This window comes from Fringilla coelebs, assembly GCF_963513975.1.
Source record: "Fringilla coelebs genome assembly, chromosome: Z".
Lineage (NCBI taxonomy): Eukaryota > Metazoa > Chordata > Aves > Passeriformes > Fringillidae > Fringilla > Fringilla coelebs.
In genome coordinates this window covers 79,880,852-79,952,940 of record NC_140031.1, presented here as the reverse complement: position 1 = coordinate 79,952,940, position 72,089 = coordinate 79,880,852, and positions in this window count along the sequence as shown.

Genomic DNA, 72,089 nt, shown 5'->3' with positions numbered 1-72,089 from the left:
AACTATTGAGACTCTGAAGTGTAGGAATAGGAAAGTATCTCACTTGGCAGGGGAAGAAGACTTCATGGATTGCATGAATACAGATGAACAACACTCAGATCAACACTCAATACTCGATAAGAAACTCAATAAAATTATTTTCTTTTTTTTTTTTTTTTTTTTTTGGTAGAGTGTAGCAAATTAACAATACAGAGATTCAGGGTTGTGTGTTTCTTCACATGGCAAATCATTTCTTTTTAAAGGTCCACGTTTTTTAAGCTGGTTTTGAAGGGCAGCAGAGAAACTTAGAGAAAAACATCACTGCTTTCATTCTGGGGAGGAAGGGAAAAACAATTCTGCTTGCCCATGCTCCTGAAGATCCCATCAGAAAACAGACATGTCCTAATCCACAAGCAGAAATGTCAGTTTTTTCTTTTTTTTTTCAACTGCACTGCCCTATCTAAAGTGGAGAAAAAAGGGTCTTTTCTGAGTTGGCTGTCACTGTTTTTGCTGCATGACTGAATGTGAGTGTAGCCATTTCTTAATAAATGGAATAAAGCTGACTTGCAAATAGGGGGGAAAAAAGAAATGAAGTGAAATAATTTAGGCTGCAAGCCCAATTTCTGCAGCTCTGTTTGAGTCACGCTGTAGCACATACAAGTAGCAGATGTGAAATGATTTCCAGACACAGAACTGTGGTTGATCACTTGGTGAGGAGTCCAATTCCTGTCAAGTGCATCTGAATTCCAGGAGCTTGAGCTAATCTGGAACATCTGTTGCCTATGTACAGAAGATATGAAAGGAATCCTTACCAAAAGTTGAAAATACATTATATTTTCACACATGACATACACAGAAATAGATATTTGTATGTATGTAAACATAAAAATATGCATGGGCACGTCACCTCACCAAGTCCCACAGAAAGCTTGTCATTCAAGAAATAATTTATTTTCTGGTTTGGAAATTAATAATATTCCAGAGCAGAGAATACTCCAGAGTAGATCTGATTGGAGTTTAACTGTTCTTTAAGACATTTTGGTTAAAGACAGCATTAAAACCTCCAAAACTAAGAAAAAAATCGATCAACAGTCTCTTCTGACACTGCACACTCTGTTTACATTTGTATCCATGTCTATAGAAATGTAGGAAAAAAGTCACTGATTAGTTGGCTAAATAATGACACTTCTATTCCTCATTTAAAGAACTTTTTAAAAGGTTGCTTTGGTTATTCATTGAGTTTTAAGTCTGGTTTTGATATTTTGATTGGGAAAGATCAAATGAAACTTAATAAATTTGTAAAATTACATGTTATTTTTCCTATGAGGCAAAGTGTGGTGTTCAGTATCCCAGGTGCTATCATGGAATTAGGACATTTTGCTTTAAAATTCTAGTAAGAAGACTTATAATTGGAGAAGGCAGTGCAGATACTCATTTTTGATACTGAAGCCCCTGTCTAGCTTATGAAAATCTCTGTTTCACAGTTTCAAGCATTAACTTCAAAGTAACCTAACACATTACCACGGAGCATTCATGCCATGGGGAGGTCAAAAACCCGAACTGAGCCTTTGAATTTTATTAATTTTAATAATCTTTGCCTATATTGTCAGAAATTCCATGACAACACAACTCAGAAGCACCACTTGTGAGCGACCCTTTTGCAAGTTCCAGATGCCCAGGCAGGTTTAGGTGCAGCAGCTTGCACCCAAGTGAAGGTCTAAAATTTCAGTGAGCCCAAACAGCCCTCAGAAGGAAGCAGAGGTTGAGTAAATGCACCTAATTCAGTGGAAGAAAGGCTTATTTTTATCAGCATTACAGCCTTATTGACTAATTTTTATCAGCCAGTACAGCACAACTGAGGCTGTTCCTGGAACAAATTAATCTGTGCAGTCATTGCATAGAAGGAGTTATCCACAAAAGCAGATTCTAATGAATACTTTTGATGGAAACCTAAATTCTGATGAAGACCTAAAATTTGAGGTACACCTAAATTAAGACCTTGTGTGGGACACCTTAGGCACATGCTGGGAATAATTTTGTGCAAAGATTGGAGAAGGTGAGCTTTGCCTTCAAAAATTTCTATCAAATGTCAAAAATCTGCTGTACAGCCAGTTTGGTAATGTGACAAAAGTGAAATGTAAGGTATTTCTCATAGTGGGTGAATATTTTAGAGTGAGCAGCAAGCCTGGAAGACACAGTAAAAGGAGACAAAGAGCACACCTTTGCTAAGAGAACTGCTGCTCAAATCCCATTCAGTAAGAAAATGTGTTGCTAAAATACTTGTTAGACTGGCCTTTGTAATGAGAAGCAAAGGACCAAACCTTCTGGTCAGCAGAAGAGGGAGACAATGTCTCAGCTGAGGAAAAAACATTAATATCTATCTTTGACAAAATTATGACAAGGGCAAGACATTGCTAGCCATCTTCCAGAAAAATAAACGTGTATAAATAATGATCTATATTTACAATATTAAAAAAAAAATAAAATTAAAAGCCTAACTGACTCCAAAATGCACATATCTTGGATCAATCCTGCTGTAGTTAAGGAAGGCATGGCTTTTTTTTTTTACTGGAGAAAACACATCTTGCAAAAGTGATGCAAAAATTATTGCCTATTTGTATCCATATTTTGGTGCAAATAATATTCCTCCAAGGATGTCACTGCTTCCCCTCTGCCCGAGTGTGTGACATTCCAGTCCCAGAGAAGAAAACAAAATGTGAGTCTGCTGGAAACTTTAAGGGGAAAATACATCCAGGCAAATCCCAGGGGGATGTTAGAGAAGCTCTGCCCCAAGGACGCCCTCGTAATCCTTCCCAGAGAGGAGCCTGGGGGTGCCTGGATCCAATCTCAGCCCCAGACTTTGCCAGCAGGTTCAGGAATTTTGTCCTGCGGGATTTAAAGGTGGCAAATCAGATGTTTTTACGTAAAACAAATTATTCGTCATGACAAAATTATTGGACTAAAAACTGTAATCAGAATTGTTAATTACGCCATATAAAAGCTGCAGTTAGTAGCAGTGTGTGGTGTAGTACAGTGCACCAGGTCAAAGCAATGATATTGAAGCCATCATATTAAAGGTGCTATTTAAAATTGTTGAGTAGGGATTGATGAAACTTAGCAGATCAACACTTATGGGGAAGCCTCTCTCTCTTGGCCTCGAGGAGGATCCTTGGAGTGGTGTCCCCTTCCCAAGGGAAAAAACTCCACACACACACACCAAGGAGGAAAATGTCCGAAGAATCTGAAAAATCAAAGTGAATTTGGGCTTTGGACAGTGTGAAGTGATATAACTGCAAGCCACATGCCTCCCAGCTTGGCACCTTATCTACCAAATCTTTGCCTCGCTATCCGGGTGTTTATTCAGGCTTGGTGAGCTGGAGTGGTTTTAATATATTATATTATATTATATTATATTATATTATATTATATTATATTATATTATATTATATTATATTATATTATATTATATTATATTATATTATATTATATTATATTATATTATATTATATTATATTATATTATATTATATTATATTATATTATATTATATTATATTATATTATATTATATTATATTATATTATATTATATTATATTATATTATATTATATTATATTATATTATATTATATTATATTATATTATATTATATTATATTATATTATATTATATTATATTATATTATATTATATTATATTATATTATATTATATTATATTATATTATATTATATTATATTATATTATATTATATTATATTATATTATATTATATTATATTATATTATATTATATTATATTATATTATATTATATTATATTATATTATATTATATTATATTATATTATATTATATTATATTATATTATATTATATTATATTATATTATATTATATTATATTATCAGCCTTCTGAGAACTTGGAGTCAAATCCTCACCTCTCACCATGTCCTGGGACCCACAACACTGGGAGCAAAGTGTAAGGTTAGGAGTTTTGTAAGAATGTATAAAAAGCCTGCATGCTAGAATAAAAACAGGTTGAAGCCTTCTGGAAATGGAGTGTTGCTTTGTCTTGTGACCATCTCAGCTACAACAGGTGGGTGGCCTGGGAGCAGCTGGGACATTTGGGGACCCCCTCCTGCCCTTGTCACTCTGTGCCCCCCCTTGGCTTGTGTCACATAACACAGCAGAGGGTTTTGCAGACAGTGGGAGGCCACCCTTGGGTGGCAAAATCTCGCTGGTGTCACCATTTCAAAGAGGCCCTGACGTGCCTTTCCACCTCCCACCTCCTTCCTGTTTGCACCCTTGTCCAAAATCCAGCAAATTTTAAAAGAGCAGGAGAGGTCAGCGTGGAAAGAACAGCAGAATAAGGGTTTTTCACATTTATGGAGAGCATCCAGCTCCTAGAGAAAGAAACCAGCCTGACCACAGCACCTGCTGATGGCACAACCCTTTCAACACAGACTTAGATTGTCTTGGAAGCAACCAGCAGTCTTTACATTGTGAGAAGACACAATTTATAAATAAGTTCTCACCAAAAAATGAGAGAAATCTCCATTAACAGTGAAATCTTGACACTCAGCCAGTGATAATTCAAATTTTGCAGGACTCCACCCTTACCCAAGGCTGCTGAAGCTGCATGGCGACCATCATGTGACATTGGGCCTCAAAAAAGACTTCTATGTGCAAATTCAGTATATTTATGGTCCCTCTCACAAATGTCAGTCTATATTTCAATACATGCCTGTCTTTCACCCTGTGAATCACTCCTATGCAGTGAGTTGTTTTCAAATGTGACAAAAAATAATCAAACAGAAAAAAACAATGCTCCTCCTCAGTTCAGGATTTCAAGAGAGACACATTTACAAAAGCAAGTAAAATAAATAGTTCTCTGAACTCCAGCTTCAAACACTCCATTTTCTTTTGATAATGATGATTTCATAAGATTATTCCAGACTCAGTCATAAAAAACCATATTGCTTTGGTTTTTTTCCTCCCTCCTGGAGTTGTAACACATCTGAACTTCTGTTTCAAAAACTCAGTGTTAGCACGAGACTGCTTCACAGGCTTCTTAGCAGCAAAGATGAGGAAATATTTATTTTGCTCTTCTGATCATCCTGGTTTTCATAGGCACTCTATCAGGTCTGAACAGCAGGAATGAGTGATAATAAAGGTCAAAATATCTTCCTTAGAGAAAACCTTTTCAATCTTTACAACCTGTGTGGGAAAAGAAAGAAAACAGCAATTTACCAGGGTGGAAAACGCTGGATTTGCCACCTCAGGACAGACAGGCTTCAACAGGGTGGAAACCAGGACAATAATTCCTGACTGCTTCGTTGCACAACTGAGGACATCATCCTTAGGCTGTTCAGCTATTTAACTTCTAATTAACCTCAGAGAGATGGATATCTGTCTAACAATCTGCTGGGGTATGGGCAGGACAGGGGGAATGCCAAAATTGCTTTAATATCCTCTTGGCAGAGTCTTGAACTTGCTTCCTTATTAAAAAAAAGTACATTTAAAAAAGAAAATGTCATTTTTTTTTAGGACTGCAGAACGTATCCTCAATGTGAAACAAAGTGGAGGATGGGCCACCTGCAGTTAGGGAGAGCCTGTAGAGACAAAAGTCTAGGCTCCTGTGCTTGGGATGCCTTGCAGGGTTTTCATGGACAGAGCAGTCATGGCACACCCTGCACCTCCTGCAGTACTGAAAACCTGGGTACAGGTGGTAAATTATCCTGAAAGGATGAAGAAGTGACCTACACAGTTTGTCTTAAAAAAAACCCTCATCCCCTTTCATGTGCTCACACACAAACCTCCTTCCTGCTGTTTTCTCAAAAATCTTGTTCCTTTTAGGTATTCTGATCTGGGAAACACCATTCTTAGTAACTTCTTCATAATGAGCAGAGAGGCAGTTAATATATATATTTTAATGCTGAATGGTATCTTCATTTACCCAGGAAAGGACACAGCCCCATACAACAAGGAGCGCTGTTGGTTCCTGCTGCTGTTTAATTCACAGGAGGTGCTCAGCATCTGCTGGGACTGGGTCTGAAGGAGTCAGGGCTCATTGCTGCAGTTTGTCCTAATTATGGATATTTTCAGTGGAGGAAGTTAGCACTGGCAGGCAGATGTTTGACAAGGATGAAAATCTAAGCAGACATTTCTTCTCCCAAAGGTACGAGCAAACACCACAAAGCAAAAATTTAGGTCTTATTAGAGCTGAGAGGGATCCTCTCTCCTCAAATTGCCTCCCTTGTACCATCCAGGCAATCCCCTGCCTCAAATTTGGGCTAATTGAGTAAGAATGACTTGAAGAGAAGCTATCCCCACCTCTCCTTGCCAGTCTGTCGTTTTTCAAGCCTGGAATTTGTCACGCTAAATTTGCTGTCCTGTCTGACACGCAGGGTTTTAAGAGGTTTTAAAAAACAAAATGAAACAACCAAGCCAGAGAGGATGGGCAGAACATGAAGCCTCTGCAGAATATGACTTTTGTTATATGTGTTTTTTAAATTCTGATGGTCTGAAAGACATTCCTGCCTGGCTTAACCTCTCTGGCATGGTGACAAGGACAGGCTGTGATCACACCATGCCATGAGGAGCACATGATGTTCCTGGGGCTGATGCCTGTTCCAGGCAGCCCAGGACAGGCATCAGACCCTAACAACTGAAAAAAAATGGATTTTTCCCCTCATCCATGCCTTGCTTTTAGTGCAGGCCCCTACAAAAAGCTACTCTAAAGAATGATTTTAATGGTTTTGGTCTCAGCCTTTGGATGTAACGAGTGAAGAAGTGACTTTTCTGCACCATGTCCAGCTGTTCATTTTCTTGCAATATATTATCCTGTCGGGGGGGTGAAAAGGGGGAAACAACCCAAAATATCACGACAGAGGATGCCAGTAGATTGCAGGGATGGTTGTTTCATTGGGAAATAGCCTGGAGGTGGCTCTGTGGCGGTGTGCTCAGCCTGGGGTCACAGGTACAGCCACCCCAGAGGGACATCAGGAGTGGGAGCACCAGGGAGCACCCCTGGGACCTGCCAGGGGGATGAGGAGAGCAAGCACAGACAGGAGGATGTCTTGGTTTGGAAAGCCAGGTGCCTGCTAAAGGAGACAGGAGCCTCCCCTGAAATGGAGAATGCAAACCCTCCCCACCCCTCCGAATTGCTGTGAATTTTAAATAAGGGGCGCTCAGGCAAAAATATGGGAGCAGGAAAGAACAGTTCTTTAATAGGGAAGGGAAAAAACTTAAAAGTATAAAATATAGCAATGCAATGCACCAGAACAACACTGACAGAGTCAGAACTCAACCTGACACCCTGTGGGTCAGGGTGTTGGTAGCAGTCCAGTTGGAAAAGGGCTGCAGTCCTCCTGGAGTGTCAGGCGTGGTTCTGTTGGAGCAGGGGGTCCTGTAGGAAAGGGGTGAATTCTTCCTCCGCAGATCCGTGGAAGGAGAAGCAGCTGCTGTTCCTCTGGGGAGTCCAGTGGAGAAGAGCCGTGCTGGTGTGTCAGAATCTCCAGATTCTATCCAGTTAGGAATGCTTGGCTCCTCCCTCTGGGCGGAGCATCTCACAATGGGATGTTACAGTTCTTATCAGTCATGTGGTGACATTCGACAGCCTCTTATCAGCAGATGTTCCCTGCTGAGGGAGAAGTGATTGTGATCACTCAGGGAGAGATAAGGAGCATTGCCCACTTGACACCAGACAACTGCCAAACAGATGGTGACAGGATACATCTTGCCTTGCAATCTGGAACAGAGGGGAAGCCTCTCCCAGCCCCTCCTGGCAGGTGGGAATTAAACCCAGGAGGAAACACACCAAAACACCGAACCCACCAAATCCTGGCTTTGGGATCAGACCTTGGGAGTGGGACGGGTGTGCACACAAGGGTGGAAAACGGAGGAATTTGAAGGCATCCTCTGTGTCTAGGGGATGTCAGGGTTATAAGGAGAGAGGGGAGTACCCCTTCTTGCAGCTAGGCTGGTACAGAGAGAAATGAGTGCTGTGGAGGGCCAAGCCTCCAGCCCTCCCTGCCTCACCTTGCACCAGAGGGTGTGTGCAGGAAAAGGCACTTGCAGCGGTGCTGAGAGCTCGGTGCCATCCTTTCTGAGTTCATGGATGCAAACAACAGGAGAAGAGGCCTCCACAACCACTTAGAAATATGGTATTTCCCCCAAAACAGTGTTCTGGGACAATTAGATTTCTTTCAGGGTGAGAAACCTAATAAAAATTACAATTTTTAAAAAAATTTTTTTTTTTTTTTAATCATAGGTAACAGAAGGATAGAAATGCTTGGTGCTAAAGAAACAGGTAAAAGCAAATTCTGGTCCCACTGATTTCACCAGGGCTGGGATTTCCCATCATTGCTGTCCCTTGCTTCCTAAGTGTGCCTGGATGCTGTTTCCTCTTCCTGATAGGGAAAAGGAGCCAGACGCTGGAAGGATGTTCCAACAAAATTGCTAATTATAAATTTTTAGCCCTCAATCAAGTTTTGACCTTTACTAGAATCTTACATATAATTAATTGGAAAGTATCAAAGCAGTGCTCCATAAAAAAAAGGTGAAGGGTGACATTTCTTAATGAATGGGGAGGAGGAGAGAAAACAAAATGCATTCTTCAGTTTCAGCTGGTTCACAGGCTACACACAGGGTGAAAATTAAAACTGAGGTGTTGAAAAAAGGAAGGGAAGGGGGGACTGGAAAGAAGGAAAACAGATTTGCACCAAAAATATGTTTCCTCTCTACCTGTAATGCCCATTTTTTCTTTCTCCTAGCGTAGCATTCTTTAGTAACACTTTTCCCTGTGAATCATGATAGTAAGTTTTGCTTTTTCAGGCATTTTTCTTATTCAGGATTACACTCCCACATTTCTTTTGCCCTGTTGCTGCTACAAAAGAGAGCATATACTGAAAAAGTAACAGGAGAGGCAAGCATATTTTCTGTCTTATGTGATTAAAATCAGCCTACATACGTGTAGGTGTGCACACAGGGGCAGGCATGCCTGTCCCACCAGATTTCCCTGGACTGCATGGTCCTGGTCCAGCGTCTGAGACGTCCTTTTCCATTATGTTGTGCATCAGAAATGATCCCCTGTCCCCTGCCAGACTCTTCCAGCTGAAAAATCGCTTTTACATATGTTAAACGTGCAGGCAATTCCTTCTGCTGTGGTGCCATAAATCCAAACTCTGGGTTATTTTTCTCCTGGTTCATTTTTGTTTTTTTTTTTTCCCCCTCCAGTGCAAGCCTTCAGAGAGTAGAACACACATTTCAAGCCCTCTGTGTGGGTGTACTTCACTTATGGCAATATAAAATTAAAAAAAGTCCACTCCATTCCCTTTGAAACATGGATTTTTTAATGGGGTTTTGCAAAGGGGTGACAGTAGGAGCCTCTGCCTGCTTGGAATCAGTCAATGGACTGTGTCTGTCTTCCTCTCTTGAAGGTGATGCCTAAAGATTTTTGGGTTTTTTAATGTTTTCTTTGGTATATTTGTAACTTCTAGAACTTCAATGCGTGGTTATGTAGCTCCTGGTATTTTTTTCTACCCTTTCTCTTAGATTTTGGAGTGATAAGGTAACTTTCTAACACCTTCCTGAAATACTGTTTAGCCTTATTTTTGAGTAGAGCACCTACTCAAGGAGACATCATAAGAAGTGGGGCAAAGAAGCTTTGGACCAACTCCAAGGGGGCAGGTTTTTTTGGGAAAAATTACCTAAACAACTCCTAATTGGAAAATATGTGTTAGATATGATAATTTGTTACAAAAACTGTAGAAATCTTGCCATTTTAATGAAATGGTAGAATGCAGAAATGTAGAAACCTTTGCATTTTAGTACTGCTGTAAATGTTTTTGTTTTATTTTTCTTTTGATACCAGGCAACAAAAGGACACCTTCAGATGAGCTTGGCACCTCCAGCTGCCTTGGAGCACACCCAGGAATATCCACTTATGCTATTATATGACATTTCTGTTATTATAGGATATTTCTGTGATATTATATGATATTTCTATTTGTGTCACAAATAGATCCCTGTTGCTCTATTTTCTGTCATGGTGCATATCAGCACTCTGCAGGAAGTGCATTTGGATCTGGATCATGCAAACACTGACTGAACTCAGCCAGATCCGAAGGATTGAAATGGTAGAGCACTATAAATTCACTGTATTTGTGAATTTCTTCTCTCAGTGGGTATGACCAGACTCTCTGTGTCAAGCTGTTTAAAATCAGAAATTAAGCCCAGCCATTCCCAGCCCCTCTGATCTCTGAGGACCAGCTGGAAAGCAAGGGGGGGGATTATTTTCTGCCAAATTTCTGTGCCCTTGACACAACAGCTGGTTAGAATACCTGAAGGTGTAAGGTTTTTTTTTTTATCAGTTGTGGCTTTTTATCTGGTAGGAAGGCTTTGAAAAAAAACTCACAGCAAAGTCAGGATATCCAAAGGCTTTCTCCATCTTTTCTGTGCCCACAGAAGTTAAAATACCTAATAACACCTAATAATAAATCCTGTACCTTCTGCCAAAGGGGTTATTTGCTATATATGATCTAAAGAAGGAAAAAACCCCTCTTCCCCTCAAAATACACGAGTTGTTTCTTCCCCAAAGGAGAATCTTCTGTCTCTGTGACTATGCACAAATGTCCTTTTGAATTTTTTGGTGTCAGTACTTCTTATAACCCATCACAGACTCCAGTTCACAGTCTGAGTTGTCATATACAGCAGACAGAGCAAAATTTTGTCCTGTTTAAACACTTTTTTTTTTGTTTCTTTTCCTCCTTTCAGTTTTGATACCTCTGGAGTGGCTGGAAAGGAGTGCTCTCCTCTCTCAGGCTCTTAACACTGCTCCTACACCTAGAGGAAAGAGGAAACTTTAGGGTGGAGAAGCAGCTGAAGGTGAAGAGATGTTTTATTTCTAAATCAGCACCCCACCTAGGAGGACAGGGAAATATGTGTAAAGGTGTTGAGTTGAACATCATGTCACATGTTTCATTATTTATCATGTAAAGGCTCCTGGGAACCAAGGTGAATAGTAGTGAGTTTCTTCCAAACACAACTACAAAAGACATGAATATCCACTGGCAAATAAGAATTAAAAAGAAAATTGTAGCCTACCTGGTTTCCTGTAAAAAAGGTTTTCCTAAGGAGAATCAGTAGATCTCCAAGTGACAAAATATTTTTGCTTTAAATGAGACAACTTTCTCAGCTTTATAGAAGTTCTTTAGGAAACTAAAAAAGTATTATATAAATTTTCTCCCATTTTTTTCCAGTTTTTCAGTCCTTGGAAAATGTCAGTCTGCCCTCAAAGAAAATTCCTAGAGATTCTTCTGCAGGCCACAGTGATGTTAAAGAAGATAATAATTTAATTTAAAGCCAGCACTTTCCTTCAAAATTCTTTCAAGTCAATTGGACAATTTCCCCTGACACAGGATAAAGTGTTCGACTGGATCTTGATTTTCACCAAGTTGCTGTAGAATTTGATTTCATAAGGAGGTATATTTGGAAACAGATAAACTTTTCTCTTTTTATTAAATTACTTTATGTGCATATGCTGTTTTAACATGACTGAAGAAATTTCAATGGGAATGAAAAGAAGGAGAAAAAATTTAATAAAATTCAAACTTTTCTGAAACTAACTTAAGGCAGTAGCAGATTAATTATTTAGATTGAAGGTTTATGGTAAGTACAATGGTTATTTACCATATGGTTATGGTAAATTGAAGGTTGTGGTAAATACAATACAAATAAAGGGATGATTATTTAAGAAACAGATGGCCACAGGTTTTGTTTGTTACCTTAAGCATCTGATTTCAGTACTTTGTAGAAAACAAGTGTCTTCATAGCTTTGAAAATTTGTCCACAAAGAGTCTAAGCTTGATCTCAAAAAATTACAATTTAATCCAATTACAGAGAAAATCAACCAAACCCCCCATGTTTGGATGGGGTTACTAAAAATAATACATTTTTTCCTTTTGGGAACGCAAATGTTGTGCTGTTTCAGCACACCGGTGCCATAAATAACTTTTAGGAATAAATCTCTCCCAATTTTTTTAAATATGGTTTTGTAATCCACACATTCAGGGATTTAAAGCCAGAGAGAGCATTAACTCATCCAGGATAAAGCCCAGGGAATTCTGTGCAGCTCCTATTACACAGAGTCCTGCAGCTTCCTCTGGGGCAGCATCCTGACTTTCCTGGATGACTCCAGGAGATGGAGAACATGCCCCTTTCATCATCAGCTCATCCTCTGATTAATCCTCTGCTGTGCTTAGTACACGTAGCTTATTTTTAGTTTTAATGTGCGTTTTAAATCAAATTTTATTTTAATTTTTTAAATTTTAATGCGTGCCTTAAATTGGCAGCTCTCAATTTTCATCCTCTGGAAGGAAATACATCCCCCAAAATGCGTGTGGTTTTGGAAAGGGATGACCATACTCTCTGCAGAACCACCAATAAATCACAGTTCCAAAAACCAGGAGGGTTTTTGATGAGTGGCAAGGGGTTTGTTCATTTGTCTCTGCGTTACTTTATGTGGATGATGCTTCGTCTAAAATCATGCTCAGGTCCAACCATTGTCTTTTTTAACTCTAGGATGCAGAGTGCTGGAAAAGAGCTTTCCCCCCCCTATTATTGGTATTATAAAAGAGCTTTTATTCCCCCTATTATTGCTATTTTACTGTAAGGTTGTGTGCTGGAGCAAGGGGGTCTCTGCTTCACAAGGTGTTTGTTTCACGTGGACAAAAATTTTGTGATTAAAAATGAGTGGTGCTGATAGACTGCAAGAACACGTGAATTTGAAAAAAATATGAAAAATAAAAAAAACCAAAAACCAAAAAACCCAAACAACCCAACAAAACAACCCAAAACCCAAATGAACTAACAACAACAGCAACAACAAAAACTACCAAAAACAAACAAAAACAAAAAAGCAAAAAAAAAAACCCCACAAAAAACCAAAAACAAAACCAAAAAACCCAACCCAAACCAAAACAAAAACCACAAAAAACCCAAAACCAAACCCCTCAAAACCCCCCTACGATTTTCTCCAAGACTTTCACAGAAAAACTCTCAAAACTAATTTCCTTGAATCGCTAATTCTCCTGGCAAATAATTAATTGTCAGGAAAGGACCCCTGTGAGGACAGGGTGGAGGAAAGTAATGGGGCAAAGGAGCAGGGTTTTTTTGGGTGCAGGGATTTGTGATCCCACTAGGGAGAGCTCATGCACTGTGGTTTTTTCTCGCAGCACACAACTGCTGCAGCACGGTCTTGTCTTCTCCCCTTCCTCCCACCACCCCTCGGAATTGTAAGACCTGAAACGTGTGCATATAATGTTGTTTTTAAAAAATGCAGAATGCAGCAGGAAATAGTTGGTGGGGTTTTGCCCACACCTTTCTGTTTATAATCGGGATTTCTGAGGAGTAAGACTGGATTAAAAAAATAAAGAACTGAAAGAGAAGACGGAGTCTGGTGAATTTATATTTATATTTATATTTATATTTATATTTATATTTATATTTATATTTATATGTATATTTATATTTAGATTTATATTATTTATATTTACATTTACATTTACATTTACATTTACATTTACATTTATAGTTATAGTTAGTTACAGTTATAGTTAGTTATAGTATTTATATATGCATTTATTATATTTATATTTATATTTATATTTATATTTATATTTAGATTTAGATTTAGATTTAGATTTAGATTTAGATTTAGATTTAGATTTAGATTATTTATATTATTTATATTTGTGTATATATATATTAAAAAAAATCATTTTTTTCCCCATAGGTCATTACTCACCCCTGATCCTTGCTAATATTGGGAAAAATTCTTTCTGCATCTCGGTTTCCTATCTATAAAATTGGGATAATGACACTTTTTTTAACACATGCCTTCACTATTTGGTTGGCAAAACCTTCCAAGCAGGGGCCAGGTGTGCCCTCACTTTCAACTGCAGCCCCTCGTTTTTACTGTGTCCTGAACAAGGCATTACCTGAAGCATGTCCCCAGCACAAAAAGGAAATAAAAACTATAGTTTGGGGAGGATATTTGTACTTTATAGTAAAGGTAGACATGAGGGGAGAGAAAGGGGTCATTTTCTAGGCTGGGAAAGCTGTTTTGCTTTGAAGCACACTTTCCATCTGGGAGTTGATGCTGATAGTTCTAACCCCAGTGCTTCCACAGCAAACTGCTGCAGGGATCCTAAAAACCACCAGAGGCTGCTGTGACCAAATCACAAACTAAAATCCATCGCACAGATCCACGGCAGGACAAGCAGGTCTTCCCCCTTCCCACAGGGATTCCCATCTCTCCTTCCTTGTGCTCAGCTTCAGGGGGGCAGAGTCAGAAATCTCCTGGCTGAAAGAAGCTAAAGAAACCTGAGAAATCCCTGCAGTTATGAATCAAATACCAAATTAAATGGTGCTTTCAGTGAAGGGAAAAGGGAAAGAACCAGTGTGGTGCATCTAGAGGAGTTGTTCTTCTGTCCAAGTGGAATGTTATGTGTTTGGAATGTGATGTACTCCTCCTGGTTTCTTGATGTGGAAAAGAGGGAGCCTCCCAGTGCCTTTTTGAACACCTCATTGTGTCTTCCTAAAATCAAACCTGGAGGCATTATCACAATTCTGCTGGATAGTAAAGCCTCAGTTAAACCATCAGTTATTGCCAGCACCCAATAAATGGCTGTAGGTCCTTCACCTTGTTCACCAAATGTCTTTTATAATATATTTTTCCTTCCAAGGACGAGCATTTCTGCATCAGAGAAGGGTGACAGCCCACCTTAGCCCAATTAGCCAGAAGAATTCTTGCTCAGACTCACAGATGCTGCTCTACACTTGTGCCTCCTCTGCTCCCTTTCTTTAGCACACTGTTTTTCTGGTCTTGAGATCCCGAGCTTCAAGTGCAGAAGGGGAGGAAAGAGGATGGGAAACTTCTTTTTCAAGGTCTCATCTAGGTGCTTCATAAGAAATATGAATTTTCTTTTCACATAAAAATATGGTGTCCAGCATCTAAAATGCAGAACGTCTCCTCAAAAGGAAAAGCAAACAGAGAAAACAAATTCCCAAAAGTTCACGGACAGAAGCAAAGCATTCTGTAGGTACCCAGCAAAAAAAGGGAAATAAGTAGGAAGGGGCAACAGGCAGGACTGGAGAGTTTGCATATGTTGTTTTATTGTGTTTGGGAGGTAATTTCTGTCAAAAATAAAGGAAGGGGCATTCCTCAAAGCTGAAAAGGGGTAATGGCTTGCAGCAGAAATGGAACACAGAAGTCTGGCTCATACATCCAGGACTTTAAGTGAGACTGTTCCCATCACATCTCAGGGAACAGTTTTCACCTTGTGTTCAAAAAAGTGCAGCCAAGAGGGAGAAAGCCTTTCCTTGCAGGTCTCCTATGAGTGGACGGAAAAGACTCTTTTAAAATTCAGCTTTACCAATGGATGAAGACATGGAAGTCTGCTTTAGAGTAACTCCCACATGTCTGACAATATTATATGTTTTAAAATTGCTCATGAGGTCTGAGAGGAGAGTTCCCATAACACCCAGCCCTGTGAAAGCTGTTCTGGGTAGCAGAGTGGCTGAGGAGGAGGAAGAGGAGAAGTCTGGGGAGGGCACAGAGGGGATGTAGCTCAGACCATGGGAGCAACACTGCCTTGATCTTTATTACCCTGCAGGACTGCTGACACTGCCCCAGAGCCAGACTATACTCCTCTGTTAGCAAGTCCTGTTCTGGGAGGGAAGAAAAATCCATCTGGCCATGCAGATATCTCAGGACCAGGGAAAAAAAAGACTGTAAATTTGTTATTGGTGTTTCAGATATTGAGTACCAACTTGTTGGGCTTGCTTTGCCTTTAGGAAAGCATTTTAACAATATTATGACAATTTCCCTTGGGTCCCTTTCCCTTTCCCTTGGGTCCCTTTCCCTTTCCCTTGGGTCCCTTTCCCTTGGGTCCCTTTCCCTTTCCCTTTCCCTTTCCCTTTCCCTTTCCCTTTCCCTTTCCCTTTCCCTTTCCCTTTCCCTTTCCCTTTCCCTTTTCTCCTTTTCCCCTTTTTCTACTTTTCCCCTTTTCATTCTTTTCCTCTTTTTCTCCTTTTTCTCCTTTTCCTCCTTTTCCTCCTCTTCTTCATCTTCCCTTTCCTATTTTCACCTTTTCCCCTTCTTTCCTCTTCTCTTTTCCTCTTTTTGTCTTTCTCATTCTGTCTTTCCCCTTTGTCTTTTTTCCTTTTCTTTCCCCGAGTGGAGAAAATGCCTCCCTGAACATCAGGGTGGCTGAGGCTTTCCCAAGAAAGGGGAAGTGCATTCTCCAGGCACTCACTTTGGCAATGACCCACTTAGGATTTGAACTGCAACCCTGTGCTTCCTGATTAACCCCTGGAAAAGGGATTGCACACACAGAAGGAGAGGGAGTAAGAAAATAAGAAAAGAAGATTGCTGAGATCTGCCTCTGGGGGAAAAAAAAAAAAAAAGGCTTTTTATTGGTTTAGAAGTGAAGACATCTCTTCCATCACCCACCTCACCTTTATCTGAGTTAGTTTTGTGCAGAGATAAGACTATCAGCCCTGACACACCAAACAATGCCTGCTTTAATGTCCTGGCTGTGGATTGCACTGCAGGATCAGAACAGACGTCACAGGAATTATCTCAGGAGGAAGTTTTCAAAGGCAGCTATCAGGTGTGCCCTATTGATCAACAGACCTACAGATCCCAGCTTCTTAGGAAATCCTTGTATCTCAAAACTCCTTCCCCAAGTGCTTGGGAAATCCTTCTCCCAGTGTGTGGGTCAGCCCTGTGGTGGGGAGAGCTTGCAGAGGCTTTTTCTACCCACGGGGGAAAACAGGAGTTGCTTGAGTCTCTCACTTGATGGAGGTGATAAGTGCTGTGGGTTTGGAGAAGAATAAAAACAGGTTTTGTGGCTGTTAATCTTTATTATGGTTTTATTTTTTTTTTCCTTCTTATTAGGATCATGGCAGCCTTAGTTAAACGAAACTGAATTTATCCATTTCAGAACAAAGTAACATTGGTCAGTGTAAATTTCCTCACATTTGTTCAGTCTAGATGAGCCTCTTTTGTGGCACAAAACTAACTCTGTTCTCCTTCTGTCTTGAGTACGATCTGGCTGTCAAAATGTATTTTAAAAGATACTTCCAGCAGCAGATGAACTCTGATGGTGAGCTGTTTTCACATAACCATGTAAATCACATAAACTTGCGGTAGACACTAGGAAATGAGCACCACAGCCAAAGAAAGGAGCATATCTAATGTTCCCTGATTTGAAGAGGAACTTCTTGGGTGCAAATCCATCTTTTAACGTGCTTGGACTTGAGTGGAAATTTATATTTGCAAGCAGACCTGATATCTGAGAGGCAAAGTGAACGTCTGGCGTGTGGGGTGAATGGGCCCTGAACTGAATCTCTGGCAGAGACCATGTCCCCTGTGAGAAAAGGGGACATCTCCACAGACCTCATGGAGCTGGGGAAAATCATGGAGCCTTCCCCTTTCTCTGCTGTCACCTTGGAGGAAATGCTCCTGAGGAAGTGTGGTGAGGCACTCAGAAAACACGCACTGCCATAGACAGCCCTGTAAGATTGTGATCTTAAAGTCACCACAGATGTACTCAAAAAGCTCAGATACAGGTTTCAGTCTCTTTGCATATTCCTTGAAATCCTTGCAGGATTGCACAAGATGTTGTGCTAATAACTTTTACGGGGTTGATTTGCAGACTGCTGCTTTAATGAGCAGTCAGATCCAAAGAATGTTATGATTGTCCATGTAATTCCACTGTAGACAAAATACAGATAATACATCACTCTTTTTTGCTCAGTTGTAAACTACTAAATGTGAGTGCTTTAGAGAAAAAGAAAAAGGTGAAATACCTTTTCTGCAAATACACACCAGCAATAAAATGAACGAGCTTTAAGATTTTTTTTTCTCCAGGCTGTATGTACTGATCCACAACGCATGGGAATTGAAAAGGAAAAAAAAAAACCAGAAGAGTATCAGGAGCTGCAGGCAAAGATTTGAGAACAGAGCTTGGGAGAAAGAGAAGATATTTGATCAGAGCAGTAACCTCTGAAGGTAGAGCCAAACAAAAGCTGAGGAACAAAAAGCTGGGCAAAACTGGAGAGCTGGCAGAGTTTAACCTGGCTGTTTGATGGTGATGACGGGCAGCACTGGGGCTAATCATCAATAATTCCACTGCTGCTGCCTCTGCTTCCCACAGAAGCCCAGGATCCTCATCCCTGCTTGCCACAGGCCAGTTTTTCTCCCCAAACCATTAACTCCATACATCTGTGGAGGGGAGGCTGCCTGCAATTCGTGGGGGCTGTGGGAACGCTTTTCCCAGCAGAGCATGCTGAGCTCTGGGGTGTGAGCAGCAGGATCCTCACTTGGCCCCCATTTCCAGAGGGTTTCCATGGCCTGCTCTGGATAATCCCCATAAAATAATGCAGGCCGAGGCAGAGCAATTAATTTTAATTGGTAACTCGGCCTGTTGGCTTCAAAGGGAGTCCAGAGATTGAGTTAAAATTTGAAAAATACAAGTGTAAATATCGCTGCTTCTTAAAGGAAGGAGAAGTGCAAAAGGCTAAGTAGAAATATTTCTGCTGGGTGAACTCTGAAAGAGCCATTGTGGTTTAATTTCCCTGATCAATAACAGGGGAATAATGCTACCAAATCCCTTGGCAGCGCTGGAATATTTGCAAATAAAGGTTTGTCAGTGTAAAACAAATCAAGCTGTTTTCACATAACTTTTTTTTTTAAATTTTTTAAAATTTGTTCACAATGTCAGGCAGGAGAGTATTCTGCTTTATGATGAGGGACTAGCTCTAAGGATCTTCAGTACCATCCTTTGAAAACTCGCAGAGAGACTTAAAATTTTGGCTTCCTCCAGAACCTTCATCTAAATCAGATTATGGTAGATTCCCAGCAGGCATATAGTACTACATGGCTTTACATTTCTATCCTTTCCCAAGCAGAATGCATGTATTTGACAACAGGAATCTGTGCAAAAGGGGAAAGGCTCTAAGCAGAGAAAAATGTGATTGAGTTGGGAAATTTTAGTGTTGAGGACTTTTTGTGAAGACTCTTCTCAAGCTTTTGTTAATCACAGTCAGAGAAAAGTTTAGATTTCCTTAGATTTCCAAGTACTCACCTTGGTTCATTTTCTGCCTGTTAGGGGTTTTCTGGGCATCAACCAGGGATGTGTTCCAATCTTTTCCTGGCTGTCATTTCCCAGATCATTATGCCGTGCTTGCAAGGCAGTTTGGCATTTTTTTTTGTCTTCAGCCTGGACTCTTTAGAAAAGCAGAATCAGCTGATGTATTACTTAGAGCGAATGTTTTTAATGCTTTTCATTATCAGCTGTGTAAAAGATGCTCACACAACTTCCCACCCTGAGCCCCTGTCCCTGGTGGGTAGAGCTGAAGAAAGACACCTATAAAAACAAACAAACAGAGTCCCAAAACTGAAACAAGAAGCCCCTAAGAGAACCCCACCACTGCTTTAAATGATCTTGGAATCTGGCCCAAGTTTTCTCACAGTTTGAGCGAATTCAGTTGGCAAACAACTGATATTTTTAATGTGATATGGATTTTTTGGTACTGCTGTGGGTGGGGAAGGAGATAGTGTTTCTGAATGGATCTTTCTGCCAAATTACCTGAAAAAACTTCTTTAGGAGAAAATTCATAGGCGAAAAAATGTTTTAGGTTCACATTATGTTAAATTTTAAGGACTTTGTAAATTTCATGTCCAGATTCCTGGAAACAAACTTCCACTGCAGGGTGTGGGTGTTAATTAACTGCATACATGCATTTTAGAAGTACAAATCTTGGAGTCTAAATCCTGCCCAGTACCAGGTCTCTTGGCCTGTTCTGGCAATAAACACTCACACATATGATTCACTGCTTCACTTCAAAGCTGAACACATTGAACAGGCTACACAGGCATGAATGAGGGAAAAAAAAAAAGAGAAATTCAGTAGGAAAATGCCAGGTCTCTGGTTGTAAGGTGTGTCCATGAGAGGAATAAAATGAGAAGCCAAAGCACCTTTGCTCAGATCAGTGATCACCAGTCCTATGAGCCACCTTGGTTATTAATCCTTGTCTTGGCTGCTGAGATCTGGTCTCAAGATGAAGGCATGAGGGATCAAAACTTCTGACATTTGGTTATAATCTAAAGTTAGAAACTATCGTTCCCCCAGGGCCTGACTGAAAAATGAACAAGCAACCTTGAGATGTAATGATCAGCCAACAAACACCATTAAATAAATCATATTGAATAAGGCATCGTGATGCCTTATTGTGATATAATTAGGGATTTTCCCCCATGTAAACTTGACGGTAGGTTTCATTGCAAAAGATCGATTCCCATGGAAAAGAAATATTAGATTGCTTCTTTTATTGAGGAGAGGGGTGGTTTTCCATTTAAATAGTTAACTGGTGTCCATAACCTCTCTTTTCCTCTTTGTTCCCATATCTGTGGATTGGTGGATTTGCAACCAATTTCCTTTTAATAATTTCCCTCTATTCAAGCACAGAGCCTCACAGAACAGAAATATTTTTGCTGGGCTATTGCTCTGTTTGGTCTATTTGATACCATTTGAGTTTTCAAGTTCTTTACGTTATGACCTATTCAGTGTTAAGAAATTATCTTAAAATAAAACTTATCAGATGTGAATTTTGGAGGTGCTAAATTCAAGCTCGGTTGTTTTTGGTAGTTCCAATAATTACTAATTTCTGTAGGCTAAAAGTACTTTTTTCTTTGCTCAGTATTTATTATTGACATTAGGAGTTCCCTTGTGTGTGTGTGAAAATAAATCTGCTGACAAAAGAATACATTCATAAGGTTAGAGGATTTTTCTTCTGATCAATGGTTTGCATCACCAAGGTTTCAAATGTGGGATCTTGGAATCTGGCCCAAGTTTTCTCACAGTTTGAGTGAATTTAGTTGGCAGACATTGTGAGTGAAGATAACTGATATTTTTAATGTGATATGGATCTTTGGTATTGCTGTGGGTGGGGAAGCAGATAGTGTTTCTGAATGGAACTTTATGCCAAACGACCTGAAAAACTTCTTTAGGAGAAAATTCATAGGTGAAAATATGTTTTAGGGTTACATTATGTTAAAATTTAGGACTTTTAAAATTTCTTTCCAAAATTACTGTACAATTAGTTAACAATGGATGTAGAGAAGAAACACAAAACCAGTCTAGTGTAGTCCCAAACAAAAATTTTTTATTGTTAATTTAAAATTAATTAATTACCAACTCCTGATCCAGTCACCTCTGTGTCTCTCCCCCAGCCCAGTAAAATGAAACATATGCAATGTGACACCATACAAAATAAAATAAAAATATTATCATGGTTCCCTGACTGCTAATTTTTTCTCTCAACATCAGCTGTGAAGCCTGGATGATATGGTAGATTATTTTGTTGATTGGGATGTACCTGGAGAGAGGAACAGCATGCAATTTTGCTGCTCTGAAAAGAGAAATTATCTCTGTGGTCATTTCTTTCTCTGCAGCTGTTTACCTGAGTTTTGCCAGGCAAAGGAAAGATGAGGAATAAATCTCCCTTGCCCATCTGCTTTGTTTAATTTCCTCCCCTGCCATGGAGAGGAAGAAATCTTTGCCACTCACAACACAGAGAGCTCATACTTATTTGGTGCTTCCTAACTAACTCCAAAGAAATTGCTTCACTAGTCATTATTGCAAGAATTTTTCAGATGTTGGCACTTTGGAGCTTCCTCTTACCCACTGTTCTTTAAATTTCAGCCTCTGGAGACAGGTGAATAAGTGAGAGCCATTTTTGTTTTTGTTTTTGGTTTTTTTTTTTAAATTTTTATTTTTTGTTTTAAGCAATATATATATTTTATCTTAAGTAACAAAAATAAGATTCTTACTTACATCTTTATGGAAAAGGAAAAAAAAAAGCAAGAACACTTAACACAACTGCATTGCCTTCAGAAGTTAAGGAAACACAAAGACTTCAAGCCGCACTTCAAAATCATACTTTTTTCAAGGTATTTCAGGAAAAAAGCCAACCTAATACACAATATCTGAACACTTGGTGGGTTGAAATGAATGGTGGGTTGAAATTGTTTCCAATTGACCCCAGATTTTAGGACAGAAGAAACGCGAGGTGTTTATGAGCTTGAGACAAAATGTTTCTTAGATGAAGAGCAAAAAAAGGGAAGGCAGAATGGAAACCACAAAGATTTCTTATTTTTTTTCATTTTACACACATTAACCAAACATTACTTACCACTGTCTATCTGGACCACACTAGAGAGTGATAAAAGTCTTTGAACTTCCATGTAGCTCCTGGCGTTCACAAGGGAACTCACAATAGGTCTCTATCAAATTTGAAAAGGTTACTTTTCTCTCCAGGAATGTGATTGTAAACAGTTGCTAGGCAAGAGGGAGGGATAGTTGTCAACATTAAAAAAAAAAAAGAAAAAGAAAAAGAAAAAGAGATTTTTCTTCTTTTTTGTGCTGACATATGAAGTGGCAAGCACATCCCAGGAGGCTGAAGGGGAACCTCTGCTGTGTGTCACCTGCAGTCCTGAAATGAACCTGTCTGTGCCTGAGCTGTGGGATGAGCTCAGTGCACCAGAAAAGCAGTCAAATTGCCACAACTCGTTGCCTTCGTTCTTTCCTTCCTATGACTTCTTATTTTTTTCTTTTTTGGTCAGAAACTGGTTTTTTTTTTTTCTTCTTAATGTGGTGACTCAGAGCCTTAGCCAATATAGCTAAAACTGTGGCATGTCAATGTATGTATTCTGGATTTCCCTTTAGCCAAGACACAATTTATTCTGCTTAAAGCACATTCCTAACATAACTACACTGTGATCCTACATCTTCTCAGTGTCCTGAAATCTTTGCTTCTTGCCCCAGATCTCAAGGTGAATAAACACTCTCAATAAACTCACTATCACTCATAAACAACTTCCTGCTCCAAAGCCATAACTTGCCCAACAGTTTTGATTTGGATCACAAACACACAAATAGTTCAGCAGCAGTCCATTAAATACCATGGTAATCTGCTGCTTTTAATTATCCTCCTCTGTGCCATAACAGCTGCAAAGCACAGGGTGACGAGCCAAATGCAATTTAAATACTGTGGTGTGCTACAGATGTGGCAGTCATTTGCCAGGTGTTTATTTTTGAGGTATAACTTGAATTATCACCCTGTTAACTCACCTTTTGCCTTAGAAAAAGTCACTGAAAGCACAAATACCTTTGTAGGGTCGTGATTGTTATTCTTTTAATTTTGGTAACGGGGGACAGCTTTTTTGCTTCCCCTCCAGGGCTAAATATGAATTAAGGGCATTATTGCTGATTTTGAACCAAGGCCACACCACACATGACATGATCCAAACACACCTGAAATGCAGGGAAACGTTTATGGTGCTGCTGGTTTTGATTGTCTGTGGGGTGCAGATTTAGCCCTTAGGGCGCCTGCACAGCACATGCCTATATTGCACGTTTGCACACAACTTTCCCCATAATTCAGTGACAAAAACAATATTCAGCTTTGGAATTTTTTTTTGTTGTTGACTTTTTTTTTTTAAATTTAAAAAATTTATTGTTTGTTTTTGTTATTGTTGGTTTTTAAAAATTCATCTGGGATTTCAAATGCCTCTTTTTGAAGCAAATCAAAGCAATTTGTCAGGTTTGTTGTGCAATAATATGCTTTCTTTCACCTGAACTTGGAACTCCTTAAACACCTGGTGGTACAGTATTTAAAAAAAAAAACAAAAAAAACCTCACCTGTCTCCCAACATCTGTCCTTTAAAATTTACTGTGAAAAGAGGAAATCTGTTGGCTTAGACGTCACAACAATGAAGAATAAAAGGCAAATAGGCTGTTGCATTTTGCTGATCTTTTCCTTTCGTGCTTATAATAACAGATTTCTCACAATGTTGGCAGAAAATGGCCTTCTTATGAGCACATTGTTGAAATGGGGAGAGTGATCATCTGTGGCAGGTATTGATAGGGCCAAACAGATTATATGAAAATTACTAACTAGCCAGATCCCAGCATTCCTAAAATAACCTGTACTGTAGTGAATGCATCTGCAAAATAAAGTGGTGGCTGTCTTTTTTTCTTAGAAAGCCCCATTTTGCATACAAATGTAAAATTTCCCTGCCATGAAATGCATTTCATTTCATTTGATCTCAAAGAAATGAAAGGTTGACTTTATGGGCCTTGTGAACGCCAAAGAGAAGCTGCAGCCGTGCGCGGGCACCCAAAACTGGTGGAGGGAAATCAAAATGGGGCTCAGAGGACTCACAGCCGCATTTTCTACAGAGTAGGATGCCTGCTGAACATCTCTGAAAAGATACTTCCTGTGAATGGAGCTATTTCCAAACGAAAGGAACTCCGTGGCCTAACCCAGGTGACTCAGGCCTAGCGAATCCTTACTGCAGTCAAACGGGAACAAAACATTAGCTCCTCTTTTTTGAGCCAAACTTGAGCCGGTCTTTATTTCCCTGCCTCTCCTCTTGGTCTTCCAGATGGGATGTGTCAGAATTTAAGCGTTGTTTGGTTTGTTTTGTTGTTTTTTTTTCCCTTTCGGGCCTGGAAAACAGGAGGATTTGGGCCTTCAGTTTGTTAGATTTTTGTTTCGTGGCTCCCTGCAGGCTGGGAACTGAGCAGGTTTGGCTCACAAAATGTGGCTCGGGGGGCAGCCAGGAGGAACCTGTGCTCAGAGCTGTCTCTGGAGAGCAAACAGCAGCAGGAGTTTGGCAGAAAATGAGGTCAAGCCAGCTCCAGGATAAGCGAGGTCGGTGGTGTCAAGGCTTCCTGGCGCTGCGCTGTGAAAAAAGCACATTTTGTGGCTGGCTTTTCGTAAATATTAGAGTGAATATTGTATGTGTTGTGTTAGAAAGTAACACTTTATTAATTATCTTAAGTAGTGTGTTAAATATGGTTTTAGGTTATAACAAAATGTTAAAATAGAAACTATGCTATGCGGGATACTTTTTTTAAAGAAAGGACTTGCAGCGAGCTAGCAGCCACAGGACACCTAAATCCTTCAGAGAAAAAGAATTTATTGCTCCATTATCAGAAGAAATGAACTTTTTCCTGTCTCCAAGGCGCTGTTAGGACTCAGAGGAAGAAATTGACACTGACCAGCCAGAATCCTGTGTTTGAATGGAATTTATGCATCATGGATGAGGTGTATGAATATGCAACAGGCTGTTGTTTTTAAGGGTTAATCCTTTGTTAACGGCTGTCCTTTTTCAGGTTTGTGCTGCCCAGAAAAAGGTACCTGGACATTTGTTACTCTTTGTTTCTATTGTCTCATATGGTCCTAATCCAAATTGTCCAAATTATTATTCCTCAAAATGTATTACTATTTCTATAACCATTTTATTACTATTACACCTTTAAAATTTTACAAACAAGTGATTGGCGTTTTTCACAGCACTCAAGAGATCTGTGATTTCCAAATGGGCAAAACAAACCCTTTCCCCCAATTTTCCATGGAGGAAAACACCAGCTTGGATTCTGGGAGTGGAGAGAAACTCCAGTGCTGCTGAAGTTCACCAGTTTGAGGCAGAAGCAGATTTGGGATAAAGTCACTGTCCCAAATCATATGAGAGCCATTCCCAAAGTGAACTGTACTTTTCCTCCAAATTTCTATTTATTAACACTTTGAACCCCATGTTGGGTCCATTTTTTATTTTAAGCTGGAGATCTAAGCTTAGACAATGCAATTCTCAAGTTTAAAAAGCAGAGGCACCATATATTCTGTTTTCTTCCACAGATCAAAGACACATAACTTTGTCAGGTGATATGATAAATGTCAGTTCCCATTGACTTTCATACTGACAGGCAGGAATTCTGAATCTTTTGAAAAAAAAATCCATGCTTTGTACCTTAAATCTAATCTACTGCTTTAAAATCTGAAGTTAGTACTTAAAAAAAAGAAAAAATCTGAAGTTAGTACTTAAAAAAAAGAAAAAAGAAAAAAGAAATGGTTGTCTTCAACAGCTGCAGGACTATACATGTAGCTCTAAAATATATTTATTTTGGAAGTAAAAATGAAAAAGAGCAAATCAGAAACATCCTAATTTAACTATCAGCACTGTGCGACAGAGAAAAGCTGGAAATCTTCTCTCTACATGCAAATACAGCAGAACTTTTTAGATTCAATTATTGATTTAGCTATAGCAGGATCTGCATGGGTTGTTCTCGTGGGACAAATGTCCTGACCATCAGAACCTTGTTTCTTTTTAGTTGGGAGATTTAGCTCATGGTATCTTTCACATCTTCCTGCAGTGTTTCTGTCCCTGATATTTTATTTTGTGAATGGCCACACTTCTGAGGAAGTGGCATGACTTATTTGTCTGAGTTTTCTGGAGGTCTTTCACTCCTGCTCCTCAATGACCACGTGAAGTGATTTTTAGCCATGCTCACCATCTTGCAGTGGTACAAGCACTTTTGTAAGGGTTCATTAATCAGGGATAAACCAGCAATAAACCAGCAAGACTGCTTCTTGGGCTGGACTGGGTTGTGCACAACCTGCTCAGGCGTTTCTGTGCTGTCAGCTTTGGTTCAAAGGTGATGATGGGCAAACACAGCCAGGGTGAGCCTGCATCTGCCAGGTCAATTAACAGCAAACCTCAGCTCCTTCCATTTGTGGGACTCTGAAGAGAATTTCTGGCCTTTTTCCTGTCCCATGTTCAACCCTGGGCTTGCTTTTCACATGTGCATGAAGTTGTCCCTCAGCCTCCTTTTCCTCAAGCTAGGCAAACCTGAAGTCCACAGCTGCTCTTCATTCCAGCCCTTAAATGGCAAACACTCTAATTACAGCACATTAAACTGGATCTAGTTGTGGGTGAAAAAAAATAAAAAATTGCAGACACCATAATAAACTACAGCTTAGAAGACTAAGCTGTAATTGAAATTATGTCTGGTGCATAGCAACGTTTTTGCAAGCTTCCAACTTCAAGGAGCATTTAATCATTCTAGGATTATAGCTACTGCATGAAAAAACACTGAAACATTACATTTCCTTGAGTGGTTTTTTTTTTTTTTTTTTACATAACTTGCCTGGAATCTTATCACAGGAGAGAATCCTGGAAATGCACCTCAAAATCCTTGATTCTAGAAGGACCTGGAAATTGCCACACACAACAAAAACACAAGGAAAATCAAAGGATTTGCAGCAGATGGCTAATTTTGTGTCCTTTGGGATTTGGTAACTGTATTCATCTGGGCAAACAGCTGGCATAAATAATAATTAGGGCCAAAAGCACTAACAGGGTACACAGACCTGCTCCACAGAGAGGCTGAAGAACCTTTTCAAAGGGAAATACCTTGGTATTGCACTTTTTTGTTTGTTTCAGTTTCCTTCCTCTGACACTGTAGATCTAGAAGTATTTCTGGAAAGATAACAGGCATGGTTTCTGTTTTGTTCACAGGCTCAGGCACACAAATCTCAATTTTTGGACATGAAAAAGCTCAGCCTAGAATCCCAAATCAACAGCACTAATTCAAAGAAGCCAAGAATTAGACAGCCTATGTCATTATTTTTCTATTTTGCATAGAGGTGTCTTTTGAGGATTCACAGTTGCTCCAACTAGGAAACACATTGGCATAAATTTGCCCCTTTTTTTAGTAATCCCCCTCAGTCAAGTGCAGGTTAATATGGGACTTTGCTGTATATTAAAAGAAAAAAAAAAGGAGAAAAAAGGGAAAAAAATCCTCTGTGCAGAAAATAATCATGTAAAAGATAAAAATCTCTCCGAAGGTGACTCCATTAAAACTGTCCTTAATTTCAAGCTCTGTAAAAAATCCAAAATTGCAGAATTCCAGGTGCTTTTCACAAGTAGAGCAGAGCAGCATGTGGGGTGCTGCCCAGCTGTTCTCATTTATTGCACCTGGGCCATTGCTGCTCTCTCTGGGAGCAAACATCAAATATTCAGGTCTAGGGGCTGCCAGTTGCTATTGACCTGCACTTCTGCAGCCAAAGGCCACCTTCCTTCCTGTTCAAAACTTTACTCACTGGTGGAATTACGCAAGCACGCCGTAATAAGAGATCAAATGATATTGTTCTTTTCTGGGTAGGGCTTCCCCTGTCTCCAAGCAGAGGATTTTTTTTCTTTGCAGGATATCTTGTTTCTCGTTTTTGTGTCAGTAGAGACACAGGTCCTTTCTTAGAGTGCTCCTGAGTGGGTTTAATGATTAATGATTAATTAGCAGTTTAAGGAATGAGGTGGAAAACGACTGTCACAGCTATGACAGAATACTAGTGAGAACACATGAAGATTTTCTGCAAGTTTTACATGCTCCTTCCTGGTGGCAAGCTTTGTCTCATCCCCATGGCTCCTTTCAGAAATCTTTGCAGCCAGCAGGTGGGTCAGGGGATGCACCTACCAAAGTCAGACCTGGTTTTGTTTCGATGATTATTTGGAAGGAGACCCTGATGAAAAACCACCCACAAGATCCTATTAGTCCAGCTGAAAGTCAGTCCAGCTGTCCCTAGGATTCAGAGCAGAATCCATACCTATGTCTGTCTGATATTTTGACCAAGCAAATGTACTTTAAAAACATTAGTATTAGCTGGAGAACGAGAGCCCAATGAAATCTTGTCAAGAAAGAATTACAGTTGTGCCATTCCAAGGTATTATTTGTTTAATTTTAGATTACTGAGTGCTTTCCAGCTTGGGTTTTGTTTTTCCTTCACCAAGAATTGAATCAGCTTGAATCTGACTATTCCAGGAGTGTTTGGGTTTAGATGAGCTGTGTCATGTCCAGAATGTGATGTGATCAGAAGAAGAGAAATCTGCAACCTCTGTTGAAAATATTTTTTTTTTTTAGCTGTAACATGAAATTAACAAAAAAATAAATGAAATCCATTTAATGTATTTCTTTTGCACGTGCAAACCAGTAGAGCAGCGTGCACTCCATCAGCAACATTTTGTTTTAAATAACTTTGGAGACTTGGTTTCTGTGTTATGTAATATTCTGCTAAGTTACAAAAGGAAAAGAAAACCTACCTTTTTGTTGCAATAACCATAGTGATATTCAGAGTAATGATACAGCAAGGGACATAACAAGCTTATATTCTTCATACAGACTCTGTATGAAGATTCTGTATATTTTTCAGATTCTACTGCTGTATTAAACTAGTAAATGTTTAAATGGCCAGGACAGGGAAGGAAAGAAACCCCAAATAATCTTTTCTTTATTCAGCCCATATTAGGCCACCTTTCCTGATAGGCTCTCCTTGAGGAAATTGAAAACTGCCATCAGAATCTGCAACCAGAATGGCCTTTCCTGTGGTGTCAGTTTTCCTTCCTACTTTGTTAATTCAGTAATAACAGAGATAACAGAACAAGCATCTTTCCTTACCATACCCTTGTGTGATAAGGTGGAGCTGTCATTGCCATCTGACAGGGAGGGAGAAACCCCAGGGGTAACTCAGACATGAGAGTGCAGAACATATTTCTCTACTTAGTGTCTTGCCTTCCAAGATAAGGACCATTCTCCCACTGCAGTGCAGATTGGTAGGTGGTGATTAACTGTTCTAGCAATTTCTTAAGATGGGTGGGAGTAAAAAGAGAAGAAGAGAAGGATGTTTGCTGAATCCACATCAGCCACATTTAAATCCCCATTACTCTGCTTTGCAGAGGAGTGATAATCCTGTGGAGAATCTAAAGGGCTTTTTGAGGTAAGCATATATTTTTTTCCCCTTCAGGTCAATTATTTTTTAACTGTTATTATTCTTAATTTTTAAATCATATTATGATTTTTTTTCCTTTGAGCTATGATAAATAAGCCTCCTGCTTAATGCTCTTTCTGCAGGCTCTGCATTACCTGATCAACACCTTTCCATATCCATCCCCACTGCAATAAATGCTGTAAAAGACAAACCATGAGATAAAACAAGGACAGGAAACCTGCTTTTCTGGTGACCACTGTGCCCTTCATCAGGTGTACAGCTGTTTGTCTAACCAGTACATGATCCAGTGAAGCTCTGGATGAAAAAAATGTTGCAAACATTGCTTTGGGTAGGGATGTGCTGAATGCACCCACTGGCCCAGATCTACAGCTTGGATGGAAAAGGAAATTTCTAACTCAGTGTTTTCAAGCAGTCCTGGGCACACCAAGCAGAAATTTAGGAGCAGGGAGATTTTATGGCTCTTGTCTCCAGCGTGACACCGCGGCTGGAAAAGGACTTTCAGAAAATCAGGTTTGGATTTGTGGCACTAAAATGTGTCAGCTGTGGACCTGGAACACAGATGTTCACCAGGAGCAGACAGACCAGAAAAAGCAAAGGTCTTGCTAAAAAGCACAGACATGTGTGGACAGACCCGAGCTCCTGTGAGCCACGTGTTGGAGAGGTGCCACGTGTGGCTGTGTTGCCATGACTTTATTTTCAGCCTAACAAACCCAGCCTGCGAGCACAAGGCTTCTTAGGCCAAGCACAGCACCCTGTTAGCACAGGTCTCCACCTTCCCAGCAACATCCAGCCTCCTCCAAGAACAAACAAAGGTGTTGGATCTGCTCGTGTCTAAATGACTTCCCAGAAGCCACAGAGGAGCTGCTGGCACGGCAGAGATTTATTCTCATTCTTCAGACTAAGAAAGTGCCCTGTATGAGGCAAAAGGGAAGGCAAGCAACTTCCTACTCTTAGTCCCACACCTTAGTAATTCTTTTAGCCTTTACAGCTGTAGTTTCAGTTTTCCTGAGCTGCAGAGGGGCAGAGGAAAATACAGTTTCTGCAGATTCAAGGTTTTTTTGTTGTTGTTGTTGTTCGTTTTGTTTTTTTTTAGAAAGGTAATCATGCACTTAGAAGCCAACAAAACCACACTTTATGTTTAAACTATATTATGTTGAGATGATCCTGGTGCTCCAGGCAACCCTTCAGCAGGATTTTCTGATCCATATTTAAGATCAGACAAGGGCGGGCAGTGTCAGGTGCGAGCAACGTTCAGCCACATCAAAAGGCTTCAGTCACTTCAGTGAAGTTTGTTCACCAAAATAATGGTGTCAGCTTTTGTCCTGTACCTCAGAAAATTTACTGTCATACCAGTTTGTTCTGGCAATAACCAGAGCTCACAAGCTCAGGTGGGACTTCTTCATCCATGTTATGTTTCCAAGTACACATAACCTGTTTGTAACATGCATTTCTCAGAGGTCAATGATTTATTAAGCATTTGCCTCATGGCATTTTCCCAGTTTAGCATCAGTACCCCATAATAATGATGTGCAAGCACACTTTTACAAGACTTTCATGGGACACCACAAATAATATAATGGGATGACTCAAGCAAGTGATGACAATTAATTAAGTAATGCAAGAATATCTGCTGTAACTTGCACTTCAAGCAAGATATGAGGTGGAAAAGGCCAGTAGTACTAGGCCATCTCATGGGACAAGAATGTTTTTAATGCACTAATTGGGAAGTGTTTCCTATACAAACTCATCTGAAGAGCATCTCATTGCATAGCAAACTTTGCTGCCTTTGGAAGTTCTCACAGCTTTGCCTCCTGGTAAACCATCTTTGCTCATGTGATGTAATGGTCTATTCTCAGGAATTAAATACATATTCTTTCCCTTAAGTAGGAAGATGAGTAACTTTCCATGAATCAAGCTGATGAGAACATTTCCCTGAGGGAAAGCATTGCCCATTTACCACAGGTTTATTTAAAAAAAGATTAAAAAAAAAAAAGGATACATGAGTTACATTTACCCATTGCAGCTCAACAGAAAGTTCTTCTGCCAAGTTGGTACTGGCCTAAAATATCAGCATGGACAGGAAGATGTGCTGGATTTAATCACAGCCTCATGAACTGTTCTTTTTGCTGTGGATGTAATTGTCAGTACATGCAGAAATCTTAGACAGACTTAGATCAGGGATTTCTTATGAAGTCTAGAGAAGAGTACACCATTCTGTAACACTCACTCCCAGGGTTCATTCCTAAACCAAAAATATGTTACTTTCTACATTTTCATCTTTGCCACTCCCCTGAGCCCCACAGAGAGAAACCAGAATCCCAAACCCGTTGTCTCAAAAGATTAGAGCCACTGTTTTTAAAAGGCTTACCTGCTGTTTTTATGGACTTAATTTATTCTTAACAAATGTTTTCTCTCCTCTTGAGTCTGATGAAGCAAATTTGCTTGACCTGGCTGCCAATAACACCTCCCTGTGTGTTCCCTTAGTCCCTAAAAAAGGCAGCAGCGTGCTCAGGTGCTACCAACAGGTGAGCGACCTCGTGAGACACAAAGGCAAAGATGACTCAGAAGTGGAGAAGGGAGCAGGAACCTGCAGGCACTGCTGCTCCCACATGAGCACCTTGCAGCCAAAACCATCTGTGGGTCTGCTCTGAAGGCAAAGGCCAGTCCCAAATCTGCTCCTATCACACCCAAATTTCACACAGCCAAAAGCGCGCGGTTCCCTCGCTAGCATAACAAATTAAATTACGGTGACTAAATTAACACAATTTGGTTGGTTTCCTCGGGATTTGGGTTGGGTTGGATTTCCAGAGCAGGCTCCATGCCCTGGGTGGGGACAGCCCCTGGCTGTCCTCGCTGGGTGCCCAGCAGCCAAGGCCAGCTGCGTGCAGCCACACACCCTCCTCCAGCCATGCAGGAGCTGCCAGCCCATGGCAACGGGGCACAAACAGGAGTGTTCTGGGTGGCTGCCTGCAGGTTGTGGCTGGCAGTTGTTTTGGTGCCTGGCAGGCAGGTGAGAGAAGCCCTCCTGAGGGGCACTGCCCACCGCTGGCTGCTCCTACCCACCTGGCACGCAAGGTTTCCTGTAGCCATGATGTCTTCTGAAAAAATCCTTTCCTTAGGATTTTTCCTCCTGAGGAGCTGAGAGGCCTCAGGAACAAAATGTGAAGAATGATTGCCTGCTGCTGTGGAATGCAACAGGTGGATCTGGGGTTGGTCTCATCTAGTTGTTTCTAATTAATGGCCAACCCCAGCCCAGCTGTCTTGGACTGTTTCGGTGAGTCTGAGCCTTCATTATTCATTCCTTTTCTATTCTTAGCAAGGAATGAATGAAATCCTTCTGATGAAATCCTTTCTTCTATTCTTTTAATACAGTTGTAACATAATATATATCATAAAATAATAAATCAAGCCTTCTGAACATGGAGCCAATTTTCTCCTCTCTTCCCTCATCCTGGGACCCCTGCAGTCACCATCACAGTTTCCCTTCCCACCCTCTGCCTGGAGAGCAAAGGAGGCTGGATGGACACAGGCAGGTGTGTGTTTGGCCATGTGGCAGCAGCAGCAGCAGCATCCTGCAGAGGCAGGTGCCAAAGGAAGGTGGCATTCCTGCTGGCTGGCATTTTGGGTGCACTCTGCTGCCAGTCGAGCACGCACCTCCTGCCAGGAGGACAATGGCAGCAGCACTGTTCCTCCCACGTGGTGGAAATCCTTCTGCACAGATAACAAATGCTGCTTTCCTTATAGCCCCTGCCAGTGCTTCTGAGAAAGCCTTGTCATCACACCTTACTCAGGAATACAACATGGTCCCCACGTCAAAATTAGGTGCCCTTGGAATGCTGCTTTTTACAAGTACGTGTTGAAAAGAGCCCCAGAGACAGCTTGTTTGCAAGCCTTGGTTATTGCTTTGTTTTGAGTTTTAAGAACAGGGCTGACACTGGAAGCCATCCTGTCCCAGCCTGCAAATAAATTCCTTTCAAAGTGAATAATCAGAATGTCTAAACCCACTAAATTTCCATGGTGATGCCCACCGAGGGGGGCTGAGTCACCCACTGGCCTGATTTCAAAGTGACCCCTTTCAACACTACCAGCAATCATAAATCTGCCAAAGTACAGATTATATTTCCCCTCTGAAGAGCCTCTCACCACTCCTCTTTTTTTTTTTTTATTTTTATTTGATTTTTTTTCGTTTGCCTTTTTTTTTTTTTCTTTCCAGTTCTTCTCAGCCTAGATGGCCCTTGAGCATTTCTGGGAGAAAGAATGAGAGAATTTTGGATGCCTCTTTGAATTTTATGAATCAGCCTGGCAGTTAATGGGAAAAGCACTCTCCAGATTGATCTAGAATTCAGCAAGAGGATATCTCAAAACGTTTTTGTTTTTCTCAATTAAGACAAGAGCAAACCACTTCAGTTTAACGCATGCAATTTGCTTGACCTGAAACAAAATTATTTATTTTATATTTGGATTTTTAAAACTTTTAATCCACTTGCCCCTCTTTAAGATTGGGAGTATAGAAACAAAGACTTTCTAGGAAAGGAAATTCTCCTGCAGAAAAATATCTCAAGTTTAATTTTATAGATTAAAGTGTTTAAAACTGAAAAAAAAAAAATTCCAACCTTAAAAGGCCATTTAGTGTTCTCAGCATTTATCAGTGCGCATAGGAGAGAAATTAAATAGCATTTCTACCTCTGTATCCTCTGGATTACTTTAGAGCTCAAGAGGTAATGAGAACATTTTTCTGGCTGTGTTTTAGGGTCTAACCTGCAGCAAACTTTTACTGAGGTGCCAATGCTCTTGTCCCAACAATGTTCCATTTGAGTGAACTTATTCCAGGTTTACACCACCACGCTTTGAAGAGTGTAAGGCGCTGGAAATCAATGTCTGCTTTGTGTTCCTGTGACAATGGTTTGCAGTTGCCAAAACTACAATCCTTTTCCACAGTACGGATAAAAATTGGACACTCGGGGTTAAGATTAGATGCCATTCTGTTCCCCTTCAGCTCCTGTAAACAGCAGGCATTTGGAAGAAAAAGGAGGGATCAGGAATCTAGGAATCAGGAAAAGAGATAACATGTCCTTAGCAGGGGAAGAAATACAAAACCTGGATTTCCAGTGTGATAGCAAGCGGCCTTCTGAATCAACATTGTCAAAAAATCACTGTGTTCCGCAGAGGAAATGGGCATTTGACAGAAAATCTTTCCAGAACTTCAAGTTTTCATTTGGAATTGTGCCCCACAGGTCCAAAAGCTCTCTGTTCAGACACCCAGACAAGGTGCTCTCCTAGGTCACAGGAACTTCCCAATCATCAGATCCTCATTTCCAGGTGCTGCCGAGGCCGGAGCTGTCACATTCACATTCTCTGACAAATCTCTTCACCCAGGATTTTTCTCCTGGGAAGCTGAGAAGCCTCAGAGAAAAGGGAAACAATTATTATCTCATTTGCTTCTCCTGTGTTTTGCTCATGTGGAATGTGTCTGGAGATTGTTTACCAACAGGTAAACAATTGTTTCATTGGATTCTGGTGTGAGTTATTTTCACTCTTTGGCCAACCAGGGCCAAGCTGTGTCAGGACTCTGGAGAGAGTCACGCGTTTTCATTATTATCTTTTTAACATTCTGTAAGTATCCTTTCTGTATTCTTTAGTATAGTACAGTATTCTTTAATATAACACAGCATCATAAAATAATAAATTAGCCTTCTGAGAACATGGAGTCAGACTCATCATTCCTCCCTTTGTCGGGGGGAAACGCAAACACAGCACAGAGCCGCGCTTCCTTGGGCGGTGATGGCGCTGGGGTGATGCGGATTTCCCCGTGTGGTGCGCGAATAACCAGAGGATCAGCGCACCCAGTGAAGGGTTCCAGTCTGCAGGATCAGCTTCTCAGGGCAGACAAACCCTCTGCTAACAAGAGGTTTACTCACAGCCCTCAAAAGCTGCAGGTAATTGCTCGCGTTACGAATTTTGTCAGAGCCGTGAAACGAGCGGCGCTCGGTGTCAATCCACTTTTATCCTGCTCATCAAAGGCAGAATGAGCTGTCATTATTTCCAGCATAGGACAGAGGTGAGAAAAGTGCCTTGGATAGGACTAACAAATGGGAAAATGCAGCTTTCTTTGCCCTTTTTTTGTCTTGTTTTGGTTTTTGATTTTGGCTTCTTCCACCATGAAGTGCTGCAGAAGACTTGTGTTTTCCAACCAATAACACCTTAGAACACAAACCCTAATTATTTTGGGGAGATTGCAAGTCAAGACACAACAGAATTTCTGAGCTATTTTTAAAAACAGAATGTGTTAATCAGCATTGTCCACAAATATTTAAACTACTAGATATGGAAAACCAGGTTGATGTTCTCTGCTGCTTTAAATCTGTCGGGCTCCTAAAGTCACCCTGCTATCAAATTTCCAATCCATTCATCGTTTAAAAATAAATTTGATTAGAATTTTTAAGGTATTCTCTCAGAATATGCTTTTTTTTCCAGGAGAACCATACTCTGTTGGCAGCATGGTTTCAAGCTCTGTGTCGCAGATTATTGAAGGAAATGTGGCCTTCCATGGTTAATTCACTAGGAACTCAGTTTGTGAAAACTTTCTTATTTGGCTGCCTTTAAAGACTCTTTCAGCACTTTCCTAAAAATTGGGTTAGCTGTTGTTCCCATATAGATGTTTTCAAAATTTTGATAGAAACTAGTACAATTTAATATTGAAACATATATTGAAACAGTGTATTTTTCCAAATACACTGAATATAATTATGAAGGGGGCTCCTGTGCTGTGAACTTTCTGGGTTTTTTGGGGTTAATTTTTAAAAGTGACTTTTAATCAGTTGCATTTTTATCTTTCCCTTACTGTATCGTGAAGCTAGTCTTTAAAAGCTGGGGGTAAAACTCCAACAGTTTTCAACAAAAGAGAAGGAGAAAAAAGATAAAGAAAAAAAAGAAAGAAAGGAATTGCACTGATTCCAGATGACCAGAAGGCAAAAAATGTTGGTGGTCCTGTTCCCTTTGGTGCTACAAGGAAAAAAGAAGAGTTTTTATATCTATTTAAATGCTTAGAAGGGGGCAATTAATCTATCAAATACAATCTCATAACAGTTTTGGAAGGGGTTGTAAGAGAATAATTAGCATTTGGGGGCTATTAAAAACATGGGTCATTACAGCAATATCTAAAATATATGTTTGAGAACTTCTAGATGTTTCTTACTGACCCAATGTGCCACACCACAGTACCAAAATGAACATTTTTCATCACATCACATCAATTTGTGTACTGTGGACAGTGCTGCACAGCAAAACTGCTTTCTCAGCATTAGGTCTGTTTCTGTTTGGGTTTAAATATTTTTGGGAGGAGATGGAAGGAAGGAAGTGGCGGAAGGAAGGAAGTGGCGGAAGGAAGGAAGTGGCGGAAGGAAGTGGCGGAAGGAAGTGGCGGAAGGAAGTGGCGGAAGGAAGTGGCGGAAGGAAGTGGCGGAAGGAAGTGGCGGAAGGAAGTGGCGGAAGGAAGTGGCGGAAGGAAGTGGCGGAAGGAAGGAAGGAAGGAAGGAAGGAAGGAAGGAAGGAAGGAAGGAAGGAAGGAAGGAAGGAAGGAAGGAAGGAAGGAAGGAAGGAAGGAAGGAAGGAAGGAAGGAAGGAAGGAAGGAAGGAAGGAAGGAAGGAAGGAAGGAAGGAAGGAAGGAAGGAAGGAAGGAAGGAAGGAAGGAAGGAAGGAAGGAAGGAAGGAAGGAAGTGGCGGAAGGAAGGAAGGAAGTGGCGGAAGGAAGTGGCGGAAGGAAGGAAGGAAGTGGCGGAAGGAAGGAAGTGGCGGAAGGAAGGAAGTGGCGGAAGGAAGGAAGTGGCGGAAGGAAGGAAGGAAGGAAGTGGCGGAAGGAAGGAAGTGGCGGAAGGAAGGAAGTGGCGGAAGGAAGGAAGTGGCGGAAGGAAGGAAGGAAGGAAGGAAGGAAGGAAGGAAGGAAGGAAGGAAGGAAGGAAGGAAGGAAGGAAGGAAGGAAGGAAGGAAGGAAGGAAGGAAGGAAGGAAGGAAGGAAGGAAGGAAGGAAGGAAGGAAGGAAGGAAGGAAGGAAGGAAGGAAGGAAGGAAGGAAGGAAGGAAGGAAGGAAGGAAGGAAGGAAGGAAGGAAGGAAGGAAGGAAGGAAGGAAGGAAGGAAGGAAGGAAGGAAGGAAGGAAGGAAGGAAGGAAGGAAGGAAGTGGCGGAAGGAAGGAAGTGGCGGAAGTGGCGGAAGTGGCGGAAGTGGCGGAAGTGGCGGAAGTGGCGGAAGTGGCGGAAGTGGCGGAAGGAAGGAAGGAAGGAAGGAAGGAAGGAAGGAAGGAAGGAAGGAAGGAAGGAAGGAAGGAAGGAAGGAAGGAAGGAAGGAAGGAAGGAAGGAAGGAAGGAAGGAAGGAAGGAAGGAAGGAAGGAAGGAAGGAAGGAAGGAAGGAAGGAAGGAAGGAAGGAAGGAAGGAAGGAAGGAAGGAAGGAAGGAAGTGGCGAAAGGAAGTGGCGGAAGGAAGTGGCGGAAGGAAGGAAGTGGCGGAAGGAAGGAAGTGGCGGAAGGAAGTGGCGGAAGGAAGTGGCGGAAGGAAGGAAGTGGCGGAAGGAAGGAAGTGGCGGAAGGAAGGAAGTGGCGGAAGGAAGGAAGTGGCGGAAGGAAGGAAGGAAGGAAGGAAGGAAGGAAGGAAGGAAGGAAGGAAGGAAGGAAGGAAGGAAGGAAGGAAGGAAGGAAGGAAGGAAGGAAGGAAGGAAGGAAGGAAGGAAGTGGCGGAAGGAAGTGGCGGAAGGAAGGAAGTGGCGGAAGGAAGGGAGGAAGGAAGGGAGGAAGGAAGGAAGGAAGGAAGTGGCGGAAGGAAGGAAGTGGCGGAAGGAAGGAAGTGGCGGAAGGAAGTGGCGGAAGGAAGTGGCGGAAGGAAGGAAGTGGCGGAAGGAAGGAAGTGGCGGAAGGAAGGAAGGAAGGAAGGAAGGAAGGAAGGAAGGAAGGAAGGAAGGAAGGAAGGAAGGAAGGAAGGAAGGAAGGAAGGAAGGAAGGAAGGAAGGAAGGAAGGAAGGAAGGAAGGAAGGAAGGAAGGAAGGAAGGAAGGAAGGAAGGAAGGAAGGAAGGAAGGAAGGAAGGAAGGAAGGAAGGAAGGAAGGAAGGAAGGAAGGAAGGAAGGAAGGAAGGAAGTGGCGAAGGAAGTGGCGGAAGGAAGGAAGGAAGTGGCGGAAGGAAGTGGCGGAAGGAAGTGGCGGAAGGAAGGAAGGAAGGAAGGAAGGAAGGAAGGAAGGAAGGAAGGAAGGAAGGAAGGAAGGAAGGAAGGAAGGAAGGAAGGAAGGAAGGAAGGAAGGAAGGAAGGAAGGAAGGAAGGAAGGAAGGAAGGAAGGAAGGAAGGAAGGAAGGAAGGAAGGAAGGAAGGAAGGAAGGAAGGAAGGAAGGAAGGAAGTGGCGAAAGGAAGTGGCGGAAGGAAGTGGCGGAAGGAAGTGGCGGAAGGAAGGAAGTGGCGGAAGGAAGGAAGTGGCGGAAGGAAGTGGCGGAAGGAAGTGGCGGAAGAAGGAAGGAAGTGGCGGAAGGAAGTGGCGGAAGGAAGTGGCGGAAGGAAGGAAGTGGCGGAAGGAAGGAAGTGGCGGAAGGAAGGAAGGAAGGAAGGAAGGAAGGAAGGAAGGAAGGAAGGAAGGAAGGAAGGAAGGAAGGAAGGAAGGAAGGAAGGAAGGAAGGAAGGAAGGAAGGAAGGAAGGAAGGAAGGAAGGAAGGAAGGAAGGAAGGAAGGAAGGAAGGAAGGAAGGAAGGAAGGAAGGAAGGAAGTGGCGGAAGGAAGGAAGGAAGGAAGGAAGGAAGGAAGTGGCGGAAGGAAGGAAGTGGCGGAAGGAAGGAAGGAAGTGGCGGAAGGAAGGAAGGAAGGAAGGAAGGAAGGAAGGAAGGAAGGAAGGAAGGAAGGAAGGAAGGAAGGAAGGAAGGAAGGAAGGAAGGAAGGAAGGAAGGAAGGAAGGAAGGAAGGAAGGAAGGAAGGAAGGAAGGAAGGAAGGAAGGAAGGAAGGAAGGAAGGAAGGAAGGAAGGAAGGAAGGAAGGAAGGAAGGAAGGAAGGAAGGAAGGAAGGAAGGAAGGAAGGAAGGAAGGAAGGAAGGAAGGAAGGAAGGAAGGAAGGAAGGAAGGAAGGAAGGAAGGAAGGAAGGAAGGAAGGAAGGAAGTGGCGGAAGGAAGGAAGGAAGTGGCGGAAGGAAGTGGCGGAAGGAAGTGGCGGAAGTGGCGGAAGGAAGGAAGTGGCGGAAGGAAGGAAGTGGCGGAAGGAAGGAAGTGGCGGAAGGAAGGAAGGAAGGAAGGAAGGAAGGAAGGAAGGAAGGAAGGAAGGAAGGAAGGAAGTGGCGGAAGGAAGTGGCGGAAGGAAGTGGCGGAAGGAAGTGGCGGAAGGAAGTGGCGGAAGTGGCGGAAGGAAGTGGCGGAAGGAAGGAAGTGGCGGAAGGAAGGAAGTGGCGGAAGGAAGGAAGTGGCGGAAGGAAGTGGCGGAAGGAAGTGGCGGAAGGAAGGAAGGAAGTGGCGGAAGGAAGGAAGGAAGGAAGGAAGTGGCGGAAGGAAGGAAGGAAGGAAGGAAGGAAGTGGCGGAAGGAAGGAAGGAAGGAAGGAAGTGGCGGAAGGAAGTGGCGGAAGGAAGTGGCGGAAGGAAGGAAGTGGCGGAAGGAAGGAAGTGGCGGAAGGAAGGAAGTGGCGGAAGGAAGGAAGTGGCGGAAGGAAGGAAGGAAGGAAGGAAGTGGCGGAAGGAAGGAAGGAAGGAAGGAAGGAAGGAAGGAAGGAAGGAAGGAAGGAAGGAAGGAAGGAAGGAAGGAAGGAAGGAAGGAAGGAAGGAAGGAAGGAAGGAAGGAAGGAAGGAAGGAAGGAAGGAAGGAAGGAAGGAAGGAAGGAAGGAAGGAAGGAAGGAAGGAAGGAAGGAAGGAAGGAAGGAAGGAAGGAAGGAAGGAAGGAAGGAAGGAAGGAAGGAAGGAAGGAAGGAAGGAAGGAAGGAAGGAAGGAAGGAAGGAAGGAAGGAAGGAAGGAAGGAAGTGGCGGAAGGAAGGAAGTGGCGGAAGGAAGGAAGGAAGTGGCGGAAGGAAGGAAGTGGCGGAAGGAAGGAAGGAAGGAAGGAAGGAAGGAAGTGGCGGAAGGAAGGAAGTGGCGGAAGGAAGGAAGGAAGGAAGGAAGGAAGGAAGGAAGTGGCGGAAGGAAGGAAGGAAGTGGCGGAAGGAAGGAAGTGGCGGAAGGAAGGAAGTGGCGGAAGGAAGGAAGTGGCGGAAGGAAGGAAGTGGCGGAAGGAAGGAAGGAAGGAAGGAAGGAAGGAAGGAAGTGGCGGAAGGAAGGAAGGAAGTGGCGGAAGGAAGGAAGGAAGGAAGTGGCGGAAGGAAGGAAGGAAGTGGCGGAAGGAAGGAAGGAAGGAAGGAAGTGGCGGAAGGAAGGAAGGAAGGAAGTGGCGGAAGGAAGGAAGTGGCGGAAGGAAGGAAGTGGCGGAAGGAAGGAAGGAAGGAAGGAAGGAAGGAAGGAAGGAAGGAAGGAAGGAAGTGGCGGAAGGAAGGAAGTGGCGGAAGGAAGTGGCGGAAGGAAGGAAGGAAGGAAGGAAGGAAGGAAGGAAGGAAGGAAGGAAGGAAGGAAGGAAGGAAGGAAGGAAGTGGCGGAAGGAAGGAAGTGGCGGAAGGAAGGAAGGAAGGAAGGAAGGAAGGAAGGAAGGAAGGAAGGAAGGAAGGAAGGAAGGAAGGAAGGAAGGAAGGAAGGAAGGAAGGAAGGAAGGAAGGAAGGAAGGAAGGAAGGAAGGAAGGAAGGAAGGAAGGAAGGAAGGAAGGAAGGAAGGAAGGAAGGAAGGAAGGAAGGAAGGAAGGAAGGAAGGAAGGAAGGAAGGAAGGAAGGAAGGAAGGAAGGAAGGAAGGAAGGAAGGAAGTGGCGGAAGGAAGGAAGTGGCGGAAGGAAGGAAGTGGCGGAAGGAAGGAAGTGGCGGAAGGAAGGAAGTGGCGGAAGGAAGGAAGGAAGGAAGGAAGGAAGTGGCGGAAGGAAGGAAGGAAGTGGCGGAAGGAAGGAAGGAAGGAAGGAAGGAAGGAAGGAAGGAAGGAAGGAAGGAAGGAAGGAAGGAAGGAAGGAAGGAAGGAAGGAAGGAAGGAAGGAAGGAAGGAAGGAAGGAAGGAAGGAAGGAAGGAAGGAAGGAAGGAAGGAAGGAAGGAAGGAAGGAAGGAAGGAAGGAAGGAAGGAAGGAAGGAAGGAAGGAAGGAAGGAAGGAAGGAAGGAAGGAAGGAAGGAAGGAAGGAAGGAAGGAAGGAAGGAAGGAAGGAAGGAAGGAAGGAAGGAAGGAAGGAAGGAAGGAAGGAAGGAAGGAAGGAAGGAAGGAAGGAAGGAAGGAAGGAAGGAAGGAAGGAAGGAAGGAAGGAAGGAAGGAAGGAAGGAAGGAAGGAAGGAAGGAAGGAAGGAAGGAAGGAAGGAAGGAAGGAAGGAAGGAAGGAAGGAAGGAAGGAAGGAAGGAAGGAAGGAAGGAAGGAAGGAAGGAAGGAAGGAAGGAAGGAAGGAAGGAAGTGGCGGAAGGAAGGAAGGAAGGAAGGAAGGAAGGAAGGAAGGAAGGAAGGAAGGAAGGAAGGAAGGAAGGACAGTTTTAAGGTTAGAAAAGGCCTCTGGGATCATTGATTCCTCATTGATTCCAAGCATTAACCCAGCACTGAACCGTGGCAGAGGACCACGACTCCTTGCAGCATTCAGGGACGTTTATGGTGCTGTCCACTGTGAACAAGGAGTGACAATTCCAGCTCTCTGAAGCACTCCAGAGTTATGAATGTATTCTTATATAAATTATCTCTACAGATGGGGGCTGGGAAGGGTTTCCAAAAGAAGGTGAGAATCAACTCAGTGCCAAATCCATTATCCCTAGAGAAGACACAGCTCTGTTTTCGTATTTCAGACTCAGATTCAGATTTTTATCAATTCCTACTCCTCCCCACAGCAGTCCAATTTAGTTTTTAATGAAATTCTGTGAATTCAAGGTGAGGGATCCTGTTTTCCAAGTCAAAGCTTAAATCGCCTCTGACATGATTATTATGGTATTTATGATGGTTTAGAACTGACTTTTGCAATGTATATACTCTCACTGTTACATTGCAACAACTACTTTTGGCATTAATTTCAAATTAACTTCTAATCTGTGAATACATTTGTGGATGTGGATGTGTGCTGTGTGCACATATATATTTAAAAACCAGTTTTTTGAAGCATGAGGGGAAGATGAGTGTGAAGATCCCTCTCTGGGTGCTGGGTTAGGGTTTTATTCTGGAAGCAACAGCAGCAGTGAGGAAATAGTTCTGTTCAGGCAGGCTGACTCCAAGCCTGCACCTTTTTTTTATTTTTTTTGGTGCTAATAGGATCTAAATTGCAGTGAATCAGAGGAGTTAAGTGGAATGAGACAAAGGGCATGCTGGAAAGACTTGAGTCAGTCACATGCTGCAGTCGCTGTGGCTCACCTTGAGCTGATACAAAAGACTTTAAAACACAGGGAAGTTATTTTGCACTTTGATGACAGTGCAAAATGACATGTTTTCCATTCTCTGGTGGCTGTCCGTGCAATAGACTGTGGAGTAGATGCTGAAAAGCCCATGCTTCTCCAAAAAAAAAGTGTCTGCTTGGGTAAAAAACTGTTCTTGCAATACATGTGGGCTTATTTATTGTTAATATTTCTAAGGATGCCAGTCAAGGTCACAAGATTCATTTATACTAAATTCATTTATACTCATGTGCAAATACATCTGGAATGACACATCCTCTGTCCAACCACTTCCTGTGAAATTAGATGTGAGCAATAATCAGGAGCATGTCAGAGATGGGAAGAGATGGAATGACTCTCCCCAGGGCTTGGAGTTGCCTGCCACTTTCCCTAATGTCAAGACCCAGGACATCCCTCTGGCTGTCCTGGGCAGCCAAGACTCCTGCCAGGGGTGTCAGAGACCTGGGCACAGGGCCCAGAAATGCCTGTGGTTGTGATTATGACCCATGGAGCAAGTTACCAACCTTAGATGAAGACCAGCAAGCCACGGCAAATTAAGTAGAATGATAGTGAATTTATCACAGGGTGAAAAAGTAGATTTTGGGGTTTCTAGAATGGGGGTTCAGGAGGCAAGATGGAGGAATTTGGGCGTGTCCTGCCTTTCTCCTTCTTCTTCTTGGCCTCCATCTTCTGCTGTGATGTTGGCACTTTTAGATTGGTTTAGAGTAGAAGCTCACTGTCTAGCATAGGTGATAGGTACTGGAAAGTAATTGTAAACATTGTAAACGTAGTTTTTAATATAAAGACATAACTCTGCCCTGGGAGCAGACAGAGTGTCCTGGGCTGTCTTGCTGAGCGGACAGGACAGGGGAAATAATTTTGTAGATAAGGAACAATAAACAACCTTGAGACCGAGAAATGAAGAGCCCTGATTCCTTCTTCAAGCTCCAGGCTGGGAAAAGGGACTCTGCCACTTTTCTTGGGGTCACTCTGACCAGCTAGAGACCCCGACACCGTAACACCATGTCTGTTATGCAGCAGATAAAAAGGGAGTTTAACCCCACAGTGTTGGTGCTGCTTCTCTTGATACAGAGGCATCTGGCTGGACACTGCACATTCTGCACCTGGATTAACCATCTGGGTTCTCCAAGTTGTGTTTTCAAGGGTTTTCCTCCTCTGGATTCACATAAAATTGGTGTCTACTGTCTCTCCATCATTTCCAGAGCAATGCTCTTGTAGCTGCATTTTGTGGCATGCAGAGGAGAGTCTGGGAGGGCCCTGCCTGCTCTCACACAAGGCTCCTGAAATCCACCTTTAATGGGTCACACTGAATGTATGTTTCTCTCTTAATCATGCTCATTTGTGGGCCACAGGAATCCTGGGCTGAATGGTATGTAAAAACTCCTGCTGGTGTTTTGTATTTATCTTGTGGCGCCACATTTACATTTACAGCTCGTTCCTTAAGACCTACCTTGGCCACAAATAAACTTTCAAGATCTGTTCTGAAAGAGTGCTGAAAGCAACAAATAGATGACTTTCATCTTAAACATGAGACATTTTCTTCTGGTGCTATCCAGACCATCTTTTTACTTTCACAGAACAAAACTTTCCGCTGAATTACTAAGTAAAATTCTGTTTTTGCTGTGGCAAGCTTCCTTTTTTTTTTCATGTACCAAGGAAAACACTGCATTAGGCCAAATGACCCAATGTTGTTTGGGAAAATGTCTAACTACTGAGGGCACTTGTTATGAAAGTTCACCTGATTAAAACTGATTAGGAAGCAAATGTCAGGATGAAAGGAGGCTTTTGTGAACTTTTCTTTGAAAGCACAATAATCCCTGATAAGATAAAGTGTGATACAGAGACTATTACTGTTTTGACCTCTGGTAACTCTTCTGAAATAATTAAAGGGATGAGTTTGTCAACATTAATCTGTAATCTTTAATTATAGGCAGAGTTCAAATCGATTTTATTTTGTTCATCCTCACTTTCCCTCCTCTAAAAGCCCAGGGGCCAAGAAAAGAAAAACACTTGTGTGGCATTAGTAGAACTTGCCATGGGTGACAATTTCACTTTCTTTCCAAGTCACACCTCAAAGCAAACTCGACAATCTGCCAAAACTTAGTCCTTAGCAAACCACTGGTGACACTGCTATGGAGGGAATGGTGAAAATGCCAAGTCCACCAGAGGTGAAAATGCCAAGTCCAAATAGAATCTTTGCCCATCATGAGGAGTAATGGACAAAAACCTCTCTGGACTTGTACATCAGATCTTGGTTCTTCCTTTGCAGACCATTTAATCCATCCATGCACAGATGGCCAGATGCCTCCTTCCATTTCATGAACTTTTCTCTGCCTCTGTGCAGGACACTGGACCATCTGTGTTGTTTATTTATATATCTTTCCCATTTTCTCTGTTTGCCATGGTTTTTTTCCTCTGTATTTTTGCCTTTAGTGGTGTCATAATCTCAACTCTTAGTTTGAGCTGTATCTCTTTATCTAGTCAAGACAATTTTCTCTGGTTATAAATTTCATGAAAAGCTCATAGAATCTGTTTTTTTCTTGCATTAGCCCTCCAGCTCAACCAGCCTGGGATCAGCACAGAGCAAGAACAGCACCAGAACATGGTAGGTTTGTGTGTGAATTTTATAATAATTTACAGAGATAAGGCTCAAGATATCACCTTGTGGATATAAATTTGATACAGGCACAGTGGACCCAGGTGGAACTGGAAAAGGAGACACTCTGGGTTTTTACATATTAAGTAATCTTTCATATGTTCTCTCATTGCCCTTGCCTGTGGGCAAAAAGGTGAGAGGAGCTGTAATTGGGTTAATCCTCTGTATTGTGCTAACAGGCATAGGAAAACACATCCTGCTCCAAGATATCTAAATAAACTCCATTTACGATGTTCTGACTCGGCAGCCAGATTTTTTAAATCTTTTCACCTCTTTGGGAGTAATGCTATCAAAATAGCTCATTCACCTCTCAAAAGGGGTATGTTCCTGCTGGCTTGCTGCTAATCTGAGATTTGCATGTACCTTTGCATGGTTTCTTTAGCACTGGGACCTTCCCTTTTCGAGTGACCTTCTCTTCACTTCATGTTTTCATCCTTTTAGTGATATTTTGTGTCTTACAGACACTTTATACACCTTGGGATCAACTCACTGTGATGCCTTCCACCCCTAAATGTATTGCTGCAGCTAATTTTGATCCAGAGCCCGTAGAGATTAAAGTTCCTCTTTGCAGATGCCTTGATTCCTTGCTCTCCTCACTGCCAAATTCTCTTTACTATGAATTTATTCCAGATTTGCCTTCTAAGAGGAGGCTTGACACTTCCTAGCCCGTGAATCATCTTCCTTCATTGCACTTTTACTTTTCTTCTAAAAACCTGTGTAAACACTTCCTTCACAGGTTAAACCAAGCCTCCAAAACGTTGAATGTTTCCTCCATAGAAATGTCATTAATTCTTGAACTGATTGCTGATTTTTTTCCTCAGGAAAAAGCCCATTCAAACCTATCTCTTAAAAGTTTGATTATGGTGCTTCAGAACTGCAAAATAAGAACATACAAATGTTGTATTTTCTGCCAATCTTGCATGCTGATTAAATTATTACACCTAGAGATCAATTTTTTTATTTCTCACCAGTGAATTGAGAACTCTCCTTTCCTTTTACTGGGAGTGGAGTAAATTGTGGAGTGAGTTATGATAAATATTGCACTTGTATATGTAAAGACAGACTGAGGATGCCAAACATGAAATTACACCAGATGTCCTCTGTGAGCACAACTGGCTTATTTCACCAATCCACAGTTCTTTCACTGCAGTTTTAAGAACTTAAACTGAAGTCTAAATTTCAGCAAAATTCCTTGTGTGATTCAGCAAACTTGTGTGATTCCAGACAATTCCCAGTGTTGCATCCAATTTAGTAATTTGAGCTTTTCTTCAGAATGGATGGAATAGGAGCAGTGGCTTTGATTTTGGATGCAACCTCTCAAGATTTTCCTCTGCTTGAGATCCCTTTTACCACTGTACTTTTATTTTTATATATTTTCTGTACAAAACCAGTTGTCTTTCCTGATGATTAGACCAACCAGTAACGTTTAGCTGCAAGACAAATTTAGCTTGTTTGGAAGACTTAAGCTTTGGAAGACTTAAATTTGGAAGACTTAAGCTGAAGGCTTAGGTACACATTTGGCAGTGTTCACAATCTTACAAGCTCTTGTGAGGGCTAACATCTACAGTTTTAATGCCATTTACAAGTCTGGGAACCTTTGTAAGGTCTCATCCATCTCCCAATGGCATCTCAGCCAGAAGAGGGGTACTTTAGGTTCTGATAACTTGAGGGCAGCTCTGATACCTTCCTGGTTCAAATTCTTATTTCTCTGTGTCAATCAGAGCCTTTTGGCCAGAAAAATAAAAATCCTTCATCCCCTGCTACTTTTAAGGACACTGTTTTTTGTTCATTTGTAGTTGATTTCATCTTTCCTGAGATATTTGGCTTCCATTGCTGACTTTACTGGAAGCAGATTCCAGCCAGCTGATTCAGAGATGGGATCATTGCAGATTTAAGGGAAGACACATGATCCATTTTTTCTTTCTGAGAAAAACTCAGTGCAATCCCTAAATTCTAAGGTGATATTTTGGTTGGATTCACAACTCTTAGTACTCCAAATTCAGGCCTTCTTTGAATGCAAGTTCATGTGTTGAAAAGATAATTCTGAAAACCTAACCATGACATTTCAGGGGAGTCTTTTTTTTTTTTGCCCACTTTTTCCGTGGGTTTTGTTCTGACAGATTTCCTACATTTCCCGTATGATTTATTAAGTTTTATGAGTGCTCCAGCCTTCAGACAAATCTGTCAGCTCAGTTCCTAGAAGATGAATCTCTGGTTTGAATCTCCCAAAATTGTCTGAATACCATCAGTCTTGTGATTAATACTCATTCTGGCATGGGATTTTTTGACTCCTGCACCCATCTTTTCTCAACCCAGCCCCCTTTTTTTGCCTGCTGACCTGGTGCAACCTTTCCAGGGCATCTTTCACTGTTGCCTGCTGTGGTGCCATGCCTTGCCAAGAGGTATGAAGAGGAAAGGAGCATCCTCCTATTGTGTGACCTGTTTTCTCCAATAGCCTGCCTTAATTGTGTGCCACGTTTGTCCTTTTACATCTTTTGTGATTAACAGGGGTAAGTCCTGGCTTGAGCTTGTGCCTGTAGGGCCCCTTGCAATTATCATCAGGCACCCACAAGTCTTGCCAACTTCACAAAAATGTATGTTACACAAATCTCAGGCCCCAAAAGAATCTCTTCTCTTCCCTTCCTAGTTTTTCCTTTCATTTTTTTGGTAGCAATTCAGTTACCATTGTCTGTTTCTCCAAAGAAACCCATTTTTCACACCCTACACCTACTACTTTACAAGTGAACACTGTAAAGCAGAAGGCACAGAAAAGCCATGGAGCTGACACTGCAGAATGATTTCTGGTCTCATTTCTTCTGTGCTCCCTTTCAAAACAATTTTATCCAAGCACTGTATTTTCCCAAGTGCTTCTGGGCTGTTTTGCTTGCTTAGTCTCCTCCAGCAGATAAAACCTTTTTTCTTCAAGATTACTGGTACTAGAACATCTAAGCAGAATCCACTTAAATTTTCCACATTCATTGAGAAGACATTCTGCTGGACTTGAAGAAATCTGAGAAGTTTTGGTGAAATTACCTATGATTTGACTTCAGTCATAGACCTCTGAAGAATTTCCTCTGAACATGTAAGTAAAGTACAATTTTCATGCTCATTTCCCCAATTGCAGTGTGCTGTAAAACAGCATTTTTCACACGGTTTTCACTTGCAGACACAGTGACTTGAGAAACAACTCCGCTCCCCAGTCCCACAATTGAAGAACAAAATTAAAAAATTTCCTGCTAAAAGGTTTAATGATCCAAAATTTAGGGGTTAAAGTACCTGATCTCTAATGTGTCACCTTCATGACAGGAATGCAGAGGACTGTGTGAGGTGTCCAGTCTTCCCATAAACTGTTTGGGAAGTTTGGGAGCAGTTAGGGAACTGTTTAATGGCTTCGTGGGGAGACCAAGCCACTAAAGGAGGAGACACAATCATGGGCAATAAAAAAAATCTGACATCAACTGTGGAAACTAGGGGTCTGTCTGAGACCTTACCATTCTCAGTCATCAATGTTTAATACAGATTTTTGCTCAATTTTGCTGACCTCTTGTCTCTGTGGAACTCTCACACAACACTGAAAAATCAACTTCGGTAGAGTCTCTATTCTAGCATATGTCTCCTTGCTTCCTTTCAAACTTCAGCAGAAAATAAGGGAATAAAAACATTGATTAAGCTGGAAAAGACCTTTAACATCAGTGAATCCAACCTCTAACCAAGCCCAGCACTAAACCATAGCCACAGGTGGCACATCCACATCTTTTAAGTCCCTTCAGGCAATAATCTGCTTCCCTGAGTGGCCTCTTTCAATTCTTGACCACCCTTTCAGCGAAGAAATTTTTATTAACATCCAATCTACATCTACTCTAGCACAGCTTGAGGCCACTTCCCCTTGTCCTGTGATTTCAAGGGTAATCAGGAGCAGCCCAATATTAAAGTCTTGAGAGTAAAAACTAAGGGGAAAACACTAGCTGTGTGCCAACCCTTAGCAAAATGGCACTCCTGTTTAAACAGAGGTGGCAATTAAGGTAAAGTAACTGTGCCTTAAAGTCTGTGTTGCTCTGTCCATCACTCATCAGCATTGCTTTTTTGTATAATTATCATTATTCAAATAATCAAAATGTTCCATGAACTAGAACTTCTTGGAAAACCTCTGCTAGGAAATTAGATGTTTATCCCCATCTGCACAGGGTATATTTATAACCTGGAATAAAAAGGCTGTCCTGAGGAATTTGGAGGTTCTGTGGATCTGCTGGCACAGGATTTAATCTACTGTAAGCTGATTACACCCAAAACTGAAGGAGGTTAGATGATGGCAGAAGCTGGTAGACCAAACTGTGTTGTATATATCCTGTGCAATTCTGCTGAACTCAGCTGACTGCACAAAGTCTTGCAGAGGCAGAATTTATCCTGACAGCCCTCAACTCAAAACTCAGCCTTCAAAGTAAGTTTTGGAGTTTGCTGCCCAGGTCAAGTTTTGTTTTATGTACATTTTAGCATTCATCATTCTCTGTTCACCTCTGGGACAAAGAGTTTTGGAGAAGAATGTTCGGGCTTGGTCCAGGAAAGTAAGGACCTCAACATTCAGTATTTCATTGGTAGGGGGGAAAAAATCAGTGCAAAAAGTTAATATTTATAGCAGTTTTGTAGTTTGGAAGAGGTAGATTTTCTAGCCCTGGCATTCTTCCAGTACAACTTGTCAAACCAGGTTACATATGAAATGTGCCTGCAGCCAAAAATGTGAGAACTCAGTGTGACGATGTGCAGAGGCTTGTTTGATTTGGGGTGATTTTCAATTTTCATCAAAGAAACTACATGATCCTCTTTCAGTATTTCCAAGGCTCATTATTATTCTCTTGTTTGCTTTGGTTACTGGGGCTCATTGGAGGAAACATTTAATTTAGCTTCTTCATTATGAGACACTTTTTGTCAAGGTGCAGTGTTGTGTTTTGTTCTTTAGGCTTCTGATCCATAAAACCCTCCCTGGCTTGTCCATGTTTATTGACACCCAAGGGAATCTGCATTGCATAACGTGTCAGACTTGATTTGTTTGTTTTTCCTTCCCAATTGTCTCTATTTTTCTAGGGAAATATTCTCCAAAATTATTTTTTTTTCAGACATAACGACAAAAGCTTATGTGAAACATTACTGATTTCACAGTATGAATAAATTTATTTCATATGGCAACACCAACACAAAGGATAAATAATCATTTTACTCTGTTTCTGCTTAGAGGTGGTAACACACAGATGAAGGATTGCAATTTCTTTAAACATGCCAGCTCCACAGGCTGTGATTGTCCAAGCACTCTTCTAATTAATTTTTAAATAGAATGAACTATCACAGTTTTTCTGTTTGAATGAGAATTCTGTTTTCCAACCAAAGTAGTTGCAGAAGCTTAGGTGTGATTTTAGTGAACCTGTTGGGTTTTTCTGTAGTATATTGTTTTTAGCTTTCACTAGTTCATGGCTACAAAGACCTACTTGTGCCAAAGGGAGAAAAGAAATCCAGAGGCCCATGCCATGACAGGTTTTTGGAGTTTCTGTGTGTGAAAAAACAGTTCTGCATAGACTGTTTTACATTTTTATTTAAGTTCTTGACTTCCAGTTATTGGAAAGTTGTTACAACTTGTCAGGTGTGAAAGTAATGAATAAATATTGAGCGTTAATTAAATATATATTATGGTTTTGTAATGTGTCCTTTCCATCTGTTCTCAATTGTTCTTCATTGTGCAAACACATTTTCCCTTCCCTATCACACATTACTTTTAGTCCTCCCAGCCTCAGTTTTCAGTCCTCCTAATTCACACAAGATTTATTGTTTCACCTGATGGAATCTTCTGTCCTGCCCTGATTTCCAATGACTATAACCAAAAGCTCTTTCCTTTTTTTTGCTCTGGAGGTTGGAATCACATCTCATCTGCTATTTAAAATTCCCTTTTCACACACTTCCTTACTAAGTTTCCTTGCACACTCTCCTCTTGAAATTACCTTTTTGCACCTTCTACTCCCCTTCTCCCTCATATTGTTAATGGAATAAAAATACAGCTTATTTCCCTTCCTTCATGTATTGTTTGACTAAGGCAGAATATGTTGCTTGTGGAGGTCAGTTTAGCACACAAGCTATTTTCCTGGCCATTTTATTCTTCACTTTGTGTGGTTAGGTGAAGGCTGCTCATATTTTTAAAATAATTTCTGCTAGGTTTACAGCTCTTTATATACCTCCTCCAGTATTTATTATCTCTTCTGTTATAAGCATTTATCAGTGCAACATTTGTCAGCATCTCTATGCTGAATTTACCTGCAACTTTCAACAGCAGAGTGGAGATAAAACTGAATTTAGAGATGTCAGGCTACTTTGTAGAGCACATGTGCCATGAAAAGTGAAAAGCCTAGGTTCTCCTAAAATCAGTAGAGGTAACTGAAGGGAAAAATTCCTTTTTTGAGAGAGAGAGGAAGGAGGAGAACAACCTGACAGCAGTGGAGTGGGGGAGCAACCTTCCAGAACAGGTTGGAGCTGGTTGTTTTGAACCCAACAGCAGCTGATAGTGCTGTGCCAATTGGCTGCAACCCTGACAGCAGGTGAAGCTCATTTCTGTCAGACTTCTTGACTCTGAGTGGTTCCAGCAATATAGATACTGGTGATGGACCAAAGAGACAGAGGGAGATGGGATCTGCTCCATTATTCTGCTCGGAGCAGCTTAGGCCCAATCTTTTAATTAACAAAACCTTAAGTAGGGTTTGGGTGTCCCTGGCTGTTTGCTGTGCAGGGAGATTATTCAAATTGCCAGGCTCACTTACACGTAGTGAAACCACTGGAACTGTTGCCCCAGGTAAATGCAAATGAAGGAGGGACGTTATCAACAAGAGGGCTTGGATCAGGAAGGGATTTCTGTGGGGGAAGAGGAGGGAAAGATCATGTAGGGAATGGAAAATCTTCCTGAAGACAGCTTAGAAACATCATGATACTTTCAAGAGAGCAGTGGTCTAAACATCCAAAACACAAAAAATTATTTAGAAATAAATATCTCCTATGACCAAGGTAGACTTGACCTTCTCTGAGCACATGGAGAGAATACATTAATATGAGAGCTTGCCTTTCATCCAGGGGCAAATTGGCTTTTGGAAGACAGTGAGATGTCAACAGCTTTTCACAATGTTGTCCCAGACTGCAAACTGAGTGAAAACCCTCTCCAATGAAAGAATTCTGGTCTCAATCCAAGTCCCACCCATTATCCTCTGCAGAGTGAGTCAGAGCTTCCCAAACATCCATGATGTGATGTCAACACTTTATTGTATGAAAGGAAAAGAGTCCCCTACCCTGGAGACTTATCATAGATAAAAATAATTTCAAATTATTTTTAATTTGAGTTACATGTTGAGTTACATGTTTTAAAACACAAATGTCCAAATAAAAACTCAGGATTAGGGAGCAGGTTCCTGGTGTGATCAAGGACAAGGTAGAGGAACAGAGGTGCTAAGAAATCCTTACTGAAAGCAAGTTTGTGACTTTCTCAGCTCTACAAAATTCCTCCTCCCTTCTTCCTCTTCCCTCCAGCATCACTGAGCAATGTGTTCCAATATTATTTCAATATATGACTAAGATAATTAGTTTAATGTTTCGCTCTTTCCTCACATAAACCTGAAAGTAAACCGTAATTGCACTGTAAGTAAACAAAGAATGGCACGTGAGGCCTCCCTTGAAAAATGCTTGTGCAAACAGAGTTTTGCAGAGGTAGCAAAAGCAGTAAAAACTGTTCAGCTTAATAGATTTTTTCTACTTACCCTAATTTCCAGCAGAAATATTCTATTCCAATGTGCCGTGGGAAGGCCAGCAGGCCCTCAGGTCTGCCCTGTGCATCCCCGGAGAAATGTGACAGAAAAAGTGAATATTTGCGTGGCAGACACATGATTGGAATTTTCAAAGGCAGAAAGCACCAGCTTCTTCTGAAAATTGAAGTGCACAATTATCTATTTTTCTTAGAAAATGTTACAATTAAAGTACATGCATGAGTGTATAAACTTCTATGTAATGTGCCTCACACATGCACATGTGTGTGCATGTATGCATGCAATACAAAAAGAGGTTTAATTATTATCCTTCTATTTGTTTATGCTTTCTGTCTTACCCCTCTTGAAGTACCATTAAGTTGCACAGAAGATAATATAATGAAGCCTTTAGAATCTGTCCATTTAGCACTCTAGGAAATTCAGAAAGACTGAAAAAACCCAGTGTAATTTACAAACATTTATTTGGCAAACATCATTATTTGCATCCATGCATATGTCTAATATCTAATAAGCTTGGGAAACACAGAGAAAATATTTTCAATGTAGTTGACTGGCTGACCACAGAGCACTGCCACAATTTTGTAATAAACATTAAGACAATGCTTGAGTACAATTAAAGACATATGCTGTCTGAAAAAGCCACACAGAATCCTAGAACCATAGCATGGTTTGGGTTAGAAGAGACCTTTAAAGATCAGCTAACCCAAACACTCTGCCATGGGCAGGGATGTCTTTCCCTGGATTGTGCTGCTCAAGGACCATCCAAGCTGGCCTTGAATATTTCCAGTAATGATGAACACATGACTTCTCTGGGCAACATGTTCCAGTGCTCTCAACACTATAGCTACAAAAATTTTCTGCCTTATATCCAGTCTAAATCTACCCTCTTTCACTTTAAAATTACTGCACCTTGTGCTGCCACTACATGGGCTGCAAGAAGAACTTTCTCCATCTTTCTTTCCCTCTAATAAAAGCTAATAAAATCTGGGGCATGTTCTTCCCAAACTCCTCTTGTGCCCAGGATGAAGAACAACAATTCTCTCTTCAACAGAGAAGGGTTGCAGCCTTCTGATCATTTTGGTGGCTCTTATGCCATTTTGGTGGCTCTCATTAATGAAGATATTGAATAGTATTTGTCCCAGCATAGGTTCTTCAGGGACACCACTTATTTCTGGCCTCCATTTGGACATTGAGACATGAACTGCCTCTCAGGATGTGGCTATCCCTCCAGTTTCTCATCCATCCATCCATCCATCCATCCATCCATCCATCCATCCATCCATCCATTTATTCATCCATCCATTCATCCATGATCCATCATCCCCATCCATCCATCATCCATCCATCCATCCATCCATCCATCCATCCATCCATCCATCCATCCATCATCCATCCATCCATCATCCATCCATCCATCCATCTATTCATTCATCCATCCATTCATTCATGATCCATCATCCCCATCCATCCATCATCCATCCATCCATCCATCCATCCATCCATCCATCCATCCATCCATCCATGATCCATCCATCCATCCATCCATCCATCCATCCATCCATGATCCATCCATCCATCCATGATCCATCTATCCATCCATCCATCCATCCATCCATCCATCCATCCATCATCCATCCATCCATCCATCATCCATCCATCCATCCATCCATCCATGATCCATCTATCCATCCATCCATCCATCCATCCATCCATCCATCCATCCATGATCCATCTATCCATCCATCCATCCATCCATCCATCCATCCATCCATCCATCCATCCATCATCCATCCATCCATCATCCATCCATCCATCCATCCGTCCATGATCCATCTATCCATCCATCCATCCATCCATCCATCCATCCATCCATCCATCATCCATCCATCCATCATCCATCCATCCATCTATTCATTCATCCATCCATTCATCCATGATCCATCATCCCCATCCATCCATCATCCATCCATCCATCCATCCATCCATCCATCCATCCATCCATCCATGATCCATCCATCCATCCATGATCCATCTATCCATCCATCCATCCATCCATCCATCCATCCATCCATCCATCATCCATCCATCCATCCATCCATCCATCCATCCATCCATCATCCATTCATTCATCCATCCATTCATCCATGGTCCATCATCCCCATCCACCCATCCGTCCATCCATCCATCCATCATCCATACATTCACCCAATCCACATCTCTCCAAGGCACAGGCAAGAATTTTCTGTCCTTTCTGCCCTTTTCCAAAAATGGATGTGATATTCCCTTTTCCCCAGCCACTGGACACTTTCTTCGACTGACATAACTCTGCAAATATGATAAAGATAAAAACAGAGTATCAAAGGAAATTTCTGGAATTATTTTTATTAATCACTGCATCTCTATGGTTTTTTTTACCCCACATATCCTTATGTCTTTCTTTGAACAATTTACTTCTTGTCATGCTCTAAAGCTGGGTACGGTACTGTCATGCCTAATCATTTATTTACAGTGAACTGATTAATTCATCACATCCATATCAGCTTTTAAGGTTTAGGCACTCTGTACCTAAATATTATGGTATTTTGAATTTTTACAATTGCTGTTTCAGAGATGCAGTCAAGTAAAAAAAATATTATATAATTATGTGCATCCATGGACCTGTGTGTAGAGTCATGGAAACATAAAATTATTTAGGTTGGAAAATACCCTTGGGATCATCAAGCACTGCCAAGGTCACTACTAAGCCACCAAGTGCCCCATTTACACATCTTTTAAATCCCTCCAGGAATAGTGATGGCAGCCTGTTCCAATGCTTGACCATCCATTCAATGAAGAATCTTTTCCTGAAGTTTAATCTAAACCTCCCCAGCCACAGCTTGAGGTTATTTCCTCTTCTGCTATCACTTGCTACTTGGAAAAAGAGTATATAAATTGATTTAAAGTCCCCTAATTTAAACAGTATACATTTTACACACGATCTTGCAACAGTTATTTTTTGGATATCTTCCCAAGTTTAGAAGTGAATAGAACTTATGCATTTTCCTCCTTGATGATGAGAGTAGCTTGCAGTCAGAATTTCCACACAACAGACACCAGCCTGTGTAATGGCACATAATCTATGGCTTTCCTTCCCATGACTCCTTTATCCAAATAAGCCAGCACTTTCTAGCCTGTCCTGGAAAGGTGATTTCACTCCTTTCCAGAAGCAACAAGCCAGCGTGTCATCTACCACATGCGCCGTGATGCGGAGCTGCGTAACACTCTCTGAAATCACACCCCTTCTCCTAAAGACTGCTCCACTTCCAGTAGCCACACTTGACAAACTTTGGCTAAACTCACCCAGGAGGTTGAGCTGAAGGCATGAAAAATGTAATTTATAAGACGTGAGTCAGGGGTGCTTCACCCCAACGTGCGCAGAACACGGTGAGATCACCTGGCACGCTCCTGCGTAAATACATCAAAAGCATGTGCTGAACAGGTTTGATTAGATAAATCCATTGCACAATGGTGATATTTGCTGGAGCTGAAAGAAGAATGAAGGCCTGGGTTGCAGAGAGACAGATTCAAAAACGTGACGAGCTGGGTTTCCATCCTTGCTCTAAGGATGTGGTGAAACCTGGAGTGTTTCAGTGGTGCTCAAAATTACCTTCAGATGAGGCCACTAGCAGAATTCAGAATGTTGTATCACATTTCTAACAGCCTCAGTATTTTGCTGGATACTTCCAGCTTGCCATTACTGATATTCCAGCATATGCTTTGAGGAATTATTTGAATTATCTTCAAAGCCCGTATAATTAGCTCAGTTTCTTTTGTCTCTGCAATTCTTGGCAAGTTATGTCTTGTAAATCAATCCCTTCATCTCCTCCAGCAAAGCACAAGGCAAAAACTGTGGAACATACAAAAATCAGGTGAGAACAAAGCACTCCCTTTTCAACACATGACATAGAAAGCAACTGTAGACATTAATTTTATTTAAGTATGCCCAAATGCAGTAGTCATATAAATTTAATTCATCGTAAATGCCAATAGCTGTTATTATCACTGGAATTAACCTTTATTTTTGCAACTCCAAACAAAATTACAATGATCAGTGTGTTTTTTCCTTATGACAATTTTTTTTCATTTCCCCCTCAAATTTTTTCATCTCCTGCATTTGACCCATCAGGCTTCACTGGCAGGAAGTACCTTGCTGCAGTCCGTGACTCATTTCAGCTCTTCCCCAGCCACTCCCTGGGTGTGGTTTTTTGTTTTGTTTTGGTTTGTTTGTTGTTTTTTTTTTTTAATAGGATCAACTCTTCTGCAATCTGAGGCTGTAGAGCTCTGTAAAACCATGTGGCATCCCCTGCCTGCCAGGGGAAGGAACCTTTGTGATCAACACCAAGAGGAAAACCTGACACTCTTTCACAAGGGTTCCCCTCCCGAGGGCTCCTGGTGCGATTTTGATATGCTAAAATGCTTTTAGAAGCATCCATGCAGATGCTCTGAGAAGTGCCACTCCTACAAAGTGAAGATGCCTGGCTTCTGGGTTTGGTAATTGTTTGTTACTGGGAAAAAAGCTGTCCTTTGAAGGGTGTTGTGTGCACGGGAGTCAACCAGGCTGAAGTTTCTGCAGAATCAGCTCGATTTGGTCATGGTGAAGCAGCCAGAATATCCCTCCACATTTCTGGGGAGAGTTGTTGTTGTTTCCCCAGCCTTTGCTTTTAGAGGCAGACTCCTTGAGACAGAGGTTGGCTCTTTCTGATGGCATGTTGGAGCTCAGCATATGTCGAGATAATTTCTTAGTTGGTACCCCAAAGATTTTTTGAGAGAAACCTCAGAAATAGTGACATGATGCACTATTTTTCTGCTCCCCTGGATCAGTGTTTCTTGTTTACTGTAGCTGACATTGGACCCCTGGTTGATGGAGAGGGTTCACTAAGTCCACAGATGTTTCAAGTGGCTGCCTGCAGTGGTCCAAAATGGAACTAAAAAAACCCTAAAAAATCCCAACCCTAAAAAACCAACCAACCAACCATATATATATATATATATATATATATATATATATATATATAAATAAAGTGAGAAATAGGAAAATAAAGAAAAATGCCCAGCTCCAGAGTAGCTTGACATTTCAACATGAAATTACAGACTTGCCTTTTCTTCCCTGCCTGTTCTCTGCTTTAGAGCCAGAGGAAAATGTGTACTTAATCTACAAATTGTCAAGGGAAATATTACATTCTGTTAAGAAACTGAAAAAAAAACCCTCTTCATGGTAGCACAGTGCACCTGTTGTAAGATATTCTTACATTTGACTTCCTACCTGCAGCAAAATAAGTGTTCAGTGCAGTGATGGCTATGTGGTACAGGAAACAGCTTTTGCTACATGAAAGGCAGTGAATGGCCTGCCACTTGACCAACAAATAAAAAGGAAACCCAATCCTTCAGGTCAAAATACTGTTTCAAGCCTAGAAATCACACACCTTTTTTTTTTGCCATTGCATAGCTATTAAACTTTGAAGCCTTCTCAGCCAATTGAAAAGTGAAGCATGAGCCAGGAGGAGATTTTCTTTCTAAAAATCTCCATAAATTGCAAAAACTGTAAGTTTTATATTGCCAATAATAAAGGTCATTAATAAAAATAATATAAGTTTTGTGTTCAGAGGAATGCATAGGGGAATGCTTTGGTGGAAGCATGGCAAATGTACTCCCAAATCTTTTGATGATGGCAAACAAAATGCAGCCCATACAAAATGAAAACACCAGCGCTACTTGAACATCCTTTGGGGTCACCAGGCAGGTATGGGCACAAGTTTATCCCCCAAATCTCTTAACAGAAATCACATCTCAGCCTTAAACAGCATTTGTGCAGCAACACTCTGATGTCAACAACTCGCAGACCAGCCTGGGAGATGAAAAGATTTTAAATGGATTATTTGTGTATTATCCCAACAGCACCTTCAGCATCTTGGGGCAATCAAGATGCCCCAATCTCAAATTTAAATCTTCCTTGATACGTCAGTTTTATCTGGCTGGGTAATTTATTCTCCACCATGCAGCCTTGACTCAGGGAGAGACGTCAGCACGTGTGTAATCTTGAGCAGGTTGGTTGTCCCATCGATTTCAGCAGGTGATTCATAAACCTCCTGTGGAATTGCAGCTGTAGTCTGGCTCTGTTGGTGTTTGCAGTGGAGGATCCCACACAGCTCAAATCCCACCTGTGAGAGAGAGATGATGATTCCAAGCTTTTGAAATTCTGAGCAGTGGGAGCTCTGGGGGCCAAGCATTCACAGCTTGTGGGTGTTTTGGGGAAGGAGGAAAATGCTGAACTGAGAGTCAACCAGGCTGCTCACAAACACTTACACCAACAGCTTTTTAATTGCTTTTGTGCCCCCTTCCTAATCCAACCACTCTTTAATTTAATTTTGGTTTTGTATTTTGTGTTTGGGTTTTGTCTGTTTTTAAGGTGAAGATAGTAGTTCATTGCTGTTTGTTTCCTGTTTGAAAATACAGCTGGACTGCTGCCTTTGCAGGGTAAACTTCCTTTTGGAAGTCCATGTGTTTGGAGGGCTTTTTTCTGCCCTAAATCTTCTTCTCACAGGTTTTGGCAGATGACCTAAGCACAGCCTGCTCATGCAGCCAGGTAGGCATTTGGCAGGATAGCAGTTTAGCAGCACAAACGATTTCTGCTGGAGTTAGCAGGCTCTCCCCACCTGCTTTTTTTGCTGTCAAAGCAGCAGAAGGGACCAGGAGATGGCACTGCTGCACGAGCAATTGCGTGGAAAACCAGCTTTTTTTTTTTTTTTTCCAGCATTAATTTCTAGGGAAACAGGTTTTCCACTGGCACCGTCAGAGCTCGTTGCAAACTCAGCCTGCCCTCAGCTTGCTTTGCAAATCTATACTCCCCAGATTATGGGGTGAGGTGGTTAATGGCTTAAAGTCTTCTTTTGCTAACAAAATAATGTTTGTTTTAGCACGGTATGTACCAGCATGAAGGATGACACGATGTTTTGAGGCACCACAGAAAGCCTGTAATTAGGAGATATGATTTCCCCTCGTCTTCTGTCTCGGGGGTGGAAGTGCTCAGAAGAAAAGCAGAGCAAAAATACCGAATTTCACTGCAGAGCAGTGAAAATATTCTCTGCAAATATTTTTAGAGAACTGCTCTTCCTTGGCAAGGGAATGATCTTCAAGTGTCAGCGCAGCAGAGTTAATTACAGAGGGGAAAACAACGTGCTAATGTAGCTAAATTGTTCCAGGCTGAAGGACCTGGTAATTTCTGCATAATGGTCAGTCCAGCATGGCAAAATGGGTGTAAGGCTGACTCAGAAGGCAGTAGGAATGTCTGAGCAATAAATGCTGAGCTTTAAATATCTGAGGGATTGGATCTCTCCTCTGCCCCTCCACTTTGTAGTGGCACTAAGGAAAAATGCCTTTTGTGAATGAAGTAGGAGTAGTTGTGGAACATCAGTGTAAGGATGCCTTGTCTTCCCAAACCTTGTGCCTCCAAACTGTTTCCTTCCTTCCTCCAGGTGAGCCAAAACAGCCTTCAACTTGGTCAATAACTTTGAGTTGTTGTTGGAATTCAGGACATCCCTCTGGCTGTCCTGAATTGCCTGAGCCCCTGCCAGGGGGCCCAGAGACCCTGGCACAGAGCCCAGGACACCTGTGACTTTGATTGTGACCCATGGAAAAAATTACCAACCTTAGGTGAGGATCTGCAAGCCATGAAAGTCTGAGTAGAATAATGGTTAGTTTGTCACGGGGTGAAAAGTAGATTTTTTGGGGTTTTGAGAATGGGGGCTCAGGGGGCAAGATGGAGGGATCTGGGTGTGTCCTGTCCTTCTCCTTCTTCTTCTTGGCCTCCATCTTCTGCTGTGATGTTGGCACTTTTGGATTGGTTTAGAGCAGAAGCTCACTGTCTAGCATAGGTGATAGGTACTGGGAAGTTATGGTAAGTAATGTACACGTAGTTTTTAGTATTAAAAAGTTTTCAGTATAAAAGATAACACTGCCCTGAGGGCAGCCAGTGTGCCTCTGTCTGTCCTGCTGAGTGGTCCTTGGCTGGCCAGAGAAAGAATTTTATAGGTAAGAAACAATAAACCATAAACAATAAACAACCTTGAGACTGAGAATGGGAGAGCTCTGACTGCTCCTTCGACCGCCAGGCTGGGAAAAGAGACTTTAAAACCTCGGGGTCACTCTGACCAGCAGGAGTCCTGAGAAGTTATGACCATGTTCCATGCCAGCCTCCCTAATTTCTGGTGCTCAGCAGCCTCCTGTCTGTGAAAGCAGGGTGAGAAACAGCTCCATCCTTCAGGTGCAAAGAAACAGACGTGCCGTGTAATGGAGGAAAGAAAATGTGAAATGGAAATAAATGAGGAATTATCCAAATGGGCAGGAGCCACCACCTATGCTGAAAGGAAACCCTGCCATTAAATCCTGGAGATTAATGCACTACAATCCAGTGCAATATGACCTAGCAAACAGGGGGCTGAAGCACTCAGCAAAGTAGTTTTTATTTCCTCAGTGAGAAGGGACAAAAGAGGAGGAAAAAATAGTTTTGTCTGCTTGATATTTAACAAATAACAGACACCTTTCCTCGTCTTTCCTTCTCAGGAGGATGCAAAGGAACTATTTCACTGGCAATGTTTGCTCTGAAGATATTCCACCAGCTGAGGAACAGCAACAGGAACACAAGAGACTCCTGTCAGATCCACCACTCCATCCCCAGCACGGTTAAAGGCCAATTGAGAGAAACACATTCCTGCACAAGGGCTAATGCAAATAGATTCATGCATGTGTGTGTTTGTTTACAGAAATACATGTACATTCATTATGTCATTATGGTTTGCCTGGAGAAATACACTGGAGTAACCAAACTCGTGCTGGGAACAGTAGCACCAGCTGTTGAAGGACACAGGAATTAACACCCTGTAAAGCATAAATGCTTTATTTACTCTAGTTCAAGAAATGCCATGAGGGGGAAATCAAGCAAGACAGAGGACAAGTTTTATCTTTGCAGGTTGCCCTCCACTTGCACTGGAAATCTCCAACATTTCAAGATTTCTTTGAGCCCACCTGGATGGTGATTTTATGTTTTGTACCGAACATTTAATACAAATTTTCTCTGCAAGGTCGTTGGTACACAAAGGAAGAAAAAAATCCTAACAAGCCTTTGAAATCCTCCCACTACCAGGGCACTGCCCATTTTTCATCTGAGGGAATAGGAATGACAAACTGATTTAAAACTTGTAGCAACAGCCACAGCAGTGTGTCAGGACCGCAGCCCTCCTAACACCACGTGGAGGAAGGAGAGTGAGATGCAATAGTTACCCCTAATTGCCCATTTTCTGTTGATTCCCAAATCCTCTAGCTGGTGCCTCCTCCTCTTTTCTGGCAAAGATGAGATGAGTGGTTCCTGCTGTCTTTGCTGCCCTGGTCTCCACGTGTTGGTCCTGCACCTCAGGAGATGTGTCCTCCACCAAAGCCGAGGTCCATTTCCAAGTGCAATTAAATTGTGGCTCAGAAAATGACAGCTCAAAATGCAGGGGAACAGCATTAGGCAGGAGGAAATGATGTATTCAGCAGGTCCTGCTCACACAGCTTCCACAGAGCATGACTTCTCTGGAGCATCACGGCTGGACTTGGTCACGGCTGTGACCTCCTTCCTCTGCAGGGCATCTCATTTTTGGAAATGCTTGCCTTTGCGTTGTTTTCTGATCCTACATTTTCAAATAATTGAATTCTTCAAACTGAAAACACATGGCTGTGTCTAATTATGATCCCTAATTCCTGCTGAGATAGCCTGAAGCTGACATTTAAAAAAGCTTCCTGTGTGTGGAAAAAAAACAATCAGCAGGTAATGATAGGCTGGACATTAGAGTGTCCTTCTTTTGCTGCTGTCTAGGTCACTTCAAAACTGCTACTACCACTACACATAATTTTAAAAAACCAACAACCACCCCCAAAAAAGGGAAATACTTGCAAACCTGCATTGTTGGTTGCCATCAGAATATTCAAGGGCTCACGCATGCCACTCACTCATCCACTATTTTCATTATACAAAGAATGCGGTTAGTCAATAGAGAAAAGGAAGAACAATGCTCAAGACATTTTAAAAACAAATATACGTGTGACTGGAAATTGCTATTTGCCAAATATTGCCTCATAATTCACCATGGAAGCTCTGAATATTTGCTCTCCCCTTCTGCCAGTACCTATCCCCCAACCAGAATTCCTGCATGGGGCTATGCCTTGGCTTTCATCAGCTGTGTCAAAAAGATGACAAAACAGATGCACAAATCTTTGTATTTTGCTTCTAGGAAAAGCTTTGAGGGAAGCACACACGCTTGCTCCACACACACTCAAAACTCAGCAGATGCATCATGATGAGTTGCCTTGATTTGGCTCCAGAATTAAATTACAGCCATCAGCACACACCCTGCTAAGAGCAGGGAATGAAACTCTGTTTGGCCCAATCATCCTGCCTCAGCTGCAGTCATGATTTTGTGCCTTTTGCAGAAATATTTCCCCCTGAAAGCGTTCTGCTAACGTTTGTTAATGTAAGTATTTTAGAAATACTTACAGTAGTCGTTTTGTTGACATGCAGGGCTTTCATCTCTCCCTTTGTAGGTTATTACAGCTGATTGGAACCAAACTGATGAAAAACATTTCGCTGTGAAAGGCTGATTGATGAGCCCAAAGGATCTTGCTGGAAATGTTTAGTCTTGAGCAGCCTCTACCAAATCCCAGGGCTGGCTCCAAAGTGACTGAGCAGGGATTCCTGACGAGCCTAATTCCAGAGCTGGGAAACACGGTGGTTCATACTCAGCCCAGGTGATCCTGACTCCTGCTATTTGAAAAAAATTGCAGTTCTGAGTAATTTATTGTCAGCCCAATTGATGTTTTAATCAAAGTTTTCTTTGAGGTGCAGGATGAAGGAACCCTGGTTAGCAGTAAATGTTGATTTTTCTTTTTCTTTTTTTTCTTTTTTTTTTTTTGGTGAGTTCCAGTACTCTTCAATAGAGTTCAAGTCAATTATTGCTAAATAAAGTTTCCTGCTAGGACCCTCTTGAGTAGAAAAGAGTCCAAAAGTCATCTCCAGATTACATCCTTCAATTTTCTTCTGTTGTTTTATTTATGGAGTACAACTAGGTCAGTTTTGGAGAGATGTCATGTTGCAGGAATAAGTTCAGAAGAGTGTGACAAACTCTTCTGAAGACACTGATTTCGTAAGATTGTTCTTTGTCTGGACTAAAATCTGAAAAAAAACCTAACTGAAGGGTAATTTAATAATAAAATATGGCAGACTTTGGCCCACCAACTATGAACAGCAATAAAAAGACATTTTCCTGGTTTTGCACCTCAGTTTTGCTGTCTCTATGTAGATGAATACTTTCAAAGCTTTACTTTGGTACACGTGTCCAAAACCATATATTTTCAGATTGGGATTTACCCATTCCCATAACCAGAGTGCGAGCAGGACAAATCAGCATGATTTCCCTGGGAGGAATTCCCCTCCCTTTCAGTCCCTCAGTGCCATTCTGCAGCTGAAATAAAGACTCAGCACCACCATAATTATTCCAGCTCTCAGCACAGTTCGAGAGACTAATGAGGAAACGGAGCAGTGGAAAGATGAAACACAAGACAATGGCACAGTTCAGAAACTGCCTGAGAGGCAGAAAGCAGGGCAAGGAGCTGTAATTGGTGTCAAATCACAGACAAAAGCAGGGGCTGTCTGTAAAACTGCAGCCTTTGTCTCAGGACCTGCAATAAAGCTTCTGCCAGTGTCACATTTTGCAGCGGAGCAGGACCAGGACAGCGCAGAGGATGGGAACTGTGGAGCTGCCCCTGCCAGGCACAGCAGCCTCAGCAGAGCTTCCAGATGCTGCAGGATTTGGTGGCATCACATCACAACTGCTGAGCCTTGTCTTGGTTGGGTTTTTTCATATCAGGTGCTCAGCGTTCTGTGCTGCTGGGACCTCAGGAAGGCCCTTGTGTGAAATACAAAGCTGTGTTTGGTGTCTGGCACAGAAGGGAAATGTGTGTGTTTGTGATTGAGATATGTGTGGACACCAACCATGGGATGACTGCAAATTCTAATAATAACTGAGGAAAGTAAAGCATGGAAGAAGGCCTCTGAACCTAGCCTGTATTTGCAATTAACCTGGATTAATTTAGGAGCATTTGAATTACAGCATTCGGGATGTTGCTTTTTGCTTGTAGTCAGGCCTTAAAGAGTGCTGCAATGGTAACCTTTTTAGGTATAATTTTGGAATATTGTTTGTATCCTTGAAACTATAGCTTTGGAATGTATAGAAAGGAAATGTGCTTATCTCACTCCTTAACAAAACTGAGAAAAACAGCTTGAGAAAGGAAGAGGGACATCATCTCAAGGATTTACAACTCCACCAAGGGAAGCTGGACATCACTGATAGCCCCTGTGATAGCAAGGGGGACCCACATCTGGGGAGATGGACATCAGTGATAGCCCTTGTGATATCAAGGGGGACCCACATCTGGGGAGCTGGACATCACTGATAGCCCCTGTGATAACAAGGGGGACCCACATCTGGGGAGCTGGACTTCACCAGAGGGGATTCGTCATTGTTCTTGCGGAAACTGGACCAACATCTCGGAGGCTGCCACCACCATCTGGGGATCCTCCTTTTTGGGACACATCCTGAGAAAAACTAAATCACAACAGTGTATAGAATTGTGATGTAAACAAGTAGAAATAGAAACAGCTGAGAGAGCTTCTGAGTACCCCTATAAATACCTGTAAGCCCAAATATCGGTGTGCAATCGGAGGGAAAACTGCCTCCACTGTACCCAGCACTGTTTTGCTCATACTTTACCATAATTAATTAATAAATTGATTGCTGCTTGAATATTGGCCTAGTCAAGCTTCTTATTTATAACACTTGCCAGGGCATGGACGCACAGATTTGACAAATGCACGGCCAGATGTGGCTCCAAAATTCTTGGAAAGGCCCTGGCTTCTGCTGAGCTCGTGGTTATTTCAGTTATCCAGCGTTTTGTGTGTGTTCTGTCTTTCTGACCCTTCAGACTGGCTGATTTTCAATGTATGGGGTTGTCAAGTTTTTCTTCTGTGGGGTGCCTGATCCTAGGCAGGTATTGGTGTCATAGCAGATTTTAAAAAAATACATTAAATGGCACGTGATTTCTATGGAAAAAATATATTCCCTGAAAAGGATATTTTATGCTTTTTCAATAGGCTTTCCAAGAGAAATTATTACATATTAACAAAAAAGGTTTTGCCTAACTTTCACTGGAGAAAGGGTGAGTGAGAGGCAGGAGAGCATTTCTGTATGGGCACCATCTGTTTTATTATTAAGTAAGACTACAGATTTGTTTGGGAATTTGATTATTCACTTTTAAATATTTTATTTTTTTTTCACAGGTTGAAAGAGGGAGACAGTGGGAGAAGCAGGTGCTTATTTAAGGTGAAAATCAGGCTACTGCCACATATCTGGTCAGAAACAGGGTGCTACCTGTTCTCTGCAGCCACCTAGCATTTTTCAATGGACTGCCTAGCCAACATCCCAGCAGCGAGCAAACGGCAGCAGTTTCATTTTGTGTGGCAATCGAAACCATTCGGTTTCAAAGAGCGATTGAAGTTTAATAAAGCGTTTCATTGTAACCACCAAACGGTGTCAGATTTCCACTGGCAGGTTTAGGCAAAGAAACCTCCTGCTTTTTTTTTTTTTTTTTTTTTTTTTCCTTTCAGGACCAACTGAATCAGGGATGTGTCATCAAGAACCCGCCTTTTTTTTGTTTGTTTGGGGTTTTTTTTGGGTTTTTCTTGGGGTTTTTTTTTGTGGGCTTTTTTTGTCTTTTTGTGGATTATTTTTGGGTTTTTTTTTTGTTTGCTTGTTTTGGGGTTTTTTTTTTGGTTGTTTTTTGTGGGTTTTTTTTGTCTTTTTGTGTGTTTTTTGGTTGCTGGTTTTTTTGTGGTTTTTTTTGTCTTTTTGTGTGTTTTTTGGTTGCTGTTTTTTTGTGGGTTTTTTTGTCTTTTTGTGGGTTTTTTGGGGTTTTTTTTTGGTTTTATTTTTGTTTGCTTATTTTGGGTTTTTTGGGGTTTTTTTTGTTGTTTTTGTGGGGTTTTTTGTCTTTTTGTGTGTGTTTTTTGTTGATTTTTTTGGTGTTTTTTTGGGGGGGGTTGTTTTGTTTTATTTTGTTTTTTTGGTTTTTTTGTTTGTTTGTTTGTTTGGTTTTTGTTTTGTTTTGGCTTTACAGTCATTCCACAACCGGCTGGGAAAGGCAGGCTGTGTGTTGGTGAAGCCTTTATTCAAATTCTGATGTCCTGGAAGCATCAGGCCAGCCTTCCTGTGGCATTACCATAAACTGAACCTTTCTTTTGGGGAGGGAATATTGGAAATTTGTTGTGCCAGAAAAGCCAAAGCTGTGGCAGGTGACACCAGGGACAAATGCCATGTGGTGGAGGGGATCCCCTGCCAGAGCAGATCCTGGGTGGAAGCACCATTTGCAGCCAGGCAGGCTTTGGGATGGCTTCAGGCAGGGAAAGCAGGGCAAACTTGGAGCCTAATCCACACTTTAAACCCAATTTTGCTGCACCATGTGTGGCTGGCAGTGCAGCTCCTGTGCCTGGGCTCTTTGCAGCCACAAAACTCCCTTCAGCATTGCAAATCAGGATTCCAGGGGCTGGGGGGACAGGTCCTGGAACCTCACATCAGACACTGAGAGCTTCATTTGGTTCAAGTTTATGTGCCCCAAGTCCTCAGTCAAGGAACAAAGCTGGGTTTGGTGTGTGGAGCTGTTTACAAACAATTTGAACAAAGCTGGGGCAGCTGGGCTTGCACAGCACAAAGGCTACACAAAGTTCTGTACTGGTGAAAAATGAAAAGAAGCCCAAAATCACTCTTGTCCCCACCAAAATAAGCCATTGCCAGAAGCTAATTCAGAGGCTGGGAAAGCTAAGGTCCGCTTCAAAGTTAATTCTGGGGTTGCCCAGTGTGTAAATCTTATGAAACATGCTGGAAAAAGTCAAGATATGAGTCATTCACGCCAATCCATCAAGACATTGTGGGAATCTACTGCTACAACCCTTTGGGCAAAATGACTTTCCAAAGAAATTCCATTGAAGCAAGTCACAGGGGACTACTTGGGCTGTCTATGTTTCGTTCTTCTTCTCTTTTATTTATTTCCTTCTTTCTTTCCTGCGCTCTCTTCATTGCTTTGCTCGTGGTTTTACCTTTATTTGTTGCTGTCTCCCTTTTTTCTTGTTCTTTCTCACTTTTATTCACTCTTTCTCTCTCCTCCCCTATTTTTTCTCTGCTCTTTCCTGCCTCCCTTCCTTGGGAGCGATGTGAACAAAGGATGGAACCAAGGTTTGGACGTTGATCTGAGGGTTTGGTGTGACTTGGAGGGGGAGCTGAGGCAAATAAAATCAGTGCAGAAATGCACAGTGAATGGCAGTGATGGACCAGGGAGATTTCAACATGCCCTAAGAAAGAATGGCAGTGAAATGACAATTTCAGCATTATTCTCCTACCATATTATATATTATATATTATATATTATATATTATATATTATATATTATATATTATATATTATATATTATATATTATATATTATATATTATATATTATATATTATATATTATATATTATATATTATATATTATATATTATATATTATATATTATATATTATATATTATATATTATATATTATATATTATATATTATATATTAATTATATATTAATTATATATTATATATTATATATAAAATTACTATTATATATAAATATAAAATATGTAAATATGTAAACATATAAACACAAAATACATAAATATAAACATATATAAAAATATATAAATATATATAATATTCATAATTTTATATATTTTTATATATATATAAATATATATATATAAAAAAATATATATATAAATATATATATAAATAAATAAATAAATAAATAAATAAATAAATAAATAAATAAATAAATATATATTTATACTCGAGCCAGCTGACTAGGAGTGTGGTGTCACAAAATCAAACTAATAATTTTCCTGGTCTCCTATCTCTATCACCAGTTCTATGCCACTTACTCTTATTTTTTACCCCTCCAGTCATTCTGTGTTTATGCACCCCAAAGAAAAGCATTTTAAAGACATCAAAGGAATGAAATCTGATAAAAGTGCACTATGAGGTGTCTTCAGGTTTTATGAGAACTGACAGGAAAATATTGATGGAAACTGTCAGAGGGGAAAATTTAACTTTCAAATCTCATTTTTGCTCCCCAGACAGCATGCTTACTTTCCACAGAAAACTTTGTATTTTTTTCCTGAGTATTTTTTTAAAATACTTTTAGAAGAAAAGACAATTAAAAAGAAAAGGAATGCTGTCCAATGACAGCTGAATAGGAGCCATTTTATGTTAGTTTCCCTCTACCAAAATGCATGAAGGCAGTGTTTTCTGGATTCCATGGCCTGGAATTGGATCTAGACTGGAATTAGAACATCAAGGAAACCCAAATTCTTATGAAGGTTTCTGTGGGCACATTTCAGAACATTTGGATTTTTGAGAAATCAAACATGCAAGCAACAACAAAAAATCCAACCCCCAAAATTTTTTATTAAGATTTTTTTTTCAATGACTTTGGTATTATGCTGTTGGGAATTTTCTCTGGTGAAATGAAACGTGGAGCATCAGACATCTCAATTTCCCTGGTAACCCTTATCTCTGAGATGGTAAAAATCATTGATATACCTATGGATATGGTGTATCTAATACCTGATCTGCAGAGAACTGAAGGCTGGCATCTGACTGCTTCTGCTTCACACTCTGAAACCCAGCAGGATGAAAAGTGAATTACTTTTCTACTCCTGTAAACAAACAGCTCTTGCATCACCAGCCCTATGCACTAATTTACATTTGTGCTGCATAGGGCTGGAGATTACCACACATTAGGGCTAAATTAATTACTAACGGTAATTAGCTTGTCTGGGGGTTAAGGCCCTCCTTCCTGGAATTGGGAGTGACTCCCCCTTCAACTGGGATCTGGGCTGGGAGTCCCAGCTGTCAAAGTTTTAGAGGGAGAATTTTAGAGGGAGAGGGAAAATTTTTCCAGAGGCGTTTCAGGGTGATCTGTGGTGATTTTTCTGCCTCGCACTTTTGGAGCAGAGACTCTAAAAGGGGTTTTCTCAGTCAAGTGCTGCCCAAAGGTTTGAAGGGAGCCCCACTCCCAGTTTATGGTTGGTCTGCAAATACCAGGATGAGTTTTGTGGGCGTGTTCCAGCCCCTTCCAAAACCTCTGCCTCTCCAAAGACAGCAGGCTGTCACTGGACAGCTTTTAATTTCTTACTAATTGTCTTTTCATCTAAAAGTATTTAATTCTCAGGAAAAAAATTACAAAGTTTTCTGTGGAAAGTAATCCTGCCAGGTTTATTGTGAGACTCAGGCGACCAGACTTGCATTATGAATATGGTTATGTAAGCATGCAAAGCATTGCTGATGTTCAGCCAGGAGCAGGTAGTAGGAGAGGAGAAAAAGGTCTCGTGTTCCTGAACAACTTTTTTGGCTACTCAGCTCAAAAGAGTCACCCATGGAGTTAACGTATTTTTCCATTTTTTCAAGAGGAATTTTTCAGAAATTAAATTATGCCAGGAGATGGCTGGTTTAAAAATGTAAACTAAAAGGGGACCACGACCCTCTGCAGAAATTAAATCACATGGCAGCTGAGCTGCTGACCCATTTGCTAAAGAAAGTTGTCATCCTAGGTCGAGAACACTTGGAGATGAACCTTCTGTGCTTTCAGAGCTTATTAGTGTCAGTCTGCTTCCCCAAAAATCATTATGGGTATAAGGCTATCTGAATTTAATTTTTTCTTAACCAGGCAATTAAAAAAAAATCTTATCAACTAGTATTATCAGATATTTTTGTCCCTTGTTATCATTGTTATGAACGTTTCTTCACCACCAGAAATGTGGTATCTTTTAATAGTTTGTATTCTTGCCCATCTGCTGGAAAGACAATGTGCCTAATGCCTTTTTGATGTTCCAATAACTAAATGCACCCAAATTTAGGGGTATCTTTGCTAACATCAACCTTATTTTCTAACAATTATGTATTAGGGCAAAACCATGATGGGAAAGCACACTTCCTACCCCCCTCAGGCCCATATTTGCAACACTCCACCAGTGCTACTTCTGCCAGATTTGATTTTTCTTCAACCTCTTAGGGCTGAAATCTTGTTTGATTTCTGATAATCTGAAAAAGGTAGGCATGATGATACAAAAAATTTCTATGCTGCTGCCCCAAATGAAGAGTTGCATACAATATCTGCTCAATTGCTCCTCATTTCATATGGCAGGTGGTCAGGAACTCATTATTCGCATGGTGTTCTGAGGCCACTTAAAAAGGGGGTTCATAACTGGAGTTTGCAGCTCTTCATTTGAGCTTCACCTGCTCACCAATGAACACATGAGTTTGTATTAAAACAAGAGCTTTTTTTTTTGCTGGGATTACCCAGATATTCCCAGCAGGGTGGAAAACACTGGTGTCTAGTGAG